Source organism: Mustelus asterias, unplaced genomic scaffold (assembly GCF_964213995.1).
Source record: "Mustelus asterias unplaced genomic scaffold, sMusAst1.hap1.1 HAP1_SCAFFOLD_35, whole genome shotgun sequence".
In the NCBI taxonomy this organism is placed as follows: Eukaryota; Metazoa; Chordata; class Chondrichthyes; order Carcharhiniformes; family Triakidae; genus Mustelus; species Mustelus asterias.
The window spans coordinates 1-72,089 of record NW_027590117.1 but is presented as its reverse complement, the minus strand read 5'-3'; the positions used below and the strand labels follow the sequence as shown (position 1 = coordinate 72,089).

At 44.5% G+C, this 72,089-nt stretch overlaps 2 protein-coding genes, 2 non-coding genes and 2 pseudogenes across 4 annotated transcripts; 3 read left to right on the top strand and 3 right to left on the bottom strand.

The window, feature by feature from the left end:
• Window positions 1-37,018: 37,018 nt before the first annotated feature.
• Window positions 37,019-37,101, bottom strand: trnal-cag (transfer RNA leucine (anticodon CAG)). Its single transcript has one exon. It is a non-coding gene; the product is annotated as a tRNA-Leu (tRNA).
• A 616-nt stretch (window positions 37,102-37,717) lies between these two features.
• On the top strand, window positions 37,718-38,029 carry LOC144482272 (histone H4). The gene has a single exon (XM_078201453.1). It carries the CDS (start codon window positions 37,718-37,720, stop codon window positions 38,027-38,029), a length of 312 nt encoding a protein of 103 aa, XP_078057579.1.
• Window positions 38,030-39,386: 1,357 nt separating this feature from the next.
• Window positions 39,387-39,797, top strand: LOC144482222 (histone H3-like). Its single transcript, XM_078201417.1, has one exon. It carries the CDS (start codon window positions 39,387-39,389, stop codon window positions 39,795-39,797), a length of 411 nt encoding a protein of 136 aa, XP_078057543.1.
• Window positions 39,798-41,131: 1,334 nt separating this feature from the next.
• Window positions 41,132-41,283, bottom strand: LOC144482356 (U2 spliceosomal RNA; annotated as a pseudogene).
• Window positions 41,284-58,879: 17,596 nt separating this feature from the next.
• trnam-cau (transfer RNA methionine (anticodon CAU)) lies at window positions 58,880-58,951 on the top strand. Its single transcript has one exon. It is a non-coding gene; the product is annotated as a tRNA-Met (tRNA).
• A 5,817-nt stretch (window positions 58,952-64,768) lies between these two features.
• LOC144482220 (histone H2B pseudogene) lies at window positions 64,769-65,155 on the bottom strand (annotated as a pseudogene).
• Between the last annotated feature and the right edge of the window lie 6,934 nt (window positions 65,156-72,089).

Here is a 72,089-nt window from a genome sequence, read left to right as displayed (position 1 = left end):
ACGGGCGATTGGGAATCGCTCGGTGGTAAAAAACTGGGCGGCATGGACAGGTTGGGCCGATGGGGCTGTTTCCATGTTGTAAACCTCTATATCATAGAGCACAGCAGGATAAACAGTGAAACACTTTGCACAACAACAGTGAACATTTTTGAACAGCAGAGAGCACAGTTACACAGCGGGAAATATATTTATAAACATATTTACAAGAGAAAACTCCTTTCAAACATCAGTGATCAATTCCGTGACTGTCGTTGCACGTGAACAAACAACCGCTTTGGCTGCTTTTGTGTGTGTCTTTCTCTGACCCTTTATTCTTGGTGTAATGCAGTGGAATTGTGCAGCCAGACTGAGCCTCCTGACACTGGTGATGGTGTTAACCAAAAGTGTGGAAGTGAATATCTGACTGCATTGATAGACAGCGGGGGTGGGGGGTAGGGTGAGGGGGAGGAGGAGAGGGGGGAGGGAGGAGTGGGAAGGAGGGAGGGGGATGGGGAGAAAGAGAGGGGAGAGGGGAGTGGAAGGGTGAGGGGGAGGGGGGAGAGGGAGGGGGAGGGGGAGATGGGAGGGGGAGGGGGAGCGGGAGGGGAAAGGGGGGAGGGAGCAGGGGAGAGGAGGGGGCGGGGAGGGGGAGGGCGAGGGGGGAGGAGGGGAAGGCAGGTGGAGGGGGAGGGGAAGGAGGGGGAACGGGGGAACATAGAACATAGAACATAGAACATTACAGCGCAGAACAGGCCCTTCGGCCCACGATGTTGCACCGACCAGTTAAAAATAAAAATAAAAAAAAATAAAAATAAAAAAAAACTGTGACCCTCCAACCTAAACCAATTTCTTTTCGTCCATGAACCTATCTACGGATCTCTTAAACGCCCCCAAACTAGGCGCATTTACAACTGATGCTGGCAGGGCATTCCAATCCCTCACCACCCTCTGGGTAAAGAACCTACCCCTGACATCGGTTCTATAACTACCCCCCCTCAATTTAAAGCCATGCCCCCTCGTGCTGGATTTCTCCATCAGAGGAAAAAGGCTATCACTATCCACCCTATCTAAACCTCTAATCATCTTATATGTTTCAATAAGATCCCCTCTTAGCCGCCGCCTTTCCAGCGAAAACAATCCCAAATCCCTCAGCCTCTCCTCATAGGATCTCCCCTCCATACCAGGCAACATCCTGGTAAACCTCCTCTGCACCCTCTCCAAAGCCTCCACATCCTTCCTGTAATGTGGGGACCAGAACTGCACACAGTACTCCAAGTGCGGCCGCACCAGAGTTGTGTACAGTTGCAACATAACGCTACGACTCCTAAATTCAATCCCCCTACCAATAAACGCCAAGACACCATATGCGTTCTTAACAACCTTATCTACTTGATTCCCAACTTTCAGGGATCTATGCACACATACACCTAGATCCCTCTGCTCCTCCACACTATTCAAAGTCCTCCCGTTAGCCCTATACTCAACACATCTGTTATTCCTACCAAAGTGAATTACCTCACACTTCTCCGCATTAAACTCCATCCGCCACCTCTCGGCCCAACTTTGCAACCTGTCTAAGTCTTCCTGCAAACTACGACACCCTTCCTCACTGTCTACCACACCACCGACTTTGGTGTCATCAGCAAATTTGCTAATCCACCCAACTATACCCTCATCCAGATCATTAATAAATATTACAAACAGCAGTGGCCCCAAAACAGATCCCTGAGGTACACCACTTGTAACCGCACTCCATGATGAATATTTACTATCAACCACCACCCTCTGTTTCCTATCCGCTAGCCAATTCCTGATCCAATTTCCTAGATCACCCCCAATCCCATACATCTGCATTTTCTGCAGAAGCCTACCATGGTGAACCTTATCAAACGCCTTACTAAAATCCATATATACCACGTCCACTGCCTTGCCCCCATCCACCTCCTTGGTCACTTTCTCAAAAAACTCAATAAGGTTAGTAAGGCACGACCTACCTGCCACAAAAACATGCTGACTATCACCTATCAATTCATTACTCTCCAAATAACTATAAATCCTATCCCTTATAATTTTTTCCAACATCTTGCCGACAACAGAAGTGAGACTCACCGGTCTATAATTCCCGGGGAAGTCTCTGTTCCCCTTCTTAAACAATGGGACAACATTCGCTAACCTCCAATCTTCTGGTACTATACCAGAGGCCAACGACGACCTGAAGATCAGAGCCAGAGGCTCTGCAATCACTTCTCTTGCCTCCCAGAGAATCCTTGGATAAATCCCATCCGGACCAGGGGATTTATCTATTTTCAGACCCTCCAGAATATCCTGCACATCCTCCTTATCAACTGTAATACTGTCTATTCTACTCCCCTGCAACCCAGTGTCCTCCTCAGCTATATTCATGTCCCCTTGCGTGAACACCGAAGAGAAATATTGGTTCAATGCTTCACCAATCTCCTCCGGTTCCACACACAACTTCCCTCTGCCATCTATAACTGGCCCTAAACTTGCCCTAACCAACCTTCTGTTCTTGACATACCTATAGAACGCCTTAGGATTCTCTTTAACCCTATCCGCCAAAGTCTTCTCATGTCCCCTTTTAGCCCTTCTAAGCTCGCTCTTCAACTCCCTCTTAGCCAATCTAAAGCTTTCTAGTGCACTACCCGAGTGCTCACGTCTCATCCGAACATAAGCCTCCTTTTTCTTTTTAACCAACAAAGAAACGTTTTTGGTGCACCACGGTTCCCTAGCCCTACCAATTCCTCCTTGCCTGACAGGGACATACCTATCACAGACTCGCAGTAGCTGCTCCTTGAAAAAACTCCACATGTCGGACGTTCCCAGTCCCTGTAATCTCCTAGTCCAACCTATGTTTCCTAATTCTCTCCTAATAGCCTCATAATTACCCTTCCCCCAGCTAAAACCACTGGCCCGAGGTTCATGCCTATCCCTTTCCATCACTAAGGTGAACGTAACCGAATTGTGGTCACTATCACCAAAATGCACACCAACTTCCAAGTCTAGCACCTGGTCTGGCTCAGTGACTGAGAACAGAATTTGTAGTGGAAACATTGGTCTTCCAAATATTTAATTGGGGGAATTCTCTGCTTAGCCAGTACTCGAGGTCGGAGAAGGAGTTAATAACTTAATAACAGGGGATTGGTTGTGAGAGGTGATGGTGAGGTACAGCTGGGTGTTATCAGCAGACATGTGAAAACTAACACTGTGCTTTCAGATAATATCACAGAGGGGTCAGGTGTAGATGAAAAATAGGAAGGAGCCAAGGATATATCCTTGGGTGATTTCGGTGGTAACAGAACAGGATGGGAAGAGAAACCATTGCAGGTGATACTCTGCATATGACCAGAAAGATAAGAATGGAACCGGCCGAGTGCAGTCTTACCCAGCTGAACAATCCCTCCTCATCTCCTCATCCTTCTCAACCGACCCACACCTTTGACATGGTTGACTGCCCCATTATGCTCCAATATCATCCCACTGTCAGGTCAGTGTGCACAGCAGGTGAAGATGTTAATGTACCTGACATCCTGGGAAAACTAATGATGGATGAAGGCCCACTCAGTAAACGAGTGGAGAGAAAGCTGGAGTTCTCAATCATCTTCATCTCGAGCGGCAGCTCCTCCCTCTCAATATGTGTGGTGAGATCAGGCCATTCTGCTCAGTCAGGAACACCCAGACTGACTGTAAGAGAGAGAGAGGCTGTAATTAGAACCAAACAATAAGGGAGATTCACTCAAAGTAACCAAGCCCCATCCCAAAACAGAGCACAGGAAGATCCCAGTATCTAACCGTGGCCTCTGCAAAGTGAGCTGCTCTAACCTGCTGTGACACTGAGCCCAACACACAAAGCACGGGAATATCCCAATTTCATTGCTGATTGGTCTGACTCCAGGGAGTTTGCAGTGCCGCTATTGCCCTCTTTTTAGGGCAGTGCCGCTATTGCTGAGACGGGGAAACTGCAGCGTGACATGTTTACACAGGAAGCTGCCATTGGAAACACTAAGCTGCGGATTTATAGAATCCGACAGTGCAGGAGGAGGCTATTCTGCCCATCGAGTCTGCACCAACTGCACCGTCTTTGGTGAAGAGAAGGTTGAGAGGAGATTTGATAGAGGTGTTCAGAATTGTGGAGGGAAGTGGAAAGAGCTGACAGGGAGAAGCTGTCATGTCCCAATCTTCCTCTGTCAGGAAGTGTTCCCCAAACTGAATGAACAGGGCACTGTTCCTGGTGACACTTCTCTGGCAATGCTAAATATTCCGAGTATTTGTTTTAATGTGTAATATTTAAGATAATTATACAAACTCAACAAATTGTTTAGAACAGTACAGCACAGAACAGGCCCTTCGGCCCACGATGTTGTGCCGAGCTTTATCTGAAACCAAGATCAAGCTATCCCACTCCCTATCATCCTGGTGTGCTCCATGTGCCTATCCAATAACCACTTAAATGTTTCTAAAGTGTCTGACTCCACTGTCACTGCAGGCAGTCCATTCCACACCCCAACCACTCTCTGCGTAAAGAACCTACCTCTGATATCCGTCCTGTATCTCCCACCACGAACCCTATAGTTATGCCCCCTTGTAATAGCTCCATCCACCCGAGGAAATAGTCTTTGAAATAGTTTAGAGTAAAGAAGAGACATTAAAAGTGAAAATTCATGCTGACATCTCTCTGCTGGGCTTTGAGTCTTTCCAGTATGGATTAATCCAATGATGCTTTACCCAGTCGCCTGCGTAACATGGCTTGAATCCTGGACTTTCAGTTTTTGAACTGCACAGCAGAGCGTTTAAGAAAGTATTGGGGCTGAATGGCCTCATCTGTGCTCCAGTCCTCCTTCCGTCTGGTGAGCTGATCTGACACCCACCCCAGAGTGGAGTTGCTGCACAGATTGCCTTAAAAATGGTCTCTCAGCTGAGGGAATAACTGTGAATCTCATCACCACTTCCATCCTGACTAAAATTTCCTCCACTTCAAACCGTCCATCAATGCCAGAAGGAGTCAGAACTGGAGTAGGAGTCTCCACCAATGATTCAGTCCCATCTTTGACCACTCGAGCATCCTGCCTTGCCTCACATCTTCTCTGTTCTCCAGCAGCGATGATGTTCCAGGGTCTTGGCTACTCTGAGTGGCCTGTTCGAGGATCGCCTTGCTCCAAAGCAGCTGCCTTTTGATGTTTGTCAGCAAGTTGTTGAAACTTGGCTCCTCTTCACCTCCAACTTCAGACCAATCGGGGACTTCCATCTTCCAAGCTTCTGGGGCTGGTTGAGCAGAAACAACAATAATTGAGGATTTTGCAGTGTTGCCACATTCGAGCAGATTTCCACCTGGGGCATTTCATTAAACACCGGCTTTTTCACTTCATTAACAACTATAGGAATGGCAATGCAATGTATTGGCCCATTTATCCTCACATAGGATTTCACACATCATGTTGAAGTTGCACAAGATATTGGGAAGGCCACAGTAGGAATACCGTATGCAGTTCTGGTCACCCTATTATAGAAAGACCATTATTAAATTTGAAAGAGTGCAGAAATGATTTACTAGGATGCTACCGGGACTTGATTGTTTGAGTTATAAGGAGAGGCTGAATAGACTGGGACTTTTTCCCTGGAGTGTAGGAGGCGTGGGGTGATGTTATAGAGGTTTATAAAATAATGAGGGCCATAGATCAGCAAGATAGTCAATATCTTTTCCCAAAGATAGGAGAGTCTAAAAGTGGAGAGCATAGGTTTAAAGTGAGAGGGGAGAAACAGAGAGGGTGGAGTCTGGAACGAGCTGTCAGAGATAGCAGCAGAGGCGGTTACAATTTTGCCTGGGCGGCATTGATGAGTTGGGCTGAATGGCCTGTTTCCAGCTGTAAATCTCTGTGCCTGTATGACTATGACTCCAGCCCTATCCGGAAACGATGCAGGTTGTCACTATCATTGCTGTAAGTGGAGGTGGACAATGCTCATTCACAACATCTGTATTCCGTATGAACAGCTGGCAGGTAGAACACCAAATCAATGGTAAATATTCTGTCAACATCCAGTGAAACTGGGGAACTATGTTAACGGGTCGGTATATTGACAACACAGGACTCTGTGACAATAGCTTCATCCCCAACAGGGTGATGTCACCACATCCATAATTTCCCCAGTTTGGAGATTCCAGTCAGGAAGCAAGGAGCAAAGTGTAAGACACCAGAGAAAAGACAAGAGATCTTCATTTCTATCAAACAAATCTTTATGTCAGGAGTTCCCAAAGGACAGCCAATGAATGACTTCTTTAAGAGGTCATAGTCATAGAATTTTACAGCACAGATAGAGGCCATTCAGCCCCTCGTGTATGTACTGGCCATCAGCATCTATCTATTCTAATCCCATTTTTCAGCGCGTATTCAAACATGTACGACCTGATGAGGGAACCAAACGTAACATTTCCACATTTGCTGACAACACAAAACTGGCGGAATTGTGAGTTGAAGGAGAATGCATGGAGGCTTCAAGGTGATTTGGACAACTTGAGTGAGTGACCAAACACATGGCAGATGCAGTACAACGCGGCTAAATGTGAAGTTCTACATTTTGGTGTGAAAAACAGAAAGGACAGGATGAGAGGAGATCTGATTAAAACATAGAATTCTAACAGGGCTGGACAGATTAGCTGCAGGAAGGATGTTTTCCTTGGTTGGGGAATGTAGAACAAGAGGACACAGTCTTAGGATACGGGGTTCACCATTTAGGAAGAAGAGGAGGAGAGATTTCTTCACCCATAGGGTGGTGAACCTGTGGAATTCTCTACCTCAGAAGCTGTGGAGACCATGTCACTGCATATATTCAAGAAGGAGAGAGAGGTTTTTTTTAGATTTTACTGACATCAAGGGGTATTGGGAAAAATGAGAACATGGAATTGAGATAGAGGATCAGCCATGATCACATTGAATGATGGAATAGACTCGAAGGGCTGAATGGCCGACTCCTCTTCCCAGTTTCTATGTTTTCAAGTTCTGATGAAAGGTCACAGACCTGAAACACTAACTCTGTTTCTCTCTCTAAACAGATGCTGCACAATTTGCTGAGCTTGCTTTTCTGCTTTCATTTCAGATTTCCAGCTTCCGAACAGAACCCACCCAGCTTCCGAACAGCACCTTCAGGAGAGAGGGAGGGAGGAACCAGTGAGTGTAGAACTGAACCCAGCCAGAGTCAGCACCTTCAATAGAGAGAGAGAAACCAGTGAGTTAGAACTGAACGCAGCCAGAGTCAGCACCTTCAGTAGAGAGGGAGAGAGGGACCAGTGAGTGTAGAACTGAACCCAGCCAGAGTCAGCACCTTCAGGAGAGAGAGAGAGGAACCAGTGAGTGTAGAACTGAACCCTGCCAGAGTCAGCACCTTCAGGAGAGAGAGAGAGGAACCAGTGAGTGTAGAACTGAACCCAGCCAGAGTCAGCACCTTCAACAGAGAGAGAGAGAGAGAGAGAGGAACCAGTGAGTTAGAACTGAACCCAGCCAGAGTCAGCACCTTCAGTAGAGAGAGAGAAACCAGTGAGTTAGAACTGAACGCAGCCAGAGTCAGCACCTTCAATAGAGAGAGAGAAACCAGTGAGTGTGGAACTGAATCCAGCCAGAGTTAGCACCTTCAGTGGAGAGAGAGAAACCAGTGAGTGTAGAACTGAAGCCAGCCAGAGTCAGCACCTTCAGGAGAGAGAGAGGAACCAGTGTGTGGAACTGAACCCAGCCAGAGTCAGCACCTTCAGGGGAGAGGGAGGAACCAGTGAGTGTGGAACTGAACCCAGCCAGAGTCAGCACCTTCAGAGGATAGAGAGGTAACGAATCTAAACCCTGTATTCAAGAACAGATGATGTGGAGATGCCGGTGTTAGACTGGCGTAAACACAGTAACATCTTTAACAACACCAGGTTAAAGACCAACAGGTTTATTTGGTAGCAAATGCCATTAGCTTTCAGAGCGCTGCTCCTTCGTCAGATGGAGTGGAAATCTGCTCTCAAACAGGCCACAGTTTGCCCTGTTTGAGAGCAGATTTCCACTCCATCTGGCGAAGGAGCAGCGCTCCGAAAGCAAATGGTATTTGCTACCAAATAAACCTGTTGGACGTCAAGAACAGAGGCAGAAAAGAAAGAGGGAACCAATGAACAGTGAGCTGAACGCCGGTCAGCAGGCAGTTGCTGGAGTCCATCATCAAGCATTTGGAAAGCAGGGTTATAATCAGCATGGATTTAAGGGAGGGAAATCACGCTTGACAATACTACTGGAATTATTTGAGGATGTAACTAGGAGAGTTGACCAGGAAGAACCTGTGGATGCGGTTTATTTAGACTTTCAGAAGGCTTTGGACAAGGTCTCACATGACGTTTTTAAGTTTTAAAGGTTAATTTGTTTTTTAGTGTCAGAAGCAGGTTTACATTAACACTGCAATGAAGTTATTGTGAAAATCCCCCACTCGCCAGACTCTGCTACCTGTTCAGGGAGAATTTAGCATAACCAATATACCTAACTAGCACATCTTTCAGATTGTGGGAGGAAACTGGAGCACCCAGAGGAAACCCACATAGATGCAGACGTACATAGATGTACGTGCAGACTTCACAGTGACAGTGACCCAAGCCAGGAGTCGAAGCCGCGTCCCTGGCGCTGTGAGACAGCAGTGCTCACCACTGTGCCACCTCTCTACTATATAAAATTAAAGTACATGGGATTGCAGGTAGTGCCTTGTGATGTATAGAAAGCTGGTGAACAGACAGGAAGCAAAGAGATGGCATAAATGGGTATTTTTCCAATTGGAAGGCAGTGATTAGTGGGGTACCACAGGGATCTGCGCGAGGACCCCAACTGTTCATATTATATATTAATGATTTGGACGCGGGAGCTAAATGTATTATCTCCAAATATGTAGATGATACAATTGTGTGGGAGGGTGAGCTTTGAGGGGCATGCAGAGATCCTCCAGCGTGATTTGGACAGGCTGAGTGTGTGGGCATCGACATGGCAGATGTAGTATTATGTGGATATTATGGCAGATGATGAAATTTGAATTCACTATGAATCTGCAATCAAAAATCTAATTGTCGCTTGTCATTGAACCCTATCTGGTTTACTAATGTCCTCTAAGCAAGGAATTCTGCTGGGCCAGAGTGTGTTTGAATTGTCACGTCTAAAGGTAACAAAAGCATGGATGATGGTTTCAGGGACGGGTGAGTTGAGGTATTACAAACACTGTGTGATGTTACACAGCTGGAAATAGGTGATCTTGGTGAAGGAACAGATTTGTGGTTGGAATCTTATTTCCGAGTCTGATGAGGTGCCAAGATTATGAGGGTTTGTTTCAAACTCGGACATTGACAGTGGGAGATGGACTCATAGAACATAGAACATAGAACATTACAGCGCAGAACAGGCCCTTCGGCCCACGATGTTGCACCGACCAGTTAAAAAAAAACTGTGACCCTCCAACCTAAACCAATTTCTTTTCGTCCATGAACCTATCTACGGATCTCTTAAACGCCCCCAAACTAGGCGCATTTACAACTGATGCTGGCAGGGCATTCCAATCCCTCACCACCCTCTGGGTAAAGAACCTACCCCTGACATCGGTTCTATAACTACCCCCCCTCAATTTAAAGCCATGCCCCCTCGTGCTGGATTTCTCCATCAGAGGAAAAAGGCTATCACTATCCACCCTATCTAAACCTCTAATCATCTTATATGTTTCAATAAGATCCCCTCTTAGCCGCCGCCTTTCCAGCGAAAACAATCCCAAATCCCTCAGCCTCTCCTCATAGGATCTCCCCTCCATACCAGGCAACATCCTGGTAAACCTCCTCTGCACCCTCTCCAAAGCCTCCACATCCTTCCTGTAATGTGGGGACCAGAACTGCACACAGTACTCCAAGTGCGGCCGCACCAGAGTTGTGTACAGTTGCAACATAACGCTACGACTCCTAAATTCAATCCCCCTACCAATAAACGCCAAGACACCATATGCCTTCTTAACAACCTTATCTACTTGATTCCCAACTTTCAGGGATCTATGCACACATACACCTAGATCCCTCTGCTCCTCCACACTATTCAAAGTCCTCCCGTTAGCCCTATACTCAACACATCTGTTATTCCTACCAAAGTGAATTACCTCACACTTCTCCGCATTAAACTCCATCCGCCACCTCTCGGCCCAACTTTGCAACCTGTCTAAGTCTTCCTGCAAACTACGACACCCTTCCTCACTGTCTACCACACCACCGACTTTGGTGTCATCAGCAAATTTGCTAATCCACCCAACTATACCCTCATCCAGATCATTAATAAATATTACAAACAGCAGTGGCCCCAAAACAGATCCCTGAGGTACACCACTTGTAACCGCACTCCATGATGAATATTTACTATCAACCACCACCCTCTGTTTCCTATCCGCTAGCCAATTCCTGATCCAATTTCCTAGATCACCCCCAATCCCATACATCTGCATTTTCTGCAGAAGCCTACCATGGTGAACCTTATCAAACGCCTTACTAAAATCCATATATACCACGTCCACTGCCTTGCCCCCATCCACCTCCTTGGTCACTTTCTCAAAAAACTCAATAAGGTTAGTAAGGCACGACCTACCTGCCACAAAAACATGCTGACTATCACCTATCAATTCATTACTCTCCAAATAACTATAAATCCTATCCCTTATAATTTTTTCCAACATCTTGCCGACAACAGAAGTGAGACTCACCGGTCTATAATTCCCGGGGAAGTCTCTGTTCCCCTTCTTAAACAATGGGACAACATTCGCTAACCTCCAATCTTCTGGTACTATACCAGAGGCCAACGACGACCTGAAGATCAGAGCCAGAGGCTCTGCAATCACTTCTCTTGCCTCCCAGAGAATCCTTGGATAAATCCCATCCGGACCAGGGGATTTATCTATTTTCAGACCCTCCAGAATATCCTGCACATCCTCCTTATCAACTGTAATACTGTCTATTCTACTCCCCTGCAACCCAGTGTCCTCCTCAGCTATATTCATGTCCCCTTGCGTGAACACCGAAGAGAAATATTGGTTCAATGCTTCACCAATCTCCTCCGGTTCCACACACAACTTCCCTCTGCCATCTATAACTGGCCCTAAACTTGCCCTAACCAACCTTCTGTTCTTGACATACCTATAGAACGCCTTAGGATTCTCTTTAACCCTATCCGCCAAAGTCTTCTCATGTCCCCTTTTAGCCCTTCTAAGCTCGCTCTTCAACTCCCTCTTAGCCAATCTAAAGCTTTCTAGTGCACTACCCGAGTGCTCACGTCTCATCCGAACATAAGCCTCCTTTTTCTTTTTAACCAACAAAGAAACTTTTTTGGTGCACCACGGTTCCCTAGCCCTACCAATTCCTCCTTGCCTGACAGGGACATACCTATCACAGACTCGCAGTAGCTGCTCCTTGAAAAAACTCCACATGTCGGACGTTCCCAGTCCCTGTAATCTCCTAGTCCAACCTATGTTTCCTAATTCTCTCCTAATAGCCTCATAATTACCCTTCCCCCAGCTAAAACCACTGGCCCGAGGTTCATGCCTATCCCTTTCCATCACTAAGGTGAACGTAACCGAATTGTGGTCACTATCACCAAAATGCACACCAACTTCCAAGTCTAGCACCTGGTCTGGCTCAGTGACTGAGAACAGAATTTGTAGTGGAAACATTGGTCTTCCAAATATTTAATTGGGGGAATTCTCTGCTTAGCCAGTACTCGAGGTCGGAGAAGGAGTTAATAACTTAATAACAGGGGATTGGTTGTGAGAGGTGATGGTGAGGTACAGCTGGGTGTTATCAGCAGACATGTGAAAACTAACACTGTGCTTTCAGATAATATCACTGAGGGGTAAGGTGTAGATGAAAAATAGGAAGGAGCCAAGGATATATCCTTGGGTGATTTCGGTGGTAACAGAACAGGATGGGAAGAGAAACCATTGCAGGTGATACTCTGCATATGACCAGAAAGATAAGAATGGAACCGGCCGAGTGCAGTCTTACCCAGCTGAACAATCCCTCCTCATCTCCTCATCCTTCTCAACCGACCCACACCTTTGACATGGTTGACTGCCCCATTATGCTCCAATACCTTCCCACTGTCAGGTCAGTGTGCACAGCAGGTGAAGATGTTAATGTACCTGACATCCTGGGAAAACTAATGATGGATGAAGGCCCACTCAGTAAACGAGTGGAGAGAAAGCTGGAGTTCTCAATCATCTTCATCTCGAGCGGCAGCTCCTCCCTCTCAATATGTGTGGTGAGATCAGGCCATTCTGCTCAGTCAGGAACACCCAGACTGACTGTAAGAGAGAGAGAGGCTGTAATTAGAACCAAACAATAAGGGAGATTCACTCAAAGTAACCAAGCCCCATCCCAAAATAGAGCACAGGAAGATCCCAGTATCTAACCGTGGCCTCTGCAAAGTGAGCTGCTCTAACCTGCTGTGACACTGAGCCCAACACACAAAGCACGGGAATATCCCAATTTCATTGCTGATTGGTCTGACTCCAGGGAGTTTGCAGTGCCGCTATTGCCCTCTTTTTAGGGCAGTGCCGCTATTGCTGAGACGGGGAAACTGCAGCGTGACATGTTTACACAGGAAGCTGCCATTGGAAACACTAAGCTGCGGATTTATAGAATCCGACAGTGCAGGAGGAGGCTATTCTGCCCATCGAGTCTGCACCAACTACAATCCCACCCAGGTTCTCCCCCCAGCACTGACCCGAGCTGGTCCCCATGAAACGAAGGAGCAGTTTAGCATGGCCAATCCACCTAACCCGCACATCTTTGGACTGTGGGAGGAAACCGGAGCACCCGGAGGAAACCCACGCTCCCCACGCTGTGAGGCAGCAGTGCTAACCACTGTGCCACCCCATTTACAGCCGGGCAGGATGAGATTCCCGCTACCAAAACCCTTCACCCATCCGGAGCCCCGCTGTGGATGGATCCGGACCCGGGGACTGAAGCCACTGACGGGACATTTGCTGCCGCTCCGCGCGGTGTCTGATGGGTCCAGGGTAAATCCCCGCCAACGGCCTGCGACCGACAGCTGGGAAAACCAATCGGAAATTGACGCATCGCGATTATCCAATGGCCGCTCTGCGCCCACTGAGTGACAGCTGCGTTATCCAATCAATGGGTTCCATAGTCAGACGTTCGAGACCATTGAAAATTATGCTCCCAATTGTAACCAATCGCAGACCGCGTTGCTCACAACAACAGCCCCACAATGTGATTGACATCTTCTCTAGCCAATCGTAACGCAGTGTCCAATCGGACTGCGCCGCTCGTGCGCGGCTGCCGGTCCGATGGTCGTGGGTTATCGTTGATATTTGCCCTCTTTTTTGGTCAAACCAAATAAACAAACTCGTGAGCGTCACTCCCAGCCCAGCGTCATTGCGTCATTCAATTCGATCCGGAGCTGAAACCAATGAGAAATCAAAGAGCTGGAGGCGGAAAGAATTCTTAAAGTGGAACTGCTCACACAATTATAGTTGTACAATTATAATTCGTTGATGGCAGTTAAAGCGGCAAAAGGATTGCGGAAAGTCAGAGGATGCAAAAGCTGAAACCCGCGGGAAAGGAAGGAGGAAAGAAATGAAGGGAACAGGCGACAGAAATGAACGAGAGGAAAGCAAGCTGGAAGCCAGGGGCTTTTAGAGAGGGTATTCCAGAGCTGAAACCCAGAGAGCTGAAAGTACGAATATCACTGGTGGAGTGAACCAAGTAAGAAGTCAAACAACACCAGGTTAAAGTCCAACAGTTTTATTTGGTCGCAAAAGCCACGAGCTTTCAGAGCGCTGTTCCCTCAACAGGTAAGTCAGGTAACGTGATGAAGGAGCAGCGCTCCGAAAGCTCGTGGCTTTTGCGACCAAATAAACATGTTGGACTTTAACCTGATGTTGTGAGACTTCTTACCATGAGGGCAGAATCAGTGGAGCTCAGATATCTCAGAGGATTGTTATGCTGGAGGTGATGAAAGGGAGGAAGAGCTGAGGACATGGAGGGTTTTGGAAACACGGATAAGAATATTAAAATTGAGACATTGCTTAACCACGAGTCAGTGTTTGTCACTGAGCCCAGGGTTGATGCATTAACGGTATCTGGAGTAAATTCTGATTTAATGATGAGAAATCAATTAGCAGCTTTCTGGACACTGCAGCACAATAAATCGGATCAGAAGTGGACCACTTGGCCCCTCAAGCCTGCTGCTCCATTCAATAGGATCATGTTTTAGATTCCAAACCACAGAATCTTTACAATGCCGTAACAGCCCATTTGGTCCATCAAGTCTACACTACCTTATTGAAATTGCACGCTACCTAATCCCACTCTCCCGCCTCACAGCCCCAGAGACCCGGGTTTGCTCCTGGCCTTTGCTGACTGTGCAATTTTTGCACATTCTCCCCCGTGGGTTTCCTCTGGGTGCTCTGGTTGACTCCCACGATTCAAAGATGTGCAGCTTAGGTGGATTGGCCATGTTAAATGTTCCTTTGAGTTTCCAAAGATGTATACATTAGGAACTGAATCTGTGCAATTTTGACACTTATTTTGAAATTTTCCCCCTGGTTCTTGATGAACGCTTGACTGGAAAATAAAAAACTCTATCATTCAATCCCTACATTGCAAAAGGTGGCCATTCGGCCTATTGAGTCTGCACTGATTCTCTGATCTATCCACGCAACCTCACATATTTATCCTGTTAATCCTCCTAATCTAAACATACTGGGAGACATAAGGGTAAATTTAGCATGGTAAATCCACTTACCCTATCAATGGAGTGTGGGGGGAAACCAGAGCACACAGAGGAAAGCTACGTGGACATAGAGAAAATGTGAAAAATACGTACAGTCACCCAAGGCCTGAATTGAGTCCAGGTCCCTGTCATTCTGCAGCAGCAGTGCGAAAGCCACCCTTATTTTTCTTCCATAAGACCATAAGACATAGGAGCAGAATTAGGCCACTCAGCCCATCGAATCTGCTCCGCCATTTTTCTCATTCCCATTCTCCTGTCTTTTCCCCATAACCCCTGATCCCCTTATTACTCAAGAATCTATATATCTCTGTCTTAGATACACTCAACGACCTGACCTCCACAGCCTTTTGCAGCAAAGATTTCCATAGATTCGCCACTTTCTGGCTGAAGAAATTCCTCCTCATCTCTGTTTTAAAGGAACGTTCCTTTCGTCTGAGGTTGTGCTCTGGTTGTAGTTTTTCCTACAAGTGGAAACATCCTCTCTGTGTCCACTCTCTCCAGGCCCCCAGTATCCTTTAAGTTTCAATAAGATCCCCCCTCATCCTTGTAAACTCCAATGAATACAGACCCAGAGTCCTCAACCGTTCTTCATACAACAAGCTCTTCGTTCCATGGATCATTCTTGTGAACCTCCTCTGGACCTTTTCCAAGGCCAGCACATCCTTCCTTAGATACGGTGCCCAAACTGCTCACAATACTCCACACGGTGTCTGACCAGAGCCTTTGCCAGCCTCAGAAGTACATCCGTGCTCTTGTATTCCACCCCTCTCAACATTGCATTTCCCTTCCTAACTGCCGACTGAACCTGCACGTTTACCTTAAGAGAATCCTGAACAAGGACTCCCAAGTCCCTTTGTGCTTCTGAGTTCCTAAGCATTTCACAATTTAAGAAGTAATCTGTGCCTCCATTCCTCCTTCCAAAGTGCGTAACCTCACACTTTCCCACATTGTTTTCCTTCTGCCATTTCTCTGCCCACTCTCCCAGCCTATCCAAATCCTTCTGCAGCACACCTGCTTCCTCAATGTTACGTTTCCCTCTACAGGTCCTCACAGACTTCTTTCCGTGAGGAAAAATACCCAACTTCTCAATCGATCTTCATTGCTACAAATCTTTGTCAACAGAATCATTCATGTGAATATCCTTTGCACTCCCTCCAAACTTCTTCAAGTGTGGTGCCCAGCACTGGACTCAGTGCTCCAGGTGAGGCCTATCTATTGTATTTAAAATCTCAACATGATCTTCTTATTCATGTATTCAATCTTCCAATAAAACATAGGGTGTCATTTGCTTTATTACCTGCTCTCTCAACATGCCCAACCACCTTTAATGACTTTTCTACTGAGAAACCGAGATCCCTTTTTTCCTGCATTTCCTTAAGTGTTTCTCCATTTATTTCTCCACACTCTCAAAATGAATCGACTCACACTTCTGTGCATTGAACATCATCTAGTTAGGTGATTGACTCGCCCAGGTGCCCGACTGTGGCAAATTGGGGAATTTCACAATAACTTCATTGCAGTGTTAATGTGAGCCTTACATGTGACTAATAAACTTTACTTTTCTTTACTTTTACTTCATCTGCCACTCGTCTGCCCAGAGGACAGCAATGGAATCATTCACTCAGCATCTACACATTGTTCTGAGCTCTCGGGTCTCTCAGAATAATTCACTCGGCCTCTCAACATGGAACAACTACCTCATTCCGGGGGGTAATCTAGTGAACCTTCTCTGTACCGCCTCTAATGCAAGCTTATCTTTTCTCAAATGTGGATACCACAGCTGCACACAACATTGCAGATGTGGTCTCCATAAATTCCTGTACAATTGTAGCAAGACACTTTTCTTCATCTCCTCCAATTCACGTGCAAAAAACCAAACATGCCATTTGCCTTTGTAATTGCTTGAATGAATAATACAGATTGTGCTCCGAATTCTCGAGAACATTTTAAATCCGTCACATTTCAAACTCTCCTCAACTCTGAAGAAGAGTCACGGACACCGAAAGCATTAACTCTGTTTCTCCCCCGATAGATGCTGCGAGACCTGCATGAGGTTTCTTGCATTTTCTGTTTTTATGTCAAATTCCGTCACTGTGCCATCCTCATCTCCTTTCAGACACATATTTGTAATTTTTTAACTCTCCAGTGACATAGGCCACCAACTGTCTTGTCATTTAATCAGTGCTGCACTTCTACTGGTTTAGAAACGACAAGAGAACAGTTCACACTCGATTCAGTGATGAATGATGAATGAGAAATTATGTGAGGAGTTGTGACAGAAAATGAACATCTCCGCCTTCTCCCTGTAACGCGGCAGATAACAATCTAATTCCTTTGGAACGTTTCAATTGAATCTGTATCCACCGCACTTTCCAGCAGTGTATTCCAAACTTTAAACACTCACTGTGTGAAAAATGTTTTCCTCGTCTTCCTATTCCTTCCTTTGCTCATGATGTTCAATCTGTTCTCTCTCATTCTTCATCATTCCACAAGTGGGAACAGTTTGTCCCTATCCATTCTGTCCAGACTTCTCATGACATTTAATACCTGTAAGTGGAACCCCTGATGGAGTGGTAAGATATTTAAACCAGTAGACATTAAGGCATGGATACAACTCGCAGCATTCAGTTAAATGACTTTTAAATACGTTTATGAGCTAACGCGAAGTAATGTGAGATGCAGTAATTTCATTCAAATGAGTAATTATGATTGTAAAATACATATGCGGATATTTTGAATGGATTATTATTGACTTTAAGGAAGTTACCAATTGGCAGTAAACCAATCCAGATAACCCTTTGTCAAAAGGTCATCTGGACTCGAAACATTAGCTCATTTCACTCCTTACAGATGCTGCCAGACCGGCAGAGATTTTCCAACATTTTCTCTTTAGGTTTCAGATGACAGCATCCGCAGTAATTTCGTGTTATTTTAGAGTTGTTCTATTGCACCTCATTTAGAGTTGTAGGAATGAGAAACGTTACTAATGAAATGGATTAGATACTTTGGAACTGTTTTCCTTTTACTTTTCATTGTCTCTCTATAATCTTCCTACCAGAATGAATCACTTCACAATTCTCAGCTTTGAATTTCATCTGTAACATGTCCACGCATTCCGTCAACTTGCCGATGTCCTTTTTGAAGTTTTACACCAGGCTCCTCACAGGTCACGATGCTTCCAAGTTTCACATTGTCCACAAATTCTGAAATTGTGCCCTGTGCACCATTACCTCTGTCTAATATATCCTGGTGCATGTTCACAGTATCTACACCTTGTGTGCATATCAAACTGGGTTGAGGCTTATAACAGAAAAGAGGAGCCAATGCAGATACCTGCCTGCATATTCCACGTAAATGCTGCAGAATTGTAGTCAAGTGGTTTTGTTATTATTGTTAAGAGGAAGTAACAGAGGATGGTTTCGATCCATCGGCCTCTGAGCTATGAGCCAAGCACTCTTCAGCTGCGCCACTCTGCTACAGAAAGTCCATCTTCGCTTCCACCCGCCCCCCCCCCGCCCGCCTCCGCTCCCCAGTCTCCGCCCCCTCCCCCCTCCCCCACGACCCCTGTCCCCTTCTCCCTCCCCCTCCTCCCCAACTAGAGGTGAGGCTATATTGGATCTGGTGCTGGGAAATGAGCCAGACCAGGTGCTAGACTTGGAAGTTGGTGTGCATTTTGGTGATAGTGACCACAATTCGGTTACGTTCACCTTAGTGATGGAAAGGGATAGGCATGAACCTCGGGCCAGTGGTTTTAGCTGGGGGAAGGGTAATTATGAGGCTATTAGGAGAGAATTAGGAAACATAGGTTGGACTAGGAGATTACAGGGACTGGGAACGTCCGACATGTGGAGTTTTTTCAAGGAGCAGCTACTGCGAGTCTGTGATAGGTATGTCCCTGTCAGGCAAGGAGGAATTGGTAGGGCTAGGGAACCGTGGTGCACCAAAAACGTTTCTTTGTTGGTTAAAAAGAAAAAGGAGGCTTATGTTCGGATGAGACGTGAGCACTCGGGTAGTGCACTAGAAAGCTTTAGATTGGCTAAGAGGGAGTTGAAGAGCGAGCTTAGAAGGGCTAAAAGGGGACATGAGAAGACTTTGGCGGATAGGGTTAAAGAGAATCCTAAGGCGTTCTATAGGTATGTCAAGAACAGAAGGTTGGTTAGGGCAAGTTTAGGGCCAGTTATAGATGGCAGAGGGAAGTTGTGTGTGGAACCGGAGGAGATTGGTGAAGCATTGAACCAATATTTCTCTTCGGTGTTCACGCAAGGGGACATGAATATAGCTGAGGAGGACACTGGGTTGCAGGGGAGTAGAATAGACAGTATTACAGTTGATAAGGAGGATGTGCAGGATATTCTGGAGGGTCTGAAAATAGATAAATCCCCTGGTCCGGATGGGATTTATCCAAGGATTCTCTGGGAGGCAAGAGAAGTGATTGCAGAGCCTCTGGCTCTGATCTTCAGGTCGTCGTTGGCCTCTGGTATAGTACCAGAAGATTGGAGGTTAGCGAATGTTGTCCCATTGTTTAAGAAGGGGAACAGAGACTTCCCCGGGAATTATAGACCGGTGAGTCTCACTTCTGTTGTCGGCAAGATGTTGGAAAAAATTATAAGGGATAGGATTTATAGTTATTTGGAGAGTAATGAATTGATAGGTGATAGTCAGCATGTTTTTGTGGCAGGTAGGTCGTGCCTTACTAACCTTATTGAGTTTTTTGAGAAAGTGACCAAGGAGGTGGATGGGGGCAAGGCAGTGGACGTGGTATATATGGATTTTAGTAAGGCGTTTGATAAGGTTCACCATGGTAGGCTTCTGCAGAAAATGCAGATGTATGGGATTGGGGGTGATCTAGGAAATTGGATCAGGAATTGGCTAGCGGATAGGAAACAGAGGGTGGTGGTTGATAGTAAATATTCATCATGGAGTGCGGTTACAAGTGGTGTACCTCAGGGATCTGTTTTGGGGCCACTGCTGTTTGTAATATTTATTAATGATCTGGATGAGGGTATAGTTGGGTGGATTAGCAAATTTGCTGATGACACCAAAGTCGGTGGTGTGGTAGACAGTGAGGAAGGGTGTCGTAGTTTGCAGGAAGACTTAGACAGGTTGCAAAGTTGGGCCGAGAGGTGGCGGATGGAGTTTAATGCGGAGAAGTGTGAGGTAATTCACTTTGGTAGGAATAACAGATGTGTTGAGTATAGGGCTAACGGGAGGACTTTGAATAGTGTGGAGGAGCAGAGGGATCTAGGTGTATGTGTGCATAGATCCCTGAAAGTTGGGAATCAAGTAGATAAGGTTGTTAAGAAGGCATATGGTGTCTTGGCGTTTATTGGTAGGGGGATTGAATTTAGGAGTCGTAGCGTTATGTTGCAACTGTACACAACTCTGGTGCGGCCGCACTTGGAGTACTGTGTGCAGTTCTGGTCCCCACATTACAGGAAGGATGTGGAGGCTTTGGAGAGGGTGCAGAGGAGGTTTACCAGGATGTTGCCTGGTATGGAGGGGAGATCCTATGAGGAGAGGCTGAGGGATTTGGGATTGTTTTCGCTGGAAAGGCGGCGGCTAAGAGGGGATCTTATTGAAACATATAAGATGATTAGAGGTTTAGATAGGGTGGATAGTGATAGCCTTTTTCCTCTGATGGAGAAATCCAGCACGAGGGGGCATGGCTTTAAATTGAGGGGGGGTAGTTATAGAACCGATGTCAGGGGTAGGTTCTTTACCCAGAGGGTGGTGAGGGATTGGAATGCCCTGCCAGCATCAGTTGTAAATGCGCCTAGTTTGGGGGCGTTTAAGAGATCCGTAGATAGGTTCATGGACGAAAAGAAATTGGTTTAGGTTGGAGGGTCACAGTTTTTTTTTTAACTGGTCGGTGCAACATCGTGGGCCGAAGGGCCTGTTCTGCGCTGTAATGTTCTATGTTCTATGTTCTATGAGTCCATCTCCCACTGTCAATGTCCGAGTTTGAAACAAACCCTCATAATCTTGGCACCTCATCAGACTCGGAAATAAGATTCCAACCACAAATCTGTTCCTTCACCAAGATCACCTATTTCCAGCTGTGTAACATCACACAGTGTTTGTAATACCTCAACTCACCCGTCCCTGAAACCATCATCCATGCTTTTGTTACCTTTAGACGTGACAATTCAAACACACTCTGGCCCAGCAGAATTCCTTGCTTAGAGGACATTAGTAAACCAGATAGGGTTCAATGACAAGCGACAATTAGATTTTTGATTGCAGATTCATAGTGAATTCAAATTTCATCATCTGCCATAATATCCACATAATACTACATCTGCCATGTCGATGCCCACACACTCAGCCTGTCCAAATCACGCTGGAGGATCTCTGCATGCCCCTCAAAGCTCACCCTCCCACACAATTGTATCATCTACATATTTGGAGATAATACATTTAGCTCCCGCGTCCAAATCATTAATATATAATATGAACAGTTGGGGTCCTCGCGCAGATCCCTGTGGTACCCCACTAATCACTGCCTTCCAATTGGAAAAATACCCATTTATGCCATCTCTTTGCTTCCTGTCTGTTCACCAGCTTTCTATACATCACAAGGCACTACCTGCAATCCCATGTACTTTAATTTTATATAGTAGAGAGGTGGCACAGTGGTGAGCACTGCTGTCTCACAGCGCCAGGGACGCGGCTTCGACTCCTGGCTTGGGTCACTGTCACTGTGAAGTCTGCACGTACATCTATGTACGTCTGCATCTATGTGGGTTTCCTCTGGGTGCTCCAGTTTCCTCCCACAATCTGAAAGATGTGCTAGTTAGGTATATTGGTTATGCTAAATTCTCCCTGAACAGGTAGCAGAGTCTGGCGAGTGGGGGATTTTCACAATAACTTCATTGCAGTGTTAATGTAAACCTGCTTCTGACACTAAAAAACAAATTAACCTTTAAAACTTAAAAACGTCATGTGAGACCTTGTCCAAAGCCTTCTGAAAGTCTAAATAAACCGCATCCACAGGTTCTTCCTGGTCAACTCTCCTAGTTACATCCTCAAATAATTCCAGTAGTATTGTCAAGCGTGATTTCCCTCCCTTAAATCCATGCTGATTATAACCCTGCTTTCCAAATGCTTGATGATGGACTCCAGCAACTGCCTGCTGACCGGCGTTCAGCTCACTGTTCATTGGTTCCCTCTTTCTTTTCTGCCTCTGTTCTTGACGTCCAACAGGTTTATTTGGTAGCAAATACCATTTGCTTTCGGAGCGCTGCTCCTTCGCCAGATGGAGTGGAAATCTGCTCTCAAACAGGGCAAACTGAGGCCTGTTTGAGAGCAGATTTCCACTCCATCTGACGAAGGAGCAGCGCTCTGAAAGCTAATGGCATTTGCTACCAAATAAACCTGTTGGTCTTTAACCTGGTGTTGTTAAAGATGTTACTGTGTTTACGCCAGTCCAACACCGGCATCTCCACATCATCTGTTCTTGAATACAGGGTTTAGATTCGTTACCTCTCTATCCTCTGAAGGTGCTGACTCTGGCTGGGTTCAGTTCCACACTCACTGGTTCCTCCCTCTCCCCTGAAGGTGCTGACTCTGGCTGGGTTCAGTTCCACACACTGGTTCCTCTCTCTCTCCTGAAGGTGCTGACTCTGGCTGGCTTCAGTTCTACACTCACTGGTTTCTCTCTCTCCACTGAAGGTGCTAACGCTGGCTGGATTCAGTTCCACACTCACTGGTTTCTCTCTCTCTATTGAAGGTGCTGACTCTGGCTGGGTTCAGTTCTAACTCACTGGTTCCTCTCTCTCTCTCTCTCTCTGTTGAAGGTGCTGACTCTGGCTGGGTTCAGTTCTACACTCACTGGTTCCTCTCTCTCTCTCCTGAAGGTGCTGACTCTGGCAGGGTTCAGTTCTACACTCACTGGTTCCTCTCTCTCTCTCCTGAAGGTGCTGACTCTGGCTGGGTTCAGTTCTACACTCACTGGTCCCTCTCTCCCTCTCTACTGAAGGTGCTGACTCTGGCTGCGTTCAGTTCTAACTCACTGGTTTCTCTCTCTCTATTGAAGGTGCTGACTCTGGCTGGGTTCAGTTCTACACTCACTGGTTCCTCCCTCCCTCTCTCCTGAAGGTGCTGTTCGGAAGCTGGGTGGGTTCTGTTCGGAAGCTGGAAATCTGAAATGAAAGCAGAAAAGCAAGCTCAGCAAATTGTGCAGCATCTGTTTAGAGAGAGAAACAGAGTTAGTGTTTCAGGTCTGTGACCTTTCATCAGAACTTGAAAACATAGAAACTGGGAAGAGGAGTCGGCCATTCAGCCCTTCGAGTCTATTCCATCATTCAATGTGATCATGGCTGATCCTCTATCTCAATTCCATGTTCTCATTTTTCCCAATACCCCTTGATGTCAGTAAAATCTAAAAAAAAACCTCTCTCTCCTTCTTGAATATATGCAGTGACTTGGTCTCCACAGCTTCTGAGGTAGAGAATTCCACAGGTTCACCACCCTATGGGTGAAGAAATCTCTCCTCCTCTTCTTCCTAAATGGTGAACCCCGTATCCTAAGACTGTGTCCTCTTGTTCTACATTCCCCAACCAAGGAAAACATCCTTCCTGCAGCTAATCTGTCCAGCCCTGTTAGAATTCTATGTTTTAATCAGATCTCCTCTCATCCTGTCCTTTCTGTTTTTCACACCAAAATGTAGAACTTCACATTTAGCCGCGTTGTACTGCATCTGCCATGTGTTTGGTCACTCACTCAAGTTGTCCAAATCACCTTGAAGCCTCCATGCATTCTCCTTCAACTCACAATTCCGCCAGTTTTGTGTTGTCAGCAAATGTGGAAATGTTACGTTTGGTTCCCTCATCAGGTCGTACATGTTTGAATACGCGCTGAAAAATGGGATTAGAATAGATAGATGCTGATGGCCAGTACATACACGAGGGGCTGAATGGCCTCTATCTGTGCTGTAAAATTCTACGACTATGACCTCTTAAAGAAGTCATTCATTGGCTGTCCTTTGGGAACTCCTGACATAAAGATTTGTTTGATAGAAATGAAGATCTCTTGTCTTTTCTCTGGTGTCTTACACTTTGCTCCTTGCTTCCTGACTGGAATCTCCAAACTGGGGAAATTATGGATGTGGTGACATCACCCTGTTGGGGATGAAGCTATTGTCACAGAGTCCTGTGTTGTCAATATACCGACCCGTTAACATAGTTCCCCAGTTTCACTGGATGTTGACAGAATATTTACCATTGATTTGGTGTTCTACCTGCCAGCTGTTCATACGGAATACAGATGTTGTGAATGAGCATTGTCCACCTCCACTTACAGCAATGATAGTGACAACCTGCATCGTTTCCGGATAGGGCTGGAGTCATAGTCATACAGGCACAGAGATTTACAGCTGGAAACAGGCCATTCAGCCCAACTCATCAATGCCGCCCAGGCAAAATTGTAACCGCCTCTGCTGCTATCTCTGACAGCTCGTTCCAGACTCCACCCTCTCTGTTTCTCCCCTCTCACTTTAAACCTATGCTCTCCACTTTTAGACTCTCCTATCTTTGGGAAAAGATATTGACTATCTTGCTGATCTATGGCCCTCATTATTTTATAAACCTCTATAACATCACCCCACGCCTCCTACACTCCAGGGAAAAAGTCCCAGTCTATTCAGCCTCTCCTTATAACTCAAACAATCAAGTCCCGGTAGCATCCTAGTAAATCATTTCTGCACTCTTTCAAATTTAATAATGGTCTTTCTATAATAGGGTGACCAGAACTGCATACGGTATTCCTACTGTGGCCTTCCCAATATCTTGTGCAACTTCAACATGATGTGTGAAATCCTATGTGAGGATAAATGGGCCAATACATTGCATTGCCATTCCTATAGTTGTTAATGAAGTGAAAAAGCCGGTGTTTAATGAAATGCCCCAGGTGGAAATCTGCTCGAATGTGGCAACACTGCAAAATCCTCAATTATTGTTGTTTCTGCTCAACCAGCCCCAGAAGCTTGGAAGATGGAAGTCCCCGATTGGTCTGAAGTTGGAGGTGAAGAGGAGCCAAGTTTCAACAACTTGCTGACAAACATCAAAAGGCAGCTGCTTTGGAGCAAGGCGATCCTCGAACAGGCCACTCAGAGTAGCCAAGACCCTGGAACATCATCGCTGCTGGAGAACAGAGAAGATGTGAGGCAAGGCAGGATGCTCGAGTGGTCAAAGATGGGACTGAATCATTGGTGGAGACTCCTACTCCAGTTCTGACTCCTTCTGGCATTGATGGACGGTTTGAAGTGGAGGAAATTTTAGTCAGGATGGAAGTGGTGATGAGATTCACAGTTATTCCCTCAGCTGAGAGACCATTTTTAAGGCAATCTGTGCAGCAACTCCACTCTGGGGTGGGTGTCAGATCAGCTCACCAGACGGAAGGAGGACTGGAGCACAGATGAGGCCATTCAGCCCCAATACTTTCTTAAACGCTCTGCTGTGCAGTTCAAAAACTGAAAGTCCAGGATTCAAGCCATGTTACGCAGGCGACTGGGTAAAGCATCATTGGATTAATCCATACTGGAAAGACTCAAAGCCCAGCAGAGAGATGTCAGCATGAATTTTCACTTTTAATGTCTCTTCTTTACTCTAAACTATTTCAAAGACTATTTCCTCGGGTGGATGGAGCTATTACAAGGGGGCATAACTATAGGGTTCGTGGTGGGAGATACAGGACGGATATCAGAGGTAGGTTCTTTACGCAGAGAGTGGTTGGGGTGTGGAATGGACTGCCTGCAGTGACAGTGGAGTCAGACACTTTAGAAACATTTAAGTGGTTATTGGATAGGCACATGGAGCACACCAGGATGATAGGGAATGGGATAGCTTGATCTTGGTTTCAGATAAAGCTCGGCACAACATCGTGGGCCGAAGGGCCTGTTCTGTGCTGTACTGTTCTAAACAATTTGTTGTGTTTGTATAATTATCTTAAATATTACACATTAAAACAAATACTCGGAATATTTAGCATTGCCAGAGAAGTGTCACCAGGAACAGTGCCCTGTTCATTCAGTTTGGGGAACACTTCCTGACAGAGGAAGATTGGGACATGACAGCTTCTCCCTGTCAGCTCTTTCCACTTCCCTCCACAATTCTGAACACCTCTATCAAATCTCCTCTCAACCTTCTCTTCACCAAAGACGCAAATTCTCCAATCTCCCGATGTAACTGAACTTCTTCATCCCTGGACCCTCGCCCAGTGATTTATTGCAACCTTTTTTCTGCCTTCCCCTCTTTTCTAAACAGTGCTGTCCTGCAGATAATGCAATACTCCAACTGAGGCCAAACCAGGGTTTTATACAGCTTTCCCATAACTTGCTTGGTCTTGTAAACTGTGCCCCTATGTATAAATCTCACAATCCCAAATACTTTAGTAACCACACTCTCAACCTGTCACCCAAACAGCAATTATTAGTGTCACATTTAATCACAAGTCCCTTGTTCCTGCATGCCTTTACAATTGTATCATTTTTTTCATATTGTCTCTCCCTTTACTTCCCACTGAAATAAATCATTTCACACTTCTCTGCTTTAAATTGGTCTTGTCTCACTAATCCACAAGCTGTCGAAGTAACTTTGAGCTTCAACACTAACCCCTCACAGTTCACAATGCTGTCACGTATTGTGTAATTACCACAATTTTGAATGTGTGCTCTGTGCAGCATTGCCGATGTCTCTATTATGTATCAGGAAGAGCAGGATTCCTAACACCAACCCTCCTGGAATCCCACTTTAACCGACCTCCATTCCAAATAAAAACATTTCCCACTGCTGTGTTTCCTGTCACTCTGTCAGATTCCTATCCATGTTGCTGCTGTCCCTTTTATTCTATCAGCTCCAAATGTTACCACAAGTTTGCTGTGTGCCCCTTTATTTATAAAATGCTTTTTGGCAGTCCATTTTGACATTTACCACATTCCCCTCATCAACCTTTTCTGCTACCCTCATTAAAATCTTAAGCAAGTAAAATATGATTCCCCTTTAATCATTATGTATGTGTTTTCCTTAATGTACATCAGCACAAGTGAGTGTTAATTTAATCTCCAGTGTTTGGAGAATATTTCACGTTGCTGAGGTTAAACTGATTGGACTTTAGTTGGCTTATCCTCACAGCCTTTTCTGAAGAAGTGTATTTATCATTTGCAATTCTCCAATCCTCTGGCACCACTCATATAACTAGCTCGGATAGAAAACTTTTAACCATTGCCTCTGCAATTTCCACCCTTTTTTTCCCCTCAGTATCCATGCTTGTGTCTTGTCCAGTCACAAGAACACAGGAAATAAGGGCAGACATTTACTATGTGGCTCATCAATAATGTTAAACCATTCAAAACAATTATGGTTTATGTGTCTTTATTGCCATACAGTGCAAAGCACATAGGCACAGTATTAAAACAAGAACAGCAACATCATCAGACAATACATAGATAGAAATCACACTATATTTCTGACAAGTTTTCTAAAAAGTCACTACATTTTCAGCATTCCTAACAAAATCATTTGAAATATCAGCAGTTCTATTGGGGAGAAAACAAACTGTGACTATTAAGATGTGAATCAAATTTCTGTAGTTGATACTGACGATCACCAAAATTATGGTAACTCCGAATAAAGAACTTTTCAAGCTTGGGTAATAAGGTCATGTATCAATTTATAAATTTGAACTAAACCATAAATCAACCTCTTGAAAGGTTGCAATCCAATAATTCTTAATCCCTCACTAAGTATTCCCCTCATGCCTTCCATTTTCCTGGTTACACAGCTTTGCACTCTTTATATCAGCTGTATATCTTTTTGAAAGTGTGGGTTCCAAACTGTGGATGCAGACTCCAGGTGTGGGCATACCAGCTGCTTATGGAGTTTCTGATCTTGGGATTGAACTCCACTTTACTCCTCACTCCCTTGATTCCCTGAGAAACCAACATTTGTCTATCTCAGCCTTAATTGTCATAGACTGTCATAACCTGCAGAGGCCATTTGATCCATTGAATCTGCACTGACTCTCTGACAGAGCATCCCACCCAGAACCTATCCCGGTAACCCCACATATTCTGCTAATTCCCCCTAACCAATATATTTGGGACACTAACAGGCAGTTTAGCATGGTCAATCCATCTAAACTTTGGAGAATGGGATGAATCGCAAACATGGGGAGGATGTGCAAACATCATACAGGCAATCACCCAAGGTGGAATTGAACCCGGTTCCCTGGTGCTTTGAGGCAGCAATGCTAACCACTGTGCCACCACTAGTGTATTCAACAATGGAGCATGTCAAAGGATCACAACCCAATGAGTGCAGAACTTTATTCTCATGTCAGTCCGAAATGAGTCAGATCCTTACACTGAGCCAGCTTACGCAATCTCCCAATGTCCACAAAATCAAACCCCTTCAGAATCGTGTATGTTTTAATGTTTTGCCTCTCATGCTTGTGAATCACAGAGAATACAGACCCAGTTTACGAAGGGTCACATCATATGAAACCCTTTCACCCCCATGGACCAATTTACTGACCCTTCATTAGTGATTGAAGCATAATGAGAAAACCCTTTCCCGCAGCGAGTAGTTCAGCTCTGGGATGCATTGTCTGACAATGTGGTGATGCAGCTTCAAGTGAGGCATTCAGAAAGGAATTGGATTGTTAAAGTTACACCAGCAGAGTGGCACTGGTTAGCGCTGCTGCTTCACAGCGCCAGAGACCCATGTTCAATTCCTCCATGGCTGACTGTCTGTGTGGAGTTTGCACATTCTCCCTGTATCTGCATGGGTTTCCCCAGGTGCTCCAGTTTCCTCCCATAGACTAAAGATGTGCAGAATAAATGGATTAGACATGATATATTGCCCCTTAGTGACCCAAGATGTGTAGAGTAAGAGGGTTAGCCATGGGCGAAAGATGTTCTTCCAGAGAGTCAGTGCAGATGCAATGGGCAAATGGCCTCCTTTTACACTGTGGATTATGCGGGATCCAATGGATACTTAGTGCTTCCATTTGTGAAGCCAAGGATCCCATCCACTTTGCAAGCGACTGTCCTAAACTGTCTCACTTTCAGATATCTTCCTGAACCTACTCCCTCTGACCCTGCACACAGTTTTGAACTGGACCATTCAGTTTATTTTGCCTCTCCCCATCTCTTCTGTCAAAAGGCAGCACTGTTCCTGAGTGTGGGATTAATAACGTGTCTCTTCCACATACTGCAGCTTCTGTTTCTCCAAGAGAATCTTTCTGGCTCAAGCTGGAATTTACAAGGATTTCTGTCACTGAGACATTGTCTGGCCGTCTGTTTCTCACCACCCTAACTCACTCTGTCTCTGTCTCTCCCTCCACCCACTCTCATCCACTCGATATGAAGGCAGGATATTGTTGTTTAGTGACTGAGTGCACACAATCTGTATCTTCATCTGATCAAATAGAATTCAGCTTGTGAACAATATCATCATTTCAACCAGTTCTGGGTTAAATCAGGCACAGCTCTGATTGGCTGCAGCCCCCTGAATCTGGGGAGCAGACACTGTGAGCATTGCTGGCCTCAGAGGCTTTTACAGTTACTGAGCTGGGAAACTCCAACTAATCCCTGAGAATCCACAGCACAGAGCGAGAGGAGAGGAAAGCCTGTCCTGGGAGCTGTCAATCTGAGACAGTTTGATCCTGTCAATGTGCAGATGTGAACCTGCTCCTTCCATTCCCAAACTGTTATAACGAGGAATACAGAACGCCCAGTAATGACCAGCTTGTTGCAATGTGTTTGAATGAACATGATGTGATATCACCGAAGCAGCATTTTGAAATATTCATTCAATGTATTCTGATGAAATGTATTTTTATGCTCTGTGTGCATTCTTATGCCATTGCATAAGAATCTTCCTCTGACATGAGACCGTATTTTGCCTTTGTGCCTTGATGCTGCTTTTAAAAGAAAATGTTCATGTTATGAATTTTCTCATCGAACCACAGGAAGAATTATAGAAAAATAACAGCACAGAAGGAAGCCATTGAACCTATTCTGCCATGCCAGTCCAAGGACACAGCAAGAAATCTCACAACACCAGGTGAAAGTCCAACAGGTTTATTTGGTAACAAAGCTTGCTGCTCCTTCATCAGGTGAGTGGGCGTTCAATTCAGAACAGGGCATATAAAGACACAAATTCAATTTACAAAATAATAAGGGCACCCAGGTCCAACGCCTTAACCACTCGGCCATCGCAGCTGCTTATTTGCTATTGTGATGTAACCGCCTGAGCAACATTCACAGACCTTTATCAGGCACCGGAATGATGCAGAGCACAGCGTGTGAGTTGAAATTTGTTCGTCTCCTTTTAATTTGTATCTTTGTCTCTGATCCAGAACTCATTCACTAGTTCAGAGACTTGTTATTCTTTTTCAATAACCTTTCATTAAAATCAAATTGAACCCGAATTCTGCATCCGAAAAATAAAGTCCACTTAATTTCAGTCAAATGGTGCGTGTAAACCACAAGAGGGCGCCGATAATGTCCAATATACATTACCAATGCGATGGCCGGGAATCGAACCCGGGTCAAGGCAGCTATGCTCACCACTATACCACCATCGCTCACTCTGCATAAGCAGTTGTTATTTTCATTAGTTATAATTACAAAACGACCTTAGTTGCTGATTTCAGCAGACACCAGGTGTGTCCTTGGCCCATTTTTTAAACCTGAACTTCGCTTGTCTCGTTTCTCTGGACAGTTTGAGCCACATTTTTGCTGTTGTTTCTGACTGATAACTCTGATTAGATTTGCAGTTCATTTGAACAAAGTTTCCACTGAACGGAAATTGAAGCTGGATTTTATGTTAGAAACACATGGATGATGAGAATATTTGGTGATTTTTTTTTAGGAGTGTCCCCCTTCTGTTCTGACCAGAGACAGCCAATTAAATAAGTCAAAACTCTGGGTCAGGAACTGACCCTTGGTCAAATGCTCGCAAAGTCACCACAACACCACCTGGCTCTGTCACCCCCTCTGTATTTATAGAACGAATGCACAAGCAATCAAGTGGCAGAGAAATCACAGCTGAGAGAATTATATAACCGACATTCCCGTTCTGGGAGTTTTACATTTTCCGATAGATCGGGGTGAGCAGGGTCGCCCAATCAGAAAGCAGGTCCTTGGGACATGGAATTTGATTAATATCATGTTTTGCAATCATGTTAATCGGTCAGAACCATGTTGATGTTATTTCACTCCAATCTATGAAGGTTTGATTGAATCGTGACCTTGTTGCACAACTTGCGTTCAGCCAGGAGATGGCAGCAGGGAAAAATAATTTGGATTTGCTGTGTGTGTCAATAAATCGAGTCATGGAGGTTCACAGCATGGAAAAAGGCCCTTCGGCACAACATGTCCATGCCGCCCAATTTTTGCCATTAAGTTCCTCCCTATTGCCCGTGTTTGGTCCATATCCCTCGATATCCAGCTCACCCATGTAATTGTCTAAATTCTTTTTAAAAGACAAAATGGTACCCGCCTCTACTACCTCTGGCAACTCGTTCCACACACCACTCTGTGTGAAATAAATTGCCCTTCTGGACCCTTTTGTATCCCTCCCCTCTCATCGTAAACCTATGTTCTCGAGTTTTAGACTCCCTTATTGTGGGGAAAAGCTGTTGGCTATCTACCTTATCTATTTCCTCATTATGATATACGCCTCTTTATATCACCTCTAGGTCTCCTGTGCTCCAGGGGAAAAAAAAGTTCCAGTCTATCCAACCCCTCCTTATAACTCAAACCATCAAATCCTGGTAGCATCCTAATAAATCTTTTCTGCACTCTTTCTAGTTTAATATCCTTCCTTCCCATAATAGGGTGACCAGAACTGTACACAGTATTCCAAACGTGGCCTTACGAATGTCTTGTACAATTTCAACAAGATGTCCCAACTCCCATGTTCAATGTTCTGAACACTGAAACCAAGCATGTCGAATGTCTTCTTCACCACCCTGTCCACATGTGACTCCACTTTCAAGGAGCTATGAACCTGTACCCGAGATCTCTTTGTTTTATAACTCACCCCAACGTCTTACCATGAACTGAATAGGTCTTGTCGTGGTTTAATCCACCAAAATACATCACCTTACATTTATCTAAATCAAATTCCATCTGCCATTCATTGGCCCATTAACTCAATTGATCAAGATCCCACTGCAATCCGAGGTAACCTTCTTCATTGTCCACTCTGCCACCAATCTTGGTGTAATTTGCCAACGTACTAACCATGCCTTCTAAATTCTCATCCAAATCATTAATATAAATGACGGGGTAGGATGAGTGACTTTGCAGATGGCATAAAGATTGGCTGGGTGGTGAAAGGGAGGGTGAGTTTCTTAGTCTGCAAGAAGATATAGACAGGATAGTCAAACGGGCGGATAAGTGGCAGATGGAATTTAACCCCGAAAGATGTGAGGTAACACACTTTGGAAGGAATAATTTGGCAAGGAATTATTCAATGAAGGGCATGGCACTTGGAAGTTCTGTGGAATATAGGGACATTGGCGTGTTTGTCCATAATCTCTGAAGGTAGAAGGGTATGTTAGTAGGATGGTGAAAAAAAAAACATATGGGGCACTTGTCTTTAACAATCGGGGCATCGACTGCAATAAAATGTCATGTTGGAGTTGCATAGAACTTTGGTGGGGCCACAGCTAGAGTACTGTGTGCAGTTTTGGTCGCCACAAGATAGGAAGGATGTGATTGCACTGGAGGGGGTGCAGAGGAAATTCACCATGATGCTGTCTGGGATGGAACATGTAAGTTCTGAAGGGAGATTGGGTAGGCTTGGATTGTTTTCTTGAGAGCAGAGAATACTGAGGGGGGACCTGATCGAGGTGTACAAAATTATGAGGGCATCGACAGAGTGGATAGGAAGCAGCTGTTCCCCTTGGTTGAAGGGTCAGTAAAAAGAGGACATAGGTTCAATGTGAGGGGCAGGAAGTTTAGGGTGGATGTGCGGAAAAACATTTATACCCAAGGGTAGTGACGGTCGGGAATGCGCTGCCTTGGAAGGTGATGGAGGCAAGTTGCCTCACATCCTTTCAAAGTATGTGGTCAGCAATTGGCATATCATAACATTCAGGCCTATGGGTCAAGTGGTGGTGGATGCGATTTGATTGGAGATCAGATGCTTCTTCGATGTCAGAGCAGACTCGATGGGCCGAAGAGCCTCTTCTGTACTGCATGATTCTATTATTCTATAAACAAATTCACTATGAACCGTATCAATGTCAGCCATATTCCTTGCCAGTTCTCAGATAGGCACTGATTGGTTCGAAGTTTGTTTCATTTTCCAGGATCCAGCTCAATTAAATAAATGTATTTCTTATGTTCTGTGTGTCATTAATAAAAATCTTCCTCTGACGTGAGACCTTGTTTTGTCCTTGTGCCCCTGTTGATGCCTTTGTCATTCTGCTCATGCTTTGATTTTCCTCATGTCACCTCAGAAAGAACCAGAGAAATGTAACAGCACAGAAGGAATCCATTCGGCCTATCTTGCCCTTGCCAGACTGAGGACACTCAGGTGTTCTTTCCAAGCTCACCTTCTTGTTATGTAGCTGAAAGCATGCTGGAGATCCAAATAATTCTTTCCAAAAAAATAGGATTTGCAACTCTGTGGCTGTCTAAAATATACATTTCCAATCACACTCGCTGGCAGCGTGGCTCGAATCTGCACGGAGAAACCCCATCGGGTTTCAAATCCAACGCCTTAACCACGCGGCCACAGCAGCTGCTTATTTAACAAATGAAAGCAAATCACTGCGGATGCTGGAATCTGAAACCAAAAGAGAAAATGCTGGAAAATCTCAGCAAGTTTGGCAGCATCTGTAAGGAGAGAAAAGAGCTGACGTTTCGAGTCCAGACGACCCGTTGTCAAAGCTTTGACAAAGAGTCATCTGGACTCGAAACGTCAGCTCTTTTCTTTACAGATGCTGTCAGACCTGCTGAGATTTTCCAGTATTTTATCTTTTGGCAGATCTTATTTGTCAGAATAATGTAACCACCTCAGTAAAGTTCATATTAACTTCATCAGGCACCAGGATTGCGCAACACACAGTGTGGGAGCTGAAATTTGTTCCTCTACTTTTACTTTGACTCTTTGTGTCTGGCTGAAAATTCATTTATTCGGTCAGAGACTTGATTTTCTCTTCCAATATTTTTCATTAAAAAAGAATTATGTCCGAACAAAAAATGAAAAAGGTATCTGCATTTTATTTCATTCCTGTCAAATGTTTCGTTCGCCCTGTTTTTGTCCACTCAGTTTGAAACACAAGAGGCCGTGGATAAGGTTCAAAATAAATGACCAATGCATTGGCCAGGAATCAAACCTGGGTCATCTGCTTGGAAGGCAGTTATGCTCACCCCTATACCACCATCGCTCACTCTGCTTAAACAACCGTTATTTTCATTAGTTATAATTACTGAACTTCCTGAGTTGCTGATTTCATCAGATACCAGATGTGTCCATAGCACAGTTTGTAAACTGAACTTGGCTTGTCTCGTAGTTCTGGACAGTTTAGGCCACCTTTCTTTTTACTATTGTTTCTGACTGAGAACTCATTGATTAGTTTTGAGGCCTTTAATTTCATTTAAACAACATTTCAGCTGAAAGCAAATTGAATGTGGATTTTCCATTAGAAACACAGCGATGATGAGAATTTTTAGTCAATTTTATTTTAGGAGTGCCCACCTATTGTTCTGACCTGCGATAGATAATTAAATGAATTACTACTGCGATGGCCAGGAACTGACCCTTGGTCAAATGTTCGCACAGTCACCATCATCACTCACCTGGCTCTGCCACCCCCTCAGTCTGAAAGTCCAGCTCTGACAGTGAATCTGGTCACCTTCGGGCCCAATCGGAGGATGGTCAGAACATGTCTGCCACTGTCAGAAACTCCATTATCAGCGAGTGGGGGATGAATATTTAACAGGCTGTCACTGGTTGTTGAGGTTGTGATTTACTGTTACCTGTCAGTGCAGGAAAAACAAATAAAACAGGAAAATTGAGAGACTCCGACAGCAGTTAATTTGTATCTTCACCCTAAAGAAACACAATGATGTCTGCAACCGCTATAATAACTGAAAAAACAGCTATAACTGTCTGTTGCCGCGGAATCTGGTTTACAGATGTGGCCGTACACCCCATGGACTGCAGCGGTTCCAGAAGGCAGCTCATCACCACCTACCCAAGGGCAATTAGGGATGGGCAACTAATGCTGACCCAGACAGCGACACTCACATTCCATGAATGAATTCAAAGACAATCTGCGGGGAGCGGGCTTCAGAGTGTTTAACAGTTACTGAGGCGAAAAACTATAACGACGCCCCCGGGATACAGAGCAAAGGCCAAAAGGAGGAGAAATTCCGTCCTGGGACCTTACAGTTGGTAAAAGTTTTGTCCTGTGAATGTGTAGATGTGAATATTGTGTAAGAGAGAGTGTATGAAAGGGACGGGGGAGTCAGACTAATCCAACTGTGTTTGTGTGTCTGTTCTGATCATGAGATAACCGAGTCTCTCTTGTGTAAAATAAAACAATTTTCCAATCAAAGATTCCCTTAATCCCCCTGCTGAGCCCCAAAGTGAGATTTCAAGGCAAATGGTTCGCTAAATTCAAGATTTCAGTGGAAAAGTAGAGAACATGTCAGCTATCGCGTGTGAGAGCGCGATCAGTGCAGCAATAAAACGGGTTTCAGTGGAAAATGGAGTCCACAGTTCGAGTGAAACCTTTTCAACAGCAAACATTCGTGTGTCAGAGACATGAAGGATGTGAGCTGGATCTCTGGAGAGGCGGAATTTCATTGCAAGGGGAGAGTTTGTGAGGAGAGAGAAACACAGAGAGGCTGGAGGAGCCGGGAGCTGACAGCAGCTTGTCTCTGCTCCGTCCGTTCTCTGCCTTTAAGTTGCTCTGTGCCGCCACCACTGGGTTCATTTCGGATCCAGTTCTGACTCTCACACAGATTTTCCACACACTCTCGGATATGACTGAAACTGCAGCCGCCGAAACGGCTCCTCCAGCCGCTCCCGCTCAAGTGAAGTCTCCCAGGAAGAAGAAGGCGGCTCCCCGACCTGCGGCAGCCGGTCCCAAGTTAGGCGAGCAGATCCTCAATGTTGTGGCGGGTTGCAGCGATCGTAATGGGATGTCCCTGGCCGCGATAAAGAAAGCTTTGGTTGGCAGCGGAGTGGATGTGGGGAAGCGCGTCTCCCAGATCAGGTTAACGATCAAGAGGAAGGTGGAGACAGGGTCTCTGGTGCAGACATAGGGAGCCTCCGGCTCCTTCAAACTCGCTAAGAAGGAAAGCCGGGGGGAAATGGGAAAGAAGGCGAAGAAACCAGCAGCCAAGAAATCTTTAGTAAAGAAAACAGCGGCCAAGAAGGTGACAACAAAGAAAGCAGCAGCCAAGAAACCCGCAGCAAAGAAACCCGCAGCCAAGAAAACTCCAGTGAAGAAATCAACAGTGAAGAAAACAAGCAGCAAGAAGGCGGCAACTCCAAAAAAGGCGGTGAAGAAAGCAGCCCTGAAGAAAAAGTCTCCTGTGAAGAAGGTGACGGGCGGAAAGTCTGTCAAAAAAGCGACTAAATCGAAGGCCAAACCCAAAGTGAAAGCAGCAAAAGCGAAGAAAGCGTCAGGAAAGAAGTGAAACAACCCGAGCAAATTGTAAACCTCTGAACCCAAAGGCTCTTCTCAGAGCCATCCACATCTCTCAGGAAAGAGCTGATCCCGCAAGAAAATGATTCCTGTCCCGCGGCCCGGCTCATTCTCAATAGAGATCATTTCAAATTCAGACTAAAGCAAAACACAGCAGAGGCTGAATTTCATTTGAATTTCACATTTGTTCAATCGCCACTTTCTCTCATAATAAAGATGTCTGGTAGATTCAGTGTGAGACAATAACACTGGCGGCTCAACACCGCATTGCAGCCTAATTTTTAATCGAATCCCTGCAGTGCAGAAGGAGGTCAATCGTCCCATCGAGTCTGCACCGACCACAATCCCACCCAGTCCGGATCCCCATTACCCTATTTATTGACCGGACACTCCGGTGCAATTTAGCATAGCCAATCAACGTGACAGGCACTTTGTTGTGCGGGAGGAAACCGGAGCACCCGGAGGAAGCCCGGGGAGAATGTGCAAACTCCACACAGACAGTGACCTCAGCCGGGAATCGAACCCAGGTGCCTGGCGCTCTGAGACGGCAATTCTTAGCCAAAAATCAATGTCAGGAGTGGGATTTGAACCCACGCCTCCAGAGGAGACTGCGACCTGAACGCAGCGCCTTAGACCGCTCGGCCATCCTGACTCCCTGAATTTTAACACAGGAGATTGCCCCAAACAGCTTCAATAAAGTGTTTGCAAACAGCGAGAAGCAGATGTGTGTGAGGATGTTCCGGAGGAAGATTCTTGCTCTCGAATCGACTGTGTTTTGGTCGGAATATTACTGACTGGGAATTATTACGGGACCAGGTTTAAAAACACAAAAGAACAAAGTCACGACCCGAAACGTTAACTCTGTCTCTCTCTCTCTTCACAAAAGTTGCCGAAGCTGCTAATTAGTTGCAGCATTTTCTGTTTTGATTCCATATTTCAAAGCTCCGGGTTTGTAGAAACTCTTGTGTGTGAAGGGCGGCTCTGGAAGGGTTTGTGTGGGGAGCTGTGTTTCGCTTCCATTGTTAATAAACGGGTTGAAATTGGCGGTTGCAGAAACTAGAGGTGGAGCTGAAAGATCAGGGGCCGTTCTGTGTGTGTGTGTGTCAGTCCGGCTCTCTCCTCCCTCCCGCTCTGTGTTTAATCTTCACTCTGTCTCCTCCCCTCTCTGCTCTCACTCCGCCTTCCTCAGTCAGGTCGGGGCGGGCTGTATAAAAGGAGCCTGAAAGATTTCCTCTCATATTGTGCAGAGATCTGAGTGAAGAATCATCATGTCTGGCAGAGGGAAAGGGGGCAAAGGACTGGGTAAAGGCGGCGCAAAGCGGCACCGCAAAGTGCTTCGTGATAATATCCAGGGCATCACCAAGCCAGCAATCCGCCGCCTGGCTCGCCGTGGCGGTGTCAAGCGGATCTCGGGTTTGATCTATGAGGAGACTCGCGGGGTGCTGAAGGTTTTCCTGGAGAATGTGATCAGGGATGCGGTCACCTACACTGAACACGCCAAGCGCAAGACGGTCACTGCCATGGATGTGGTGTACGCTCTGAAACGCCAGGGCCGCACTCTCTATGGATTCGGCGGCTGAACAACTGGAACCTTCCTACCGAACACACAACAAAGGCTCTTTTCAGAGCCACTCACCGCTTCACAGAGAGAGCATTGACCAGGGGACGGGGGCTGGGATAGGCTGTTCAGTGTTTGAGATGCATGTTTGTTTTGTTTAGGTTACAGTGCGGGAATCACCGAATTTAACATTTCATTTGGAGCAGCGATGCGGATTGTTTTTGAAATTTTTAAGGGCATTGTCGAAGCAGCCCCCAGTTGACATGTGCCCTCAGTGAAACGCCACATCACTCCTGTTTAATCACCCAGTGTTTGGATAGAGTTTATCAAAGCTTTCTCTGGAATAGCGGAGTTTAGTAGCAGCAGCCGGTGAATCGTTCACTGGAACCAGTCCCAGTTGTGATGCTATTTGCCCCCAGACGGTTGTTTCCTGCACTGAAACTGACAGGCTTTGTGAAACTGATCAGTTTCCGCTCAGTCATTCACAAACCTGCAATTCCCGCAGTTTGAGCCGCTCCAACCCCAGCCTGCTTCTGATTGGCCATCCTCTCCGCATTCGCAGCTCTGAACCAATCGCAGAGCATCGAATGTGAACATTGAGCCAATCATTGGCTTCAACTGTCAACCAGCAGAAATTTTGAATTGGGGGAAATGCCGCCAATTTCAGCGCGGGAAAGGGAATTGAGACAAATTCTTAACTTATTAAAAATAGATTCTCAATTAATATTCTGCTATAAGATTATTTTACAAAGACGTTTCATTTGTGAACATTTGTCCGCCGCGGGCAGCAAACGGCTCTATTCAGTAATGTCAAACGGGACAAATATGAAGTCACTCTCTGTAACAAACAACAGACTCAACCCCTTTCACACCGGCTTGAGGGAGACACAGAGAAGCGACTGATTTCTGATCCTTTCCCCCGAAAACGGCAGCGAATGTTACAAGCGGCAGGAGAGGGGAAATCTGAATGGGCTGGAGAGGAAAGGGACAGGGATCGAGTGGAACAGCGGGAGATTCTGGGAATGAACAGCCCAGAGAGCGGGAAAAGGGTGTAAAGCACTAAGTGGGGGGAGGTAGACTTCAAATCTTCAATGTTTCTGGGAATTATTTTATTAAGGACGGAATGAAGACTTATTTTATACAAACGGTTATTTCCTGCACAGAAAACGGCGGAATTACTGAAAGGGGCGGTTAAGAAAACAACTGAACCAATCAGAACCTGAGGTATAGACATTAATTCGCTGGTCACAGTTTGATTGAAACTTCCTGGGCCAATTCCCGCTGGGGGCGGTCCCTCACAGAGTTTAAAAAGGCGGATGCACCGCAGACTCTGTATTAAGAGTCTTTGTATCTCAGATTGTGCTGCATCCGTTCAGAAAATGGTTCGGACCAAGCAGACAGCGCGCAAATCAACCGGAGGGAAAGCTCCTCGCAAACAGCTGGCTACCAAAGCTGCCCGGAAGAGCGCTCCAGCCACGGGCGGAGTGAAGAAGCCTCATCGCTACAGACCCGGCACTGTGGCTCTGAGGGAGATCCGCCGCTACCAGAAATCCACCGAGCTGCTGATCCGCAAACTGCCCTTCCAGCGCCTGGTGCGAGAGATCGCTCAGGACTTCAAGACAGACCTGCGCTTCCAGAGCTCGGCCGTCATGGCCCTGCAGGAGGCCAGCGAGGCTTACCTGGTGGGGCTCTTTGAGGACACCAACCTGTGCGCCATCCACGCCAAGCGAGTCACCATCATGCCCAAAGACATCCAGCAAGCCCGCCGCATCCGCGGGGAACGCGCCTAAAACCCCGGCCTCAGCACCAAGTACAACAACGGCTCTTTTAAGAGCCACCAAATCGGCAAATGAAAGAGCTGCGATCTCCTGTTAACGATTGTAGTGTTTGAATTCCCAGGACAGAATATTCCCAGGACTCCAGTACTGAAACCTCTCAATGTTACAATTAACCCTCCGTTGCATTGGGGTCACTCATATCTCCAATCCTTTGATGGTTAGAGTAAAAACGATGCCGTTAACAATTCTACCACAATTTAATTTTAAAGTGGTTTTATTAAACCTGCGATCATTTCAGTTTCCGAGCAATAATTCCGCAAATCCACTTTCTCCGCACGTGTTTCGAGTTGCAGCGAGAGTGTTGAAAATTGTGTCAATTAAGTTCAGAATATGAAGCATGTCTCAAACAGTAACCCACTCACACAGATATAGCCATTGCAGGAACGCTTGCACATTCGCATAGACAATAATTAACACTTTTCCAGATCCAGTGACTGACTTTGAAAACCGATGGGCTGCAGATGAATATCCTCGCAGATTATCACATTTTAAAGCAATTATATTTGAAATAGGAACATTTCAGTTCACTGGGATGGTTTCCCCGATAAACAGCAGCAACTTGCATTAAAATACTGTCTGTGTCAATCGTACGGATTGATAGAACAAAGCGGGAAACAGCTGTGTTGTGAATAGCAGTGCAGAAACTGACCGATGGACACCAGGTCGCCCTTTTTCAGATAAAGTGAGTGGCTCTGAAAAGAGCCTTTGGGTTATCAGATTAAAGAATGGTCGCTTCACTTGCTCTTCGCGGCCCCAGCGCTGCTTTTCTTGTGTAGCAGCCCGTCCTGGATATTAGGCAGCAACCCGCCCTGAGCGATGGTCACCCCTCCCAGCAGCTTGTTGAGCTCCTCGTCGTTGCGGACGGCCAGCTGCAGGTGTCTGGGGATGATGCGGGTCTTCTTGTTATCCCGGGCCGCGTTCCCGGCCAGCTCCAGGATTTCAGCGGTCAGATACTCGAGCACAGCAGCCAGATAGACCGGGACTCCGGCACCCACACGCTCAGCATAGTTGCCCTTTCTCAGGAGCCTGTGAACACGGCCCACCGGGAACTCAGTCCAGCCCGGGAGGAGCGAGACTTGGCCTTGGCCCGAGCTTTTTCCTCTTCCAGACATTTTTTTTGTACTTTTCCAATTCAATCAAATTCAATTCAGAGTCTCAACAAGTTGAGACATTTCCGATCCAGGCTGACAAGACAGGGCAAGCGACCAAATTACCCTGTCCTGGGCCCGATCTACATGAGCCAAGCTGAATGGAGGAGGGGGAGGTTCCTCCTCCAAGGCTTGAGCTCATTTGCATCTTAGTCAAAAGGCCGAGATGCCGCTTTTAAAAATTGCTTCATATGAAACATATGAAGCTTCAATGTAACCTAATGACCTCAACCAAGTGCAGCATCCAATCCATACTACACTTGATCTTAGCCAAAAGGCCGAGAAGCGATTGAAAAGATGTGCGGGTTCGGTGGATTGGCCGTGCTCAATTGCCCCTTAGTGTCCCGGGATGCATAGTTTAGATGGATTTGCGGGATAACTATGTGGGGTTACGGGGATAGTTACGGGGTTACGGTAGATAGTCAGAGATTCTGTAGATAGTTGAACAAGAAAAGAGTTAGCAGAGTGAGCATTGGTTCTATAGAAAGTGCAACTGGGGGATTGATAATGGAAAACAGGGTATTGGCAAATGTATTTTTCATTGGCGTTCACTATAGAGGATACAAGTAACATCCTAGAAATAGCTGTAAACCAGCAAATGGAAGGGAGGAACACAGGAAAATTCCAATCAACAGGGAAAGTGGTATTGAGCAAATTGTTGGGTCGACAGGCTGACAAATTCCTGGGTCCGGATGGACTTCTCGTGAAGGACATGAAAGAAGTGGCGAATGAGATAGTTGATGCATTTGTTTTAATTTTGCAAAATTCCCTGGCTTTGGAGAATGTTCCATTAGGTTGAAATATAACAAATGTAATACCTTGATTCAAAAAGGGATGGAGACAGAAAGCAGGAAACTACAGGCTGTTAGCCTAACAGCTGTCATCAGGAAAATGTTAGAAGCCATTCTGAAAGATATTACAGATATTACAACTTGGAAAAAATACAAGGCAATCAGGCAGAGTCAATATGGTTTTCTGAAAAGGAAATCATGTTTAACTAAATTATTGGAGTTTTTTGAAAGAGGCCCATGTGCTGTGAATGGGGAACCGGTGGATGTCCTGTACTTACATTTCCAGAAGACATTTGCCAAAGTGCCAGATTAAAGGTTATTGTGTAAAATAAACATTCATGGTTTTGGGCGTAACATTTTGGCATGGATTGATGGTTGGCTAGCTAACAGGTCAAAAAGAGTTCGCACAAATGGTTATTTTTCTGGGTGGCAGGATCTGATGAGTGGTGTATTCATGCTGGGGCTACAAATTGTTACAATTTATAAAAATTGCTTGGATGAAGGGACTGAAGGTACCGTTGCTAAATTTGCTGACAACATAAAGATAGATAAGAAATTAATTGTGAAGTATACGTGAGGAGGCTTCAAAAGGAAACAGATAGATTAAGTGAGGGCAAAATGTGGCAAATTAGGCAAATTGCGAGGATAAAACAGTGGTTGACAAATGGGAGACTTTCAAGGTTGAGTTGAATGGGATGCCAGCCAGGTACATAGCCACCAGACACACATATGCGGTGTCCAAAGCTAGGGTATCCTGGATGTCTGAGGTTATTGACGAGAAAATAAGGAAGAAAAAAGAGGCATATGATGCATGCTGGAATAATAATAGCAATAGAAATCAGAAAAAACAGCTCAAAATGCAGGAGAGGGGCTAAGGCTGGAATAATGAAGAGGAAGCATGAGGAAATGTTAGCAGGCTGCGCTAATACAAATCATAACATCTTCTTCAAACATATTAATTGTAAAGGATTAGTGAAGGATAGAGTGGGGTTCATAAGGGCCAAGCAGGGTAAACTGCTCACTGCAGCAGAGGGTATGGCAGAGATAGGAAATAAGTACTGTACTTCTGGCTTTACCAAATTAGACAATGTGACAATGGCCCAGTTGAAAATGTATGTGTTGATTAACTGAGCTTCATAGTGAGAGTGTGGAATTAACTCTCTCTCAATCGATCATTGTGTGTGGGTGCGGAATTAACCCTGTCTCAATCTATTCGTGTGTGTCAGTGTTGAATGAACTCTCTCTCAATCTATTACTGTGAGAGTGTGTGGAATTAATTCTCAATCGATCATTGTGTGAGAGTGTGGAAGTAACTCTCAATCTTTTATTGTGTGAGAGTGTGGAATTAACGGTCCCTCAATCTATTACTTGTATGAATGTGGAATTAACTCTCTCTCAATCTATTACTATGTATCGGAGTGGAATTCACTCTCTCTCAATTATTTATGTGTGTGACTGTGGGATTAACGGTCCCTCAATCTATTACCTGTATGAGTGTGGAATTAACTCTCTCTCAATCTATTACTGTTTGTCAGTGTGGAATTAACTCTCACGCAATCTATTAGTGTGAGTGTGGAATTCTCTCTCTCTCAATCTATTACTGCATGTCAGTGTGGAATTAACTCTCAATCTATTTCTGTGTGTGTGTGGAATTATCTCTCTCTCAATCTATTACTGTATGTGAGTGTGGAATTATCTCTCTCTCAATCTATTACTGTATGTGAGTGTGGAATTAACTCGCTCTCAATCTATTACTGTGTCAGTTTGGAATGAACTCTCTCAATCTATTACTGTGTGAGAGTACGGAATTATCTCTCTCTCAATCTATTACTGTCTGTCAATGTGGATTTACCTCTGTCTCAACATATTACTGCATGTCAGTGTGGAATTAACTCTCAATCTATTACTGTGTGTGTGTGGAATTATCTCTCTCCCAATCTATTACAGTATGTGAGTGTGGAATTAACTCGGCTCTCAATCTATTACTGTGTCAGTGTGGAATTAACTCTCTCTCAATCTATTACTGTGTGTCTGTGTGGATTCAATCTCTCTCAATCTTTTCTTGTGTGAGAGTGTCGATTTATCACTCTCTCTCTATTACTGTATGTCAGTGTGGAATTAACTCCCTCTCAATCTATGACTGTGAGAGAGTGTGGAATTAAGTTGCTCACAATCTATTACTGTGAGAGAGTTTGGAACTAACTCTCTCTCAATCTATTACTGTGTGTGAGTGTGAAATTAACTATCTCAATCTATTACTGTGTGTCTGTGGAATTCACTCTCTCTCAATCTGTTATTGTGTGCGAGTGTGGAATTAAAAGTCTCTCAATCTATTACTTGTATGAATGTGAAATTAACTGTCAATCTATTAGTGTGTGTGAATGTGGAATTAACTCTCTCAATCTATTACCGTGTCTCAGTGTGGAATTATCTCTCTCGCAATCCAAAACAGAGAGAGTGTGGAATTATCTCCCTCTTAATCTATTACTGTATGTCAGTGTGGAATTAGCTCCCTGTCTCAATCTATTACAGTGTGTGTGTGTTGAATTAACTCTCTCAATCTATTAGTTTGTGAGAGTGTGGAATTAATTCCCTCTCAAACTATTACTGTGTGTCGGTGTGGAATTCACTCCCTCTCAATCATTCATTGTGTGTGACTGTGGGATTAACAGTCTCTCAATCTATTGCTTGGGGTGGTGGTGTTCCTCAGGGATCAGTGCTGGGACCTTTGCTGTTTGTAATATATATATAAATGATTTGGAGTAAAATGCAACAGGATTGATTTGTAAGTTTGCGGACGACACAAAAGTTGGTGGATTTGCGGATAGCGATGAGGACCATCAGAGCATACAGCAGAATATAGATCAGTTGGAGACTTGGGCAGAGAGATGACAGATGGAGTTCAATCCGGACAAATGTGAGGCAATGCATTTTGGAAGGTCTAATACAGCTGGGAAATATACAGTAAATGGCAGAACCCTTAAGAGTATTGATAGGCAAAGGGATCTGGGTGTACAGGTACACGGGTCACTGAAAGTGGCAATGCAGGTGGAGAAGGTGGTCAAGAAGGCATACGACAGGCTTACCTTCATCGGCCGGGGTATTGAGTTTAAAAATTGGGAAGTCATGTTGGCGCTTTATAGAACCTTACTGAGGCTGCACTTGGAATATAGTGTTCAATTCTGGTCGCCACACTACCAGAAGGATGTGGAGGCTTTGGAGAGGGTACAGAAAAGATTTACCAGGATGTTGCCTGGTATGGAGGGCATTAGCTATGAGGAGAGGTTGGAGAAACTTGGTTTGTTCTCACTGGAGTGGCGGAGGTTGAGGGGAGACCTGATATAAGTCTACAAGATTATGAGAGGCATGGACAGAGTGGATAGTCAGAAGCTTTTTCCCAGGGTGGAAGAGTCAATTAATAGCGGGCATAGGTTTAAGGTGCGGCGGGCAAGTTTTAAAAGAGATGTACGAGGCAGATTTTTTACACAGAGAGCGGTGGGTGCCTGGAACTCGTTGCCGGGGGAGGTAGTGGAAGCGGATACGGTAGTGATTTTTAAGGTGCGTCTTGACAAGTACATGAATGAGATGGGAATAGAGGGATATGGTCCCCGGAAGCGTAGGGGGCTTTAGTTGAGTCAGACAGCATGGTCGGTGCAGGCTTGGAGGGCCGAAGGGCCTGTTCCTGTGCTGTAATTTTCTTTGTATGAGTGTGGAATTAACTCTCTCGCAATCTATTACTGTGTGAGAGTGTGGAATTATCTCTCTCTCAATCTATTACTGTATGTCAGTATGAATTTACCTCTCTGTCTCAACATATTACTGTGCGTCAGTGTGGAATTACCTCCCTCTCAATCTATTACTGTGTGTTGGTGCGGAATTAACACTCTCTCAAACTATTACTGTGTGTGTGTATGGAATTAACACTCTCTCAAACTATTACTGTGTGTGTGTATGGAATTAACACTCTCTCAAACTATTACTGTGTGTGTATGGAATTAATTCTCTCTCAATCTATTACTGTGTGTGTGTGTGTGAAATTTACTCTCTCACAATCATTTATTGTGTATGAGTGTGGGATGAAGAACATAAGAACTAGGAGTAGGCCATCTGGCCCCTCGAGGCTGCTCCGCCAGTCAATGGCTGATCTTTTTGTGGACTCAGCTCCACTTACCTGCCCATTCACCATAACCCTTAATTCCTTTACTGTTCAAAAATTTATCTATCCTTGCCTTAAAAACATTCAATGAGGTAGCCTCAACTGCTTCACTGGGCAGGGAATTCCACAGATTCACAACCCTTTGTGTGAAGAAGTTCCTCCTCACCTCAGTCCTAAATCTGCTTCCCCCTTATTTTGAGGCTATGCCCCCTAGTTCCAGTTTCACCCACCAGTGGAAACAACTTACCTGCTTCTATCTTGTCTATTCCCTTCATAATCTTATATGTTTCTATAAGATCTCCCCTCATTCTTCTGAATTCCAATGAGTATAGCCCCAGTCTACTCAGTCTCTCCTCATAAGCCAACCCTCTCAACTCTGGAATCAACCTATTGAATTTTCTCTGCACCCCCTCCAGTGCCAGTATATCCTTTCTCAAGTAAGGAGACCAAAACTGTACACAGTACTCCAGGTGTGGCCTCATCAGCACCTTATACAGCTGCAACATAACCTCGCTGTTTTTGAACTCCATCCCTCTCGCAATGAAGGACAAAATTCCATTTGCCTTCTTAATTAACTGCTGCACCTGCAAACCAACTCCTTGAGATTCCTGCACAAGGACACCCAGGTCCCTCTGCACAGCAGCATGTTGCAATTTTTTATCATTTAAATAATAGTCCATTTTGCTGTTTTCCTACCAAAATAGATGACCTCACATTTACCAACATTGTACTCCATCTGGCAGACCCCCGCCCACTCACTTAGATTATCTATATCCCTTTGCAGACTTTCAGCGTCCTCTGCACACCTTGCTCTTCCACCCATCTGAGTGTCATCTGCAAATTCTGACACACTACACTTGGTCCCCAACTCCAAATCATCTATGTAATTCGTAAACAATTGCGGTCCCTACATTGATCCCTGAAGCACACAACTAGTCAATGATCGCCAATCAGAAAAATACCCACTTACCCCCACTCTTTGCTTTCTGTTAGTTAACCAGTCCTCTATCCATGCTAATACATTACCCATAACACTGTGCAACTTTATCTTATGTAGCAGTCTTTGGTGTGGCTCCTTGTCAAATGCCTTCTGGAAATCCAGATACACCACATCTACAGGTTCCCCATTGTCCACTGCACATGTAATGTTCTCAAAGAATTCCAAAAATTAGTCAAACATGACCTGTCCTTTATGAACCCAAGCTGCGTCTTACCAATGGGACAATTAATATCCAGATGTCTCGCTATTTCTTCCTTGATGATAGATTTAAGCATTTTCCCTACTAACCAGCCTATAGTTACCTGCCTTTTGTCTACCTCCTTTTTTAAACTGTGGCGTCACATTTGCTGTCTTCCAATCCGCAAGAACCACCCCAGAGTCCAGCGAATTTTGATAAATTACCACTAGTGCATTTGCTATTCCTCCCACCATCTCTTTTAGTACCCTGGGATGCATTCCATCAGGACCAGGAGACTTGTCTACATTTAGCCCCATTAACTTGCCCAACACTACCTCTTTCGTGATAATGATAGTTTCTAGGTTCTCACCTGCCATAGCCTTCTTGCCATTAATTTTTGGCATGTTATTTGTGTCTTCCACTGTGAAGACCGACACAAAATACCTGTTGAATGCCTCAGCCATTTTCTCATTTCCAGTTATTACATCCCCCTTCTCATCCTCTAAAGAAACAATGTTTACTTTTGCCACTCTTTTTCATTTCATATATTATAACGGATTAACGGTCTCTCACTCTATTACTGTGTGTCAGTGTGGAATTAACTCTCTTTCAATCTATTAGTGTGTCAGTGCAGAATTAATTCCCTCTCCATCTATTACTGTGTGTCAGTGTGGAATTAACTATCTCTCAATTACTGTGTGTGAATATGGAATTAACTCTCTCTCAATCTATTACAGTGTGAGACTGTGCAATTGACGCACTCTCAATCTATTACAGTGTGTCTTTGTAGAATTAACTCTCTCTCAATCTATTACGACATGACAGCCTGGAATTAACTCTCAATCTATTCCTGGGTCTGAATGTGGATTATCTCTCTCTCAATCTATTACTGCATGTCAGTGTGAAACTAACTCTCTGTCTCAATCTATTAGTGTGTGTCATGGTGGAATTAACTCTCTGTCTCAATCTATTACTGTGTATCAGTGTGGAATTAACCCTCTCTCAATCTATTACTGTGTGTCAGTGTCCAATTAACTGTCTCAATCTATCACAGTGTGACAGTGCAATGGAATTAACTCCCTCTCAATCTATTACTGTGTGTCAGTGTGGAATTAACTCAATCTATGACTGTGTGTGAGCGTTGAATTAACTCTCTCAATCTATTACTGTGTGGGAATGTGGAATTATCTCTCTCTCAATCTATTTGTGTGTCAGTGTGGAATTAACTCTGAATGTATTGCTGTGTATCAGTGTGGAATTAACCCTCTCTCAATCTTTTACTGTGTGTCAGTGTCCAATTAACTGTCTCAATCTATTACGGTGTGACAGTGCAATGAACTCTCTCTCAATCCATTACTGTGTGTTAGTGAGGAATTAACTCTCTCTCAATCCATTAGTGAGTGTCAGTGTGTAGTTAAAACTCTCTCAATCAATTGCTATGTGTGAGCGTGGAATTAACTCCCAATCTATTACAGTGTGAGAATATGGAATTGACTCTCTCTCAATATATTACAGTGTGAGAGTGTGGAATTATCTCTCTCAATCTATTACTGTGTGGGAATGTGCAATTATCTCTCTCTCAAACTATTTGTGTGTGTCCATGTGGAATTAACTCTCTCTCAATCTATTGCTGTGTGTCAGTGTGGAATTAACTCTCTCTCAATCTATTACGGTGTGACAGTGCAACTAACTCTCTCGCAATCTATTAATGTGTGTCAGTAAGGAATTAACGCATTCTCAACCTATTAATCTGTGTGTGTGTGTGGAATTAACTCTCAATCTGTTACAGTGTGAAAGTGTGGAAATAACTCTCTCTGATCTATTACTGTGCGTTACTGTGGAATTAACTCTCCCTCGATCTATTACAGTGTGTCAGTGTGGAATTAACTCTGTCTCAATCTATTATTGTGTGTGAGCGTGGAATTAACTCTGTCTCAATCTATTATTGTGTGTCAGTGTGGAATTAACTCTGCATCTATTCCTGTGTGCGAATGTGGAATTAACTCTCTCCCAATCTATTACAGTGTCAATGTGGAACTAACTCTGTCTCAATCTATTACTGTGTGTCAGTGTGGAATTAACTCTCTCTCAATCTATTGCTGTGTGTCAGTGTGAAATTAACTCTCTCTCAATCTATTACTGTGTGTCTGTGTGGAATTAACTCTCTCTCAATCTATTGCTGTGTCAGTGTGGAATTAACTCTCTCTCAATCTATTGCTGTGTGTCAGTGTGGAATTAACTCTCTCTCAATCTATTGCTGTGTGTCAGTGTGAAATTAACTCTCTCTCAATCTATTGCTGTGTGTCTGTGTGGAATTAACTCTCTCTCAATCTATTGCTGTGTCAGTGTGGAATTAACTCTCTCTCAATCTATTACTGTGTGTCTGTGTGGAATTAACTCTCTCTCAATCTATTGCTGTGTCAGTGTGGAATTAACTCTCTCTCAATCTATTGCTGTGTGTCAGTGTGGAATTAACTCTCTCTCAATCTATTGCTGTGTGTCAGTGTGGAATTAACTCTCTCTCAATCTATTGCTGTGTGTCAGTGTGGAATTAACTCTCTCTCAATCTATTGCTGTGTGTCAGTGTGGAATTAACTCTCTCTCAATCTATTGCTGTGTGTCAGTGTGGAATTAACTCTCTCTCAATCTATTGCTGTGTGTCTGTGTGGAATTAAGAACAAAGAACAAAGAAAATTACAGCACAGGAACATGCCCTTCGGCCCTGCACCGACCTTGCTGCCCAACTGAACTAAAGCCCCCGACCCTTCCAGGGACCATATCTCGCTATTCCCATCCTATTCATGTATTTGTCCAGACACCCCTTAAAATTCACTATTGTATCTGCTTCAACCACCTTCCCTGGCAGTGAGTTCCAGGCACCCACCACCCTCTGTGTAAAAAACTTGCCTCATACATCTCCTTTAAACCTTGCCCCTCGCACCTTAAACCGATGCCCCCCCAGTAATTGACCCTTCCACCCTGGGAAAAAGCTTCTGACTATCCACTCTGTCCATGCCCCTCATAATCTTGTAGCCTTCCATCAGGTCGCCGCTCAACCTCTGTCGTTCCAGAGAGAACAAACCAAGTTTCTCCAACCTCTCCTCACAGCTAATATCCTCCATACCAGCCAACATCCTGGTAAGTCGTTGCTGTACCCTCTCCAAAGTCTCCACATCCTTCTGGTAGTGTGGCGACCACAATTGAACACTATATTCCAAAGGCAGCCTAACTAAGATTCTATAAAGCTGCAACATGACTTGCCAATTTTTAAACTCAATCCCCCGCCGATGAAGGCAAGCATGCCGTATGCCTTCTTGACTACCTTCTCCACCTGCATTGTCACTTTCAGTGACCTGTGTACTTGTTCACCCAGATCCCTTTGCCTAAGGGTTCTGCCATTGACTGTATATTTCCTATCTGTATTAGACCATCCAAAATGCATTACCTCACATTTGTCCGGATTAAACTCCATCTGCCATCTCTCCGTCCAAGCCCCCAACCTATCTATATCCTGCTGTATCCTCTGATGGTGCTCATCGCTATCTGCAAATCCACCAACCTTTTTGTTCGCAAACTAACTAATCAAACCAGTTGCATTTTCCTCCAAATCAGTTATATATATTACGAACAGCAAAGGTCCCAGCACTGATCCCTGAGGAACGCCAATTGTCACAGTCCTCCATTCAGAATCGCACCCTTCTACTGCTACCCTCTGTCTTCTAAGACCAAGCCAGTTCTGTATCCACCTTGCCAGCTCACCTCTGATCCCATGCGACTTCACCTTCTGCACCATTCTGCCATGAGGGACCTTGTCAAAGGCCTTACTGAAGTCCATGTAGACAACATCCACTGCCCTACCCTCATCAACCATCTTCGTTACTTCCTCGAAAAACTCGATCAAGTTAGTGAGACATGACCAGCCCTTCACAAAACCATATTGCCTCTCGCAAATACATCCAATAATTTCCAAGTGGCAGTAAATCCTGTAGCCAGTGAGGATACAAATATTTCTCTCAAGGGCCCAGCAATTTCCTCCCTTGCCTCTCCCAGTTTTTGGGGTATATCCCATCAGGCCCTGGGGACTTGTCTACCTTAATATTCCTCAAGAACCCCAACAACTTGATCTCAACATGACTCAAACTATCAACACACCCTTTCCCAGATTCATTATCCACCAAGTCCTTCTCTTTGGTGAATACTGACACAATGAACTCATTGAATACCTCACCCATTTCCTCTGGCTCCACGCATAGATTTCCTCCTTTGTCCTTGAGTGGGCCAACCCTCTCCCTGGCTATCCTCTTTCTCTTTATATATGAATAAAAAGCCTTGGTATTTTCCTTAATCCTGCTGGGCAATGATTTTTTGTGACCCCTTTTAGCCCTATATTAACTCTCTCTCCGATCGATTACTGTGTGCCAGTGTGGAATTAACTCTCAATCTATTACTATGTGTGTGGAATTAAGTCTCCCTCAATCTATTACAGTGTCAGCGTGGAATTAACTCTCTCTGTCTATCTATTACTGTGTCCGTGTGCAATTAACTCTCTCAATCTATTTTTGTGTTAGTGTGTGGAATTAACTCTCTCAATCTATTTTTGTGTTCGAGTGTGGAATTAACTCTCTCAATTTATTACTGTGTGAAAGTGTGGAATTAACTCTCTCTCAATCTATTACTGTATGTGAGCGTTGAACTAACTCACTCTCAATCTATTCCTGTGTCAGTGTGGAATTCACTCTCTCACAATCTATTACTGTGTGTACGTGTGGAATTAACTCCCTCTCAATCTGTTGCTGTAAGAGAGCATGGAATTAACTCTCAATCTATTTGTGTGTGTGAATGTGGAATTGACACTCTCTCAATCTATTACAGTGAGAGAGTGTGGAATTAGCTCTCTCTCAATCTATTTCAGTGTCAGTGTGGAATTAACTCTTTCTGAATCTATTACTGTCTGGGAACATGGAATAACTCTCTCTCAATCTAATGCTGTGTGTGGGTGTGGAATTAACTCTCTCTCAATCGAATAGTGTGTCTGAATGTGGAATTAACTCTCTCTCAATCTATTACTGTGCGTGAGTGTGGAATTAACATTTTCTCAATCTATTACTGTGAGAGAGTGTGGAATTAACTCTCTCAATCTATTACTGTGTGAGAGTGTGGAATTAACACTGTCAGCCATTCTCTCTTCATGTGTTTCAGTATGGAATTACATCAGTTCATCTATATTAGTGAATGCGAGGATGGAATTAAATCTGTATTTGTTATTCACTATTACTGAATGTGAGTGGGACATTAACTCTCTGTTCATCGCTGTTATAGCATGTGAGAGTGGAATTAACTGTCAGTCTTGGTTATTGTGTATGAATGTAGCTTTAACTCTTGCTCAGTAGAATTGAATGTGTAATTAACTCTGGCTGTGTTACTGTTTTTTAGTGTGAAATTGATTCTCTATCCTTTAATCACCATCACTGTATTTTTGTTTGGAATTACCATTGTGTCAATCTTTGTTACTGCATCTGAATGTGTAATTCACTCCCTATCTATCAATAATAATGTGTGAAATTATCTCACTGTCTGTCAGTCTCTGTTACTGCATGGAAGTGGGTCACTGTCAGCTTAGCAAACTGCTGCTTGCAGAGAGCCACATGGATCAGTGCTGGGTTCTCAGCTATTTACAATCTATATTAATGGCCCAGATGAAGGGACAGACCATCACCAAATTTTCAGACAATACATAAATAGGTGGGGAAGTAGGTTGTGAGGAGGACACAAAGAGTCTGTAAGGAGATATAGCGAGGTTAAGTGAATGGACACAAATTTGTCAGGTAGGATACAATGTAGGAAAATGTGAGGCTTTCCACTTCAGTGGGAAGGATGGGAAGGCAGAACATTATTTAAATAGAGGGGGAGATACAGCAGATTGATCCAGAAAAGGAGGAAATAACTCTAATTTTAAGTACATATGTGGAGTATCAAAGTAGGGAAATGTTGCTACAAATACATGATATTGCTGAGTTTAAAGGTTTTCTCTGATTTAAAGAGGGAAATACTTGTATTGGAGGCAGTGAAGATTCACTCGGCTGATTGCTGAGATGAAGGAGTTATCTTATGAGGAAAGTTCAATCAAGTTGAGCCGATCTCATAGAAGTTGAGAAGAATGAGAGATGATCAGATTGAAACATTGAAGGATCTGAGGGAATTGGACAGGGTAGATATCGAGAGGAATGTTTTCATTTGTGGGGAAAATTAAAACTAGAGGACACAGTTAAAAATAAAGTATGCCCCACTTTAGATGGAGATGAGAAGAAATTTCTCCTCTCAAAATGTCCTTAATTTGTGGAATTTAACAGATTGCATCCTAAGTTAGAAAGAGTTTTGATCTGCAGGAGAGACAAGGGTTATGGGGCAGGCAATTAAATGGAGTTAAGGCCATAATCACATTAACCATGATCTTACCGAATGGTGGGGCAACCCTAAAGAACAAACTGCCTTCTGCTGCTCCTGCTTCTGATGTTCTGATTTGATGTCAATGTGGGACTAACTCTCTGTTAGGCTCTGTTCCAGTATTTCAGTGTGAAATTAACTCAAGCTTGATACTGCATATGAGTGCAGAACTGATTTGCTGTCGATTATTTATTCTATATGAGAGTGCAATGTCTCTGCCAGTCTCTGTTCCTGTACAGGAAACTTTGATGAGAAATGTTTGGGCTCGACTGGTCTCAAATGTACTCAGGGTTAAACCCATCAGCTTTTCCTCCATCAACACTCCAGTTCAAAGCCAGCCAAAAAGAACGTACCTTCACAGAACATTCACCCTCATTCCAAAGGGGTCTTCATTTGTCTATTTCAGGCCTCAGTTTTCTGAACAGCTGCAATATTTCACCGGTAAAATCATGTGGATACTGAACATCTGAAACAAAGTGAAAATTCTGGAATGACTCAACAGGTCAGGCAGGTCAGAGAGAAACAGAGTTCATGTTTCAGCTCTCTGACAATTGGCTTGCATTAAAACACGTACTGATGTCTGTGAATGGCAGCAGCCATTAATTCCCACATGAGGAATTAATGGTGTAGTGGTATTGTCACTGGACCATGATCCAGAGTAATGCAATGGGACCTGAATATCACCACAACAGAGTGACATTTGAGCTCAATAAATAACTGGAAATAAAGGTCTAATGATGGCCATGTCGTAAAAACCCACTTGATTCACTGATGTCCCTTTAGGCAAGCAAATCTGCCCACATGACCTCTTCTGGCCTACATGTGACTCCAACCACACAGCAATGTGTTTGACTCTTAAATGCCCTCTGAAATGGCCTAACAAGCCACTCAGTTCAAAGGTAATTAGTGCAATGAATGCTGGCCAAGTCAGTGACGCACACATTACATGAATGAATAAAAATAATTATCTGCACCCAGAAAGCGCTCTATCCAACACACTGACTTGCCCAGGCACTGAGAGTGGGCACGCTCCCCAGTGGCAGCTGCAGGACAATCGGTGCTGGAACTTTCCTCACTGCCACTTGTCTCCCATTCCACCAAGCTGCCTGTGTCCTTTTGAAGTTTCCCACTTTCCTCCTCACAGTTGCCAATGCCTCCAAGTTTGGTGGCGTGTGGAAATGTTGAGCTTGTGTCCTGTACACCAAGGTGTGTGTCATTAATATATATCAGGAAGAGCAGGGCTCCTAACACCGAGCCCTGGGGAACTCCACTGGAAACCTTCCTCCAGTCTGAGAAACAACCATTAAGCACTGCTCTCTGTTTCCTCTCACTCACACTGTTCCATATGGGGCGGTGAGGATGGCCTCGCTGCATCATCCGCTTCATGGTGCCGCTCCCCCGGCTCCCTCGCTGCACGTCCGCCGAGCCCGGCGGCTCTGATTCGGGCTCTGAGAGCCGCTGAGACTCACGTTGTTGCGCGTGCACAGTTCCGCTCAGCTTCCGCTCCGGGGCGGAGCCTCCTGACGCCTGCGCAGTGCGGATCATTCTGAATGAGATAGACCGTATTCACGCTCGCGGCGCATTGTGGGTTACACTGCCCACCATTTCATGGAATAATACAGCATATCATAGAAATCATAGAAACCCTACAGTGCAGAAAGAGGCCATTCGGCCCATCGAGTCTGCACCGACCACAATCCTACCCAGGCCCTACCCCCACATATTTACCCGCTAATCCCTCTAACCTACGCATCTTCGGACTCTCAGGGGCAATTTTTAACCTGGCCAATCAGCCTAACCCGCACATCTTTGGATTGTGGGAGGAAACCGGAGCACCCGGAGGAAACCCACGCAGACACGAGGAGAATGTGCAAACTCCACACAGCATATGGGGTTATATTTAAACCCATCGGAATTCTGCCAGAGATTTCGTAGCGAATCCGCCCCATTTCCTCTTTATGCCCTAAAATTCGTCCTTTAAAACGGTTTTTCTCCAACTGCTCTTTGAAAAATTTTTGCATCAGATTCCCCAGTTTTTTAGACAGCGTATTCAGGATTTACAGAAACTAGCTACCTATGTAAGTAAACATGTGTTTGCTCACAATATCTTTACTTTTTTAACAAATCATAATGAATCAATGTCCTCATGCAACAGGAACAGTTTATGCCAATTTACTCTGTTAAAGCTGTCCATGATTTTGAACACCTCCATGAAAACTCCTGTTAACGTGCCTGCAGACATCAAAACCTATGAATGCTGGAAGTACAAACTGAATTTTGAAACTCTGGATGTACACAACAAGTATGCACCTCCGGTGGTAAATAGTGATCAGGTTTAAACTTTCAGATCAACATCCTTTCATCAGCACTGGTGAAAGTTACAAATGTGATCGAAGATTTTAAGAAAATGCTACAGAGAACGGCAGATGGCAAAAAAAAACAAAAGGGAGGTTTGTGATTGTGTGCAACACACGCGCATAAAATGGCAAACAGTCTAAAGGAAATAGTAAGAGTACAAGTAAAGATAGGGAGCACTGTGTCGTCAAGAGGGGTGCATGAGTTCCATTGGAGCACTAGAGAAGACCAAGGACAGAATGATCAGTGTGAGCAAAGCACAGAATTAAAATGATAGGAATTATCACAAATAGTGTGATACTTGTGGACTGAATGGAAATGTTCCACAATCTGTACATCTGTCATCAGAATGTAGAGCAGAGTACATTGTGAGCAGCAAATACAGCACACTACATTTAAATGATTAGTCCAGTAGGATTCATTGAGGGGGTATCTGATGAGGAGAAAAGAGGTAAAAGGCCTGTTGTTGCACCTTGACAGGTGCCATGGAAAGTCAAAACGACAAATAGAAGCTGTTAGGAAAGGACTGCAGTATTCGGAGGGGAAGGAATGTTTGGTGACAGCATCACACAAGCTAGAGGTGGTAAAAATGCTGAGAGCTAATCCATTGAAAAAGTTGGTAATTTAAAGGAGGAAGCATTATCATAATACAGAGAATATAGAGACGGGGTGAGAGCAGAGGTGTGGGACAAGAGCAGACACAGATGAGTATGCTGTCAGCCAGAGTGGGGAGATCAGTGGCTGAGGAAAAAGGAAGAAATATCAGATTTTCTCAAATGGAAAGCTCCATTATCAGTACGCATTGTTCAAGACCTTAATTATACGGCCAGGAGAAATATTGATGTATCTGAACGTTTTATGTTTCAATTTTGTAGAATACATTCAATGCTCACAATGTGGTTTGCTCTGGGTTGGATAGATTGAGTGTCTGCTTTGTGAAACACCTGTCTTCAGTCAGAACAAAGATTCAAATCCAACCTTAAACTGAAGTCCCAGCTCTAAACAAAGGAAACTCAGAATGTATTACAGGTGAGTTGGCTAACATAGATTGGGAAACTCGATGAAGGGGCACGAAGGTGGATAGGCAGTGTCTGATATTTAAGGAAGAAATGCTTGCATTGTAACAGTTGTACATTTCCTTCAGTCGCAAAAACATAACAGGAAAAATGACCCAATCATGGCTAATAAAATTAGGTATTATTAGATCTGATGACTATTTCCTCGGATGGATGGAGCTACTACAAGGGGGCATAACTATAGGGTTCATGGTGGGAGATATAGGAAGGATATCAGAGGTAGGTTCTTCACGCAGAGAGTGGTTGGGGTGTGGAATGGACTGCCTGCAGTGATAGTGGAGTCAGACACTTTAGGAACATTTAAGCGGTTATTGGATAGGCACATGGAGCACACCAGGATGGTAGGGAGTGGGATAGCTTGATCTTGGTTTCAGATGAAGGTCGGCACAACATCGTGGGCCGAAGGGCCTGTTCTGTGCTGTACTGTTCTATGTTCTATGTTCTATGATGATTTTTATAAAGTTGAAAGAAAAAGTTGAAACCCGAAGGATTGAGAACAGTTTTTATTTCAGGAAAGGAGGACAAAGAGATTGATTAGAGGGATAAAATGCTGTACCAGAGTGAACTTGCAAGTCGCTGACAATTGAACTATTAAAGCTTATGTTAGTATGTGAAAAAATATAACAAAGATAAATTTAGGTGCTTTGCATTCGGATATGGGCAAATTTATAATGGAGAACAAGGAAATGGCAGCGCAATTAAATAAGTGTTTTCATGCTGTCTTCATGGAGGAACACACAAATAACTTCCCAGCAATGCTCGGGAACCATGGTCTAGAAATTGGGGGGATTTAATATTACTAAAATATATAGTGCTGGAGAAATTAATGGGACTGAGGGCTGAAAAATCTCCAAAGCCCAATAATCTAAATCACAGGGTTCTAAACGAAGTGGCAATGGGAAGAATGGATCCAACATTCTCTACATTCTTTAACAGTCTAAGCAGTTTAGAGAGTGGAAAATGTAACCCCTGAGCACAGTTTCACAGCAGAGAGCACAGTTCCACAGCAGAGATCACAGTTTCACAGCAGAGAGCACAGTTCCACAGCAGAGAGTATTTTTCCACAACATGGAAATGAGTTCCGCAGCGGAGATCACAGTTCCACAGCAAGGATCACAGTACCACAGCAGATATCACAGTTCCACAGCAGAGAGCACAGTTCCACAGCAGGGAGCGCAGTTCCACAGCAGGGAGCGCAGTTCCACAGCAGGGAGCGCAGTTCCACAGCAGAGAACACAGTTCCACAGCAGAGAGCACAGGTCCACAGCAGAGAGCACAGTTCCACAGCAGAGATCACAGATCCAGAGCAGAGATCACAGATCCACAACAGAGATCACAGATCCACAGCAAAGATCACAGTTCCACAGCGGAGAGCACAGTTCCAAAGCAGCGAGCACAGTTCCACAGCACTGAGAACTTTTCCACAACAGGGAAAAGAGTTCCACAGCAGAGATCACAGTTCCACAGCAGAAAGTACAGTTCCACAGCAGGGATCACAGTTCCACAGCAGGGATCACAGTTCCGCAGCAGGGATCACAGTTCCGCAGCAGAGATCACAGTTCCACAGCAGAGATCGCAGTTCCACAGCAGAGGATCTATTTAGAAACAAGGAAGCAGAATTAAACAAGAAGAAGAAGGTTAGAAACAGGAGACATCTTGGGATTTACATTAATGACCACTCAGTCCATTCTCCTTTGCCTGTGTGTGATCTTGTGTATCCTGACTATCTGTCGCTTCGTCTGTGTGTCTTTCTGTGTTTTCCATTCTTGGTGACAGTGGAATTGTGGCGCCAGGGGGAGCAGCCGAGCGCATGCACTCCAATGATGAACACGGAAGTGAATACCTGTGACACATTCACAATAGCTCGCAGGCAATTTTAATTGTGTAGCAGAGTGGCGCAGCGGAAGCGTGCTGGGCCCATAACCCAGAGGTCGATGGATCGAAACCATTCTCTGCTATTACGTTTTGAGCAACAGCAAAAATAATTCCTCAGCGGCTCCTTCAAAATGATTTGACATTTCCGCCCAGGATGCTGTAATTTTCTTCCGCTTCTCGCTGCTCGTTAACATTTGAATGAGCAACAGATCGCTGAAATGCCATTTACTCACTCACGGACACAAGCTGTAAATGTTGCAAAGATACACAAGCCAAGGTTTTTCCCTTTCAGCCCGTTTCTCCCAAACAGCTGACACAGGCGTGATGATCCGAATGATCTTGAATTATTCACCATCACTCTATGATTGTCCGAATAGAAAAAAAGCTATTTTCTTCAATGAAAGCAATCTAGTGAAGTTTAGACATATTAGCTGCACTATTTCTGATCTACAGGGCACCCTGCAGTAAGCCATCATGCTTAAATGGGCAGCAGCGTCCTCCCTGTGACATGTATTATTGAGAAGGACAAGAATATCAGCACAGCGGACACAGCATCACGTTAAAAACAGAGTTAATCCTTATTTGGACAGAAATCACTATTTTGTTCTTAGTTACTGGTTTAAAACATGAAATTCAGTTCCCAAAATCACCATAAACTGAGAAAGTGAAGTTTCCTTTCTTCAGGTTTGCACATTGCATACACATTGTATGAAATACTTTTTTCAGTCTCTCTGATTGTTCCCTTGATTCGCCTCTTCATAGCTGGACGGATTTTAACGTGTTCAGTTTACAACATATTTCACCCTTCTCGGCCTTACTTCAGGTCAAAACTGTGACCTGCGTGTGTCCTTTCTCCACGCACTGAATGTCTGCCTCTAACAGATTGTGGTCACTCAGTGTTTGATGTTTATTTACTGTCAGATTATTAATTAATCCTGCTCCTGCCTCATTACTGAAATTAGTGGAACCTTTTGTCTTATGCTTTCCAAAGCAAGGTGGAGGGCAGGAGTGATTAAGTAATAAAATAATTGGTGCTGCAAGGCTAAAGGGAGTGGGAAAGGAACAAGTAACAGCAAACAGAGATGTGTCTGAAGGAGGTGTGAATTGAAGAATGATGAACAACTGCCAGCTGAAAGCAAAATCAAGAGAAAATATAGATGAAAACCAAAAATCAAAATAAAATGGAATCAATTATGACGGTTACTATCAGATTAGAAATACGGGCAGGAGTCAGGCCATTCAGCTCCTCAGTCCTGCATCATCATTCAAGAAGGGGAGGCGATGGTCTTGTGGTATCATCGCTCGACTATTAATCTGGAAACTCAGCTAATGTTCTGGGCACCCAGGTTCGAAACCCTCCACAGCAGATGGTAGAATTTGATTTCAATCAAAAGTAATTTGAAAATAAGAATCTAGTGATGGCGATGGAACCATTGTTGGAAAAATCCATCTGGTTCACTAATGTGCTTTAGCGCAGGAAATCTGATGAAATTACCTTGTGTGGCCTACGTGTGACTTCAGAGCGACAGCAATGTGGTTGACTCGATCCGTGGATGGGTAATAAACGCTGGCCAGTGATGCACACATCCTGTGAATGGACCAAGGAAAAAGATCATAACTAAAATAATTGTGGCTGCAATTCGACTTTTCGAACTTTTGCAGCAACCATTCAATCCCTTGTATAATCTGTCTAATTCAGCCTAGAACATATTCAATGATCCAGCCTCAACTGTTGTCTGGGGAAGGGAATTCCACTGACTAACTATCCTCTGAGATGACATGAGAGTGACTGCCCTTGACACCAAAACAGGATTTGACCGAGTTCAGCATCAAGGATCCTCAGCAAAAGCAAAGTCGATGGGAATCATGGAAAACTCTCCACTGGTTGAAACTTCATCCAGCATAAAGCCAGATGGTTGTGGTGGTCAGTCATTTCATCCTCAGGAGACCATTTCCCGAGTTTGTCAAGTTACTGTCCCAGACCCTTCCACCATAAGGTCAGAATTGGAGATGCTCGCTGATGACTGTGCAATGTTTAGCACCATTCAAGACTCTTCAGTTACCGAAGCAGCCCATTCCCAAATGCAGCAAGAACTGGACAGTATCCAAGCTTGGGCTGAGATGTGGCACATAACAATCACACCACACATGTACCAGACAAAGACCATTTCCAGCAAGAGAGAATCTAACCATTGTCCCTTGACATTAAATGAAATTATATCAATATCTTTGTGATTACCTTCAATTGGACTAGCAATGTAATACAAGGGCTACAAGGCAGGTCAGAGACACAGAATCCCATGGTGAGTAACAAAGATTCTGACTGCCAAACACTGTTCACCATCTACCAGGCACAAATCAGGAGTATGATGGATTAATCTCCACTTGCCTGGGTTAATGCAGCACCAGCAACACTCAAGAGGTTTGACACCATCCCGGACAAAGCATCCCCCATGATTGACATCCCATCTGTAAACACACATGCCCTTGACCACTGACAGTGGCAGCAGTACTTACTACCTCCAAGATGAGCCACTGGAACTCACAAGTGTTCCTTCAGTCGCATCTTTCAAACCAAAGAGCACTACCGTCTAGAGAAGGACAAGAACAGTTGACTCATGGAAACACCATTAAATGGACCTTCCCCTCCAAGTCACTTACCATTCTCACTTGGGAATATATCGCTGTTCCTTCATTGTGGCTGGATTCATTCTGTATCTGTCATTCTCTGGTGCAATATATCTGTACCATATGCCATATGTATCTTGCATTTTTTGCTGCAGGATGTATGTTGCATCATTATTTGAACCTGTGTTTGGAACAGTAGTTGAGCAAGGGATTTTGTCTATCAGTTACTTTCTGATACTGCAAGTGAATTTGGGACTCATTCTGAATCTCTTAAGAATAGCATGTGTGAACATTCAAAATCTGAGCAGGAATAGACCACTCGAGTCTGCTCCTCCATTCTATAACATCATGGCTGATCTGATTTGAACATCGACTCCACACTCCTGCCTAACCTTAATACCTTTTACCTCTTTGCTTATCAACAATCTATCTACCTTTGGCTTAAAGACTCCATTTCAGTTAGTGTGTGTGTGTTTGTGACCATCAGTCAGTGCTATTGTATATGAATTTAAACACAATTCTGAATAGGAATCTTTCTGGTACCACACGAGTGCAGTATTCAGTATTCTCTGAAATTGTATGAGTTTGGCAGGCATTCTGATCTGTCACAAAGATGGAATATTAGGGTAGGATTTATGTTTCTCTCTCTGGTACCATACGTGATTTGGGGTTCATTCAGCATCTGAGTATATCTGCTGCTGTTTCTAAAGGGTGCAAATAACGTGTATTGGTCAGACTGTCATAATGTGTGTGAGTGTGGGATCATTCTGAATCTGTCACTGGTACTCAGTGTCTGGGATCCTGCTATGTAAGTGTGATAATCAGATGTAACTTTCAGTCCCTGGTGCTGTGTGTGCAGCATGAGATTCATTTGTCTAACACTGAGCACATGTTTGAGAATTATCGTATGTATGTCAGAGCCTATGACTCAATGTGAGCATGGGATTCATCATGTAATCTTCAATCTATTTATAAGTTTGGATTCATTCCATATAAATTTCCAGCAAAACAACAGGCCACTGATGTGGTAGGTTTGAAGCAAACAATGTATGTGAATTTCGGCCCATCATTAAATCTGTGTCACTCTGAACACATTTGTGAAAGATAATGTATCCTTCAATCTGATACTGGATTGCTATGCAAGCTTCACTCAGGTTGTTCACACTGATTTGATCTGTGACACTCAGCCTGATTCTGAGGAAGAATTTTGACATGAATGTAAAAGGAAACTCAGTCTGGAATTCATATAGTATCGTCCATCTGGCTCAGTGTGAGTGGGGAGTTAGGATTAGTTAATAAGCTATCGTTCAATTCAAAGTAATCAAATTGATATTGTAACTTTAAGTTTCATAATCTGGGTGAGTTTTCAACTGGAATCTGAATTTGTATCTCAGGTTATAGGAGCTCTCAGAATATCTCAATCTGAGAATGTATTTGAGATTAGGCTTTGTATGAATGTATTTGTGAGGATACAAACTATGGGCCACTTTTAAACCCCTGATGTGGGTGGTATTTAACTCGAATCTCAGTGTACATTATTAAGGTGCATTGTGTAACTTTTAACCGAAAACCATTTGTCAGTTTTATCAGATATTGAATTTGGAGCTGTGGCTGCTCTATTGTGGGATTGACACAGTGATGATCCAATATTAGGTGAGAATTTGGACTGCGATTTATGGATCCCCCTATCAATGGCACTGAGTTTGATTTGATGTATTGGTATACAGTGAAAGGTATTGCTTCTTGCGCAAAACGGACGAATCATACCGTTCATAGAGTAGAGGGGAGAAGGAAAGGAGAGGGTGCAGACTGTAGTGTTAAAAATTCATTTACCAGGAGTGGGGTTCGAACCCACGCAGACATATGGCCATTGGATCTTAAGCCTGAACCACTCGGCCATTCTGGTACGAGAACTGGCTGTCAAATAGGCACATCATCTGTCTCTCCTGCTGTTTGGGTCTGTGGAATTGATCAGCTGTCTGTGTCTCTGAGCTGTCAGTGACAATGTGCGGACTGTGTGTGAGAAGGAGTTGGCGACAATTTCCCCTGTAACTTGTGTGGAGGAAAGATCACGTTTGTTTTGGATCTGTCAAATATTTGTCTGTGGAAACAAAGTACATTCAATAACTCAAATACAGATTCCGTCAGTTTAATCTCTATTAATAATCATTGTGAGCGGTTTGTGAGACTGCAGCCAGACTCTAGCTCTGATTGGTCACTCACATTTCAATCACATTCTTAACCAATCGGAGAGCCAGGTTAACTTGGTGAACATGGGATTCAACATGGGATTAAAAGAAATGGGAGGTTTTGATTGGTTCACATTTTCAAACTGGAAAAACCCGCCAATTTCAGTGCAGGAAAAATACAAAATAACCGAACGCCTGAATGTTCAGGAAACTATTTCAATCTCACACTTTATAATCTGTTTATTGTATTTTCCCTCACAGAATCCTGGCGCTATTTTAGGAACAGTTTGAATTTCTCAATCTCTTATCTATAACCCGCGGTAATCAGACCCCGTTCAGCAATTTAAAACGGAGCAAATCTCAGCTCAGTGAAAAAAGCAGAACCAAAGAGATCACCAACCAACCCCTTCACACAGGCTTCACAGGGACAGAGAGAAACGGCTGATGTCTGATCCTATCCCCTGAAAGCGGCCGGGAATGTTACAATGGGAAGTGCGGAGAGAATCCCTGACTCTATCCCGCCGGTGGAACAGGCAGCTTTGTCACCGGAGAAGGAGGGGGGCCTGGGGAGGCAGATCTGAAAAGCGCTGCAATGGACTCAGGTCCTGTGTGTGCAGAAATCTCAGTGATTCCGTCCTCTGGGAAAACTCTGGAATAAACAGATCAGCCCGAGAATAACCTCTTCATTCCCGCCTTTACTCTGTTCCGGGAGCGGCTCCCAGATCACCGGAGAAAAAAATAATAATTTAATTCAGTCGTGAAACTCTGAATATAGTTATAATCAAATTTAAATAATTACCTCCTGATATTTTTTCTGCCCATTGTCCGTGACGATCCCCAGACTGGGATTGAAAATCTGCTCTCAGTTCAGTTTGATTGTCCCTTCAATGTGAAAGTGTGTGTGAGGGGCGGGTATGAAGTCCCATTCACAGCATTCTGCACCGGGACAAATCTCTATCCTCCAGAAAGACATTTCTCATTCACTCAATAAGGGAAAAGATGGCGCAGCTTTTTCACAGAGATTGTGGGTGGCTCTTAAAAGAGCCGTTGTGTTTGGGGTGTTTTTCAGTCCATGGGGGAGTTTTACTTGGAGCTGGTGTACTTGGTCACCGCCTTTGTCCCTTCCGAGACGGCGTGCTTGGCCAGTTCCCCGGGCAGCAGCAGGCGCACGGCGGTCTGGATCTCCCGGGAGCTGATGGTGCTGCGCTTGTTGTAATGGGCCAGGCGGGAAGCCTCACCCGCGATGCGCTCGAAAATATCGTTCACGAACGAGTTCATGATGCTCATGGCCTTGGAGGAGATGCCGGTGTCGGGGTGAACCTGCTTCATCACTTTGTAGATGTAGATGGAGTAACTCTCCTTCCTCGACTTTCGCCGCTTCTTGCCGCCCTTTGTTCCCGGTTTCTTAATCACTTTCTTCGCCCCCTTCTTGGGAGCTGGTTTCGATGTTGGTTTCTTCTCATCAGCCATCTTCAATTTCACACAGAAATAAAGCAAACCCCTTCCGAGCGCTGATTAAATAGACAGTCCCACAGAACTATGCTAATGAGGAATTGGGAAAGCAATGATTGTGATTGGACATTTTGAAAGTTATTACAGTCACTTATCAGGGATTCAATTGAGTGAATATGAAACCAGACCAATCTGATTGAGGTGTTTCCGCCAATCACAAGCCTCCTTAAGAATCAGGAAATACATTTTACAAAGAATCTCCAGCGCCAGTTTGTCAGTGTGTAAACATCCACCGGGAAATGTCGCCTGGCTGTCAGTTTGAGGGACCGTTCTCCACAGAGGGACTGTGCGGGAGTGTGGGATTCCTTCAGGAACTGTGAATCTCTGGTAATGTGTGTGAGTGTGGGATTTACTCACTCTCTAACACAGTGTGTGTGTGTGGGATTTATTCACTCTCTAACACAGTGTGTGAGTGTGGGATTTACTCACTCTCTGATACAGTGTGAGTGTGGGATTTACTCACTCTCTGATACAGTGTGTGAGTGTGGGATTTACTCACTCTCTAACACTGTGTGTGTGTGGGATTTACTCACTCTCTGATACAGTGTGAGAGTGTGGGATTTACTCACTCTCTGACACAGTGTGTGAGTGTGGGATTTACTCACTCTCTGATACAGTGTGTGAGTGTTGGATTTACTCACTCTCTGATACAGTGTGTGAGTGTGGGGTTTACTCACTCTCTGATACAGTGTGTGAGTGTGGGATTTACTCACTCTCTGATACAGTGTGAGTGTGGGATTTACTCACTCTCTGATCCCGTGTGTGAGCGTGGGATTTACTCACCCTCTGATGCAGTGTGTGTGTGTGTGGGGGGGGGATATTTACTCACTCTCTGATGCAGTGTGAGTGTGGGATTTACTCACTCTCTGATGCAGTGTGTGTGTGTGGGATTTACTCACTCTCGGATACAGCGTGAGTGTGGGATTTACTCACTCTCTGATACAGTGTGAGTGTGGGATTTACTCACTCTCGGATACAGTGTGAGTGTGGGATTTACTCACTCTCTGATACAGTGTGAGTGTGGGATTTACTCACTCTCGGATACAGTGTGAGTGTGGGATTTACTCACTCTGATACAGTGTGAGTGTGGGATTTACTCACTCTCTGATGCAGTGTGTGTGTGTGGGATTTACTCAATCTCGGATACAGCGTGAGTGTGGGATTTACTCACTCTCTGATACAGTGTGAGTGTGGGATTTACTCACTCTCGGATACAGTGTGAGTGTGGGATTTACTCACTCTCGGATACAGCGTGAGTGTGGGATTTACTCACTCTCTGACACAGTGTGAGAGTGTGGGATTTACTCACTCTCTGATACAGTGTGTGAGTGTGGGATTTACTCACTCTCTGATACAGTGTGTGAATGTGGGATTTACTCACTCTCTGATACAGTGTGTGTGTGGGGGATTTACTCACTCTCTGATACAGTGTGTGTGTGTGTGGGATTTACTCACTCTGATGCAGTGTGTGAGACCATAAGTTATCAGAGCAGAATTAGGCCACTCGGCCCATCGAGTCTGGTCCGCCAATCATGACTGATATTTTTCTCTTTCCCATTCTCCTGCCTTTTCCCCATAATCCCTGGTCCCCTTATTAATCAAGCCTATCTATCTCTGTCTTAAAAACACTCAATGACTTGGCCTCCACAGCCTTCTGAGACAAAGAGTTCCACAGATTCACCAGTCTCTGGCTGAAGAAATTACTCCACATCTCTGTTTTAAAGGATCGTCCCTTTAGCCTGAGATTGTGCCCTCTGGTTCTAGTTTTTCCTGATTTTGGAAATAACCTCTCCATGTCCACTCTATCCAGGCCTCACAGTATCCTATAAGTTTCAACAAGGTCCCCCCTCATCCTTGTGAACTCCAATGAGTACAGACCCAGAGTCCTCAACCGTTCCTCATATGACAAGCTTTTCATTCCAGGGATCATTCTTGTGAACCTCCTCTGGGCCCTTTCCAAGGCCAGCAGATCCTTCCTTAGATACGGGGCCCAAAGCTGCTCACAATACTGCAAATGGGGTGTGACTGGAGCCTTGTACAGCCTCAGAAGTACATCACTGCTCTTGTATTGTATCCCTCTCGCCATGAATGCTAACATTGCATTTGCCTTCCGAACTGCCAACTGACCCTGCCAGTTAACCTTAAGAGAATCTTGAACAATGACCCCCAAGTCCCTTTGCGCTTCTGATTTCCTCAGCATTTCCCCATTTAGAAAATAGTCTATGCCTCCATTCCTCCCTCCAAAGTGCATAACCTCACACTTTTCCACATTGTATTCCATCTGCCACTTCTTTGCCCACTCTCCTAGCCTGTCCAAGTCCTTCTGCAGCCTCCCTGCTTCCTCAATACTACCTGTCCCTCTCCATATCTTTGTATCATCTGCAAACCTCGCAACAGAGCTTTCACTTCCTGCTTCCAAATTGTTAATGTATATGGTGAAAAGTTGTGTTCCCAGCACTGATCCCTGAGGCACACCACTCAACATCGGCTGCCATCCTGAAACAGACCTCTTTATCCCCACTCTCTGCCTTCTGCCAGTCAGCCAATCCTCTATCCATGCCTGGATCTTACCCTTAACACCATGGGCTCTTAACTTATTTAGCAGTCTCCGACTCAGCACCGTGTCAGAGGGCCTTCTGGAAATCTAAATAAATCACGTACACTGGTTCTCCTTTATCGAACTTCCTTTTACCCCCTCAAAGAACTTTAAAACTTTAGTGTGGGATTTACTCACTGATAGAGCATGTGAGTGTGGGATTTGTATCTGTGAATGGATGAGAACATTTCTGAGTTTATGATTCATTCTGTATCTGGGTCTCATTGTGTGTCTGTCCAAAAGTGGTGCATGTGATTGCATGTAGTAATAATTCTCTTCTTGGTGGTATTAGTTTTATTTTTGTATGTATCCCTCTCCTCCACAATATCAGTGTGTTCATTTTATTCTGCATCTGTCAGTCTCGAGCTGTATTTAAGTGCATGTGCTGCAGAATGGCAGTGGAATCACACACTGACACTGTTTGACTGTTCTTCCTTTGCGCTTGATAAGCAATTGCTAAAATACTCAATGTATAGCGTATTTTCTACCTATCCGCTTAAATGTAATCAACATTTTTCCTTCTGACAGGCAAAGAGTTGAAACCAGCAGAATAAATGGAGAGATTCTTTCACACAAGGAGAATTGCAGCCAGCTCCTCACATACAGTAAGTGTCACTCACACACAGCAGAGATGGCCAAGAGGTTCACTTGCTGGAGTTCTGATCCATTGTGCTCTGCAAGCACAGGCCCCAAGCACAATATTGTTGTTGGTTTATGGTTCAGTTGTCTGGTTGGTGAGGGTTTCAACTAAATTGGCAGCGGGTTCGACACCAGCATATAGAAGTAGCAGAAAGGAATAAGGGCAGAAAGGAGGGAGAGTGATGGATAATACTGGAGAAGGAGCAGACTATGAAGCATTGAAGTTAGTCCTCTTCCAATTTAGAATGTCTACTTGAGATTGTTCCTTGCTAATGTCAAGCTTGTGATCCAATGATCACTGGATAAAAACAGACACTTGATTCATGTGGCCAACCTTGGCCCACCCCATTCCCCAGCACCAGATCCAGCAATGCTTTGTTCATAGTTTCTTGAGAATACTCTGGTCCAAGAAATTCTCTTGAACATATTTCAAAAATTCCCAGACAGATGAATGTATGAATTAGGAGCAGGCGTAGGTCACTTGGCCCCTTGAGCCTGCTCCACCATTCAGTATGATCATGACTGGTCTGATTGTAACTTCAAACCCACATCCTTACCTATCCCCGATAATCTTTCACCTCCTTGCTTCCTCGAAACACCAGGGAGCCGGGTTCAATTCCAACCTTGGGTGACTGTCTGGAATTTGCACATTCTCCCTGTGTCAAACTTTGTTCCTCTGGGTGCTTTTTCTGAGTGGCAGTCAGTGGCTAGTGGGGTTCTGCAGGGATCAGTGCTTGGACCCCAACTGTTCACATTATATATTAATGATTTAGAAGAGGGAACTGAATATATTATCTCCAAATTTGCAGATGATACGAAGTTGGGTGGGAGGGTAAGCTGTGAGGAGGATGCAGAGTTACTTCAGTGTGATTTGGACAAGCTGAGTGCATGGGCATCGCATGTCAGATGCACTATAATGTGGATAAATGTGAGGTTATCCACTTTGGTAGAAGGAATCGGAAAAAAGATTATTATTCATGAATGGCTGTAAATTTAGAGAGGCGGATATTGAATGAGAGCTTGGAGTCCTCATGCATCAGTTCCTGAAAGTAAGAGCGCAGGTACAGCAGGCAGTAAAGAAGGCAAATAGCATGTTGGCCTTAATAGCGAGAGGATTTGAGTACAGAGATAGGGATGTTTTGCTGCAATTGTGTAGGGCGTTGGTGAGGCCACACCTGGAGTATTGTGTGCACTTTTGGTGTCCTTATCTGAGGAAGGATGTCCTTGCTGTAGAGAGAGTACAATGAAGGTTTACTTGGCTGATTCCTGGGCTGGCAGGTCTGTCATATGATGAGAGAGTAACTCGCTTAGAATTCAGAGAGACTAAGTCGGTTAGAAAGAATGTTCCAAATAGTGGGGGAGTCCAGAACTAGGGGTCTTGGTTGAGGATAAGGGGTAAAGCTTTCAGAACTTAGGTGAGGAGAAATTTCTTCACCCAGAGGGTGGTGAATGTGCGGAATTCACTACCACAGAATGTAGTTGAGGCCAAAACGTTGTCTGGTTTCAAGAAGATATTAGATATATCTCTTGGTTCAAAGGGATCAAGGGATATGGGGGGAGGGGGGGATCAGGATATTGAATTCAATGATCAGAATGAATTGTGGAGCAGGCTCGATGGGCCGGATGGCCTCCTCCTGCTTCTGGTTTCTATGTTTCTACGCTCCGGTTTCCTCTCACATTCCAAAGATGTGCAGGTTAGGTGGATTGACATGCCAATTTGCTTCTTTGTGTCCCAAGATGTGTAGGTTGGGGGGATTAGCAGGGTAAATGCATGGGGTTACAGGGATGTGGCAAGGAGTTGCCCTCAGAAAGATGCTCTGTTGGAAAATCAGTGCAAACCCGAGGGGCCAAATGGCCTCCATCTGCACTGTAGAGATTCTATGATTTTCTATCCACCTCTGCAATCAAAATATTGAAAGACTTTGCTTGCTTTGCCTTTTGAGGAAGGGAGTTCCATCGACGCACAACCCTCTGAGAGAAAATAATCTCGCCTCATCTGTGCCTTAAATGAATGTCCCTTTATTTTGAAACAGTGACCCCTTATTCGAGATTCTCCCACAAGAGGAAATATTCTCTCCACATCCATCCTGTCAAGACCACTCAGATCTGTAAAATTTCAATCAAGTCGATACTTACTCTTCTAAACTCTCATGCATGCAAACTTATCCCCTCCAACATTTCCTCATGAGAACCTGCTCCTTCCTGGTATTAATCCTGTAAACCTTCTCTGAACTCTGAACTTCTCTGTAGGGCGGCATGGTAGGACAGTTATTAGCACTGCTGCTTCACAGCTCCAGGGACCTGGGTTCGATTCCCGGCTTGGGTCACTGTCTGTGTGGAGTTTGCACATTCTCCCCGTGTCTGCGTGGGTTTCCTCCGGGTGCTCTGGTTTCCTCCCACAGTCCAAAAATGTGCGGGTTAGGTTGATTGGCCATGCTAAAATTGCCCTTAGTGTCCTGAGATGCGTAGGTTCGAGGGATTAGTGGGTAAATATATGGGAGTAGGGCCTGGGTGGGATTGTGGTCGGTGCAGACTCGATGGGCTGAATGGCCTCTTTCTGTGCTGTAGGGTTTCTATGATTCTATGAACTGTTTCAAGCACATCTACATATTTAGCTGAAGCTAATAGAACAAAGAACAATACAGCACAGGAACAGGCCCTTCGGCCCTCCCAAGCCCGTGCCGCTCCCTGGTCCAAACTAGACCATTCTTTTGTATCCCTCCATTCCCACTCCGTTCATATGGCTATCTAGATAAGTCTTAAATGTTCCCAGTGTGTCCGCCTCCACCACCTTGCCTGGCAGCGCATTCCAGGCCCCCACCACCCTCTGTGTAAAATATGTCCTTCTGATATCTGTGTTAAACCTCCCCCCCTTCACCTTGAACCTATGACCCCTCGTGAACGTCACCACCGACCTGGGGAAAAGCTTCCCACCGTTCACCCGATCCATGCCTTTCATAATTTTATGAAGCATGTTATTTATTGGGAAAATTATTATATATTATATATTATCTTTATTTGTTCTAGCAAGAAGTTTCACAATACCAGGTTAAAGTCCATCTGTTTTTTTTTGGGGAGCATGAGCTTTCAGAGTGCTGCTCCTTGTTAGAATGTAACCGGGGACAACTTTGATTGGCTGTAATGTGATCAATGGGAACAAGTTGTAAGGGTCAGCTGACCCAGCAAAGCATGGAACCAATCACAGAGTGATGTAGCAGTCAGCTGATGAGCTGATTCACTATAAATAAGAATCTGTGTAGAATTGTCTGCGTGGGTTTCCTCCGGGTACTCCGGTTTCCTCCCACAGTCCAAAGATGTGCGGGTTAGGTTGATTGGCCATGCTAAAAATTGCCTTTTGTGTCTTGAGATGCGTAGGTTGGAGGGATTAGTGGGTAAATATGTAGGGATATGGGGGTAGGGCCTGGGTGGGATTGTGGTCAGTGCAGACTCGATGGGCCGAATGGCCTCTTTCTGTACTGTAGGGTTTCTATGATTTCTATGAATTGTGGGAGCTTGGAGTGGCCCAGGGTGAGGCCCCAAGTTTGGAGTAATGATGTTTCTTTATTAAACCCGTCCTTTGATTTATAAGATGGAGTAAGTTTTGTTGTATTTTCATGAGCTGCATTTTGAAGAGTTCCTTCTGAAGAAACACTCCTT

What these genes read in the sequence shown, in the direction of transcription:
- LOC144482272 (XM_078201453.1), top strand. Translation starts at nt 37,718, where the DNA reads ATGTCTGGCAGAGGGAAAGGGGGCAAAGGACTGGGTAAAGGCGGCGCA.
- LOC144482222 (XM_078201417.1), top strand. Translation starts at nt 39,387, where the DNA reads ATGGTTCGGACCAAGCAGACAGCGCGCAAATCAACCGGAGGGAAAGCT.